At 42.5% G+C, this 60,948-nt stretch overlaps 2 protein-coding genes and 1 long non-coding RNA gene across 9 annotated transcripts; 2 read left to right on the forward strand and 1 right to left on the reverse strand.

The window, feature by feature from the left end:
- Positions 1–15,652: 15,652 nt before the first annotated feature.
- On the reverse strand, positions 15,653–24,107 carry LOC309793202. The gene is made up of 4 exons (XR_014291893.1): positions 23,970–24,107; positions 20,094–20,197; positions 19,673–19,748; positions 15,653–18,243 (listed from the first exon to the last, which is right to left on the reverse strand). It is a non-coding gene; the product is annotated as an uncharacterized lncRNA (long non-coding RNA).
- SRSF1 (serine and arginine rich splicing factor 1) lies at positions 23,735–30,465 on the forward strand. Of its 3 annotated transcripts, none has more exons than XR_014291891.1 (5): positions 23,735–24,093; positions 24,511–24,695; positions 25,063–25,235; positions 25,435–29,352; positions 30,396–30,465. XR_014291891.1 is itself a non-coding variant. In XM_082603570.1 (4 exons), the coding sequence occupies exons 1-4, from the start codon at positions 23,900–23,902 to the stop codon at positions 25,627–25,629; spliced, it is 747 nt and encodes a 248-aa protein (XP_082459696.1). In that variant the 5' UTR covers positions 23,735–23,899; the 3' UTR covers positions 25,630–30,465. The 3 variants fall into 3 exon arrangements, 1 of the variants encoding a protein (XP_082459696.1); XR_014291892.1 differs by having other exon boundaries at positions 25,435–26,115; positions 27,030–30,465; XM_082603570.1 differs by having other exon boundaries at positions 25,435–30,465.
- Positions 30,466–43,648: 13,183 nt separating this feature from the next.
- On the forward strand, positions 43,649–59,282 carry VEZF1 (vascular endothelial zinc finger 1). 5 transcript variants are annotated; one of them, XM_082605413.1, is made up of 6 exons: positions 43,649–43,929; positions 48,689–49,383; positions 50,133–50,196; positions 51,240–51,441; positions 52,680–52,802; positions 55,900–59,282. In XM_082605413.1, the coding sequence occupies exons 1-6, from the start codon at positions 43,897–43,899 to the stop codon at positions 56,325–56,327; spliced, it is 1,545 nt and encodes a 514-aa protein (XP_082461539.1). In that variant the 5' UTR covers positions 43,649–43,896; the 3' UTR covers positions 56,328–59,282. The 5 variants fall into 5 exon arrangements, with proteins under 5 accessions (XP_082461539.1, XP_082461540.1, XP_082461541.1 ...); XM_082605414.1 differs by having other exon boundaries at positions 43,650–43,929; positions 52,683–52,802; XM_082605415.1 differs by having other exon boundaries at positions 43,650–43,929; positions 51,258–51,441.
- The last annotated feature ends 1,666 nt before the right edge of the window (positions 59,283–60,948 follow it).

Raw genomic sequence — 60,948 nt, forward strand, 5'->3', positions numbered from 1 at the left:
TTTCAGAGAAAAAAAATGTAAAAAACACAAACACATGGAGGATAAACAATACGTTGCTGACTAACCAAGAAATGACTGAAGAAATCAAAGAGGAAATCAAACAATACCTAGAGACAAATGACAATGAAAACATTATGATCCAAAACCTATGGGATGCAGCAGAAGCAGTTCTAAGAGGGAAGTTTATAGCAATACAATCTTACCTCAAGAAACAAGAAATCTCAAATAATCTAACCTTACACCTAAAGCAACTAGAGAAAGAAGAGCAAACAAAACCCAAAGTTAGTAGAAGGAAAGAAATCATAAAGACCATAGCAGAAATAAATGAAATAGAAACAAAGAAAACAATAGCAAAGATCCATAAAACTAAAAGCTAATTCTTTGAAAAGATAAACAAAATTGATAAACCATTAGCCAGACTCATCAAGAAAAAGAGGGAGAGGACTCAAATCAATAAAATTAGAAATGAAAAAGGAGAAGTTACAACGGACACCGCAGAAATACAAAGCATCCTAAGAGACGACTACAAGCAACTCTATGCCAATAAAATGGACAACCTGGAAGGATGAACAGATTCTTAGAAAAGTATAACCTTCCAAGACTGAACCTGGAAGAAATAGAAAATATGAACAGACCAATCACAAGTAATGAAATTGAAACTGTGATTAAAAATCTTCCAACAAACAAAAGTCTAGGACCAGATGGCTTCACTGGTGAATTCTATCAAACATTTAGAGAAGAGCTAACACCCGTCATTCTCAAACTCTTCCAAAAGATTGCAGAGGGAGGAACACTCCCAAACTCATTCTACAAGGCCACTATCACCCTGATACCAAAATGTGACAGACACTACTAAAAAAGAAAATTACAGACCAATATCACTGATGAATATAGATGCAAAAATCCTCAACAAAATACTAGCAAACAGAATCCAACAACACATTAAAAGGATCATACAACATGATTAAGTGGGATTTATCCCAGAGATGCAAGGATTCTTCAATATATGCAAATCAATCAATGTGATACACCATATTAACAAATTGAAGAATAAAAACCATATGATCATCTCAATAGATGCAGAAAAAGCTTTTGACAAAATTCAACACCCATTTATGATAAAAAACTCTCCAGAAAGTGGGCATAGAGGGAACCTACCTCAACATAATAAAGGCCATATACAACAAACCCACAGCAAACATCATTCTCAATGGTGAAAAACTGAAAATATTTCCTCTAAGATCAGGAACAAGACAAGGATGTCCACTCTTGCCACTATTATTCAACATAGTTTTAAAGGCCTAGCCATGGCAATCAGAGTAGAAAAAGAAACAAAAGGAATCCAAATTGGAAAAGAAGAAGTAAAACAGTCACTGTTTGCAGATGACATGATGCTATACATAGATAATCCTAAAGATGCCACCAGAAAACTAGAGCTAATCAATGAATTTGGTAAATTTGCAGGATACAAAATTAACACATAGAAATCTCTTGCGTTCCTATACACTAACAACGAAAGATCAGAAAGAGAAATTATGGAAACAATCCCATTCACCTTTGCAACAAAAAGGATAAAATACCTAGGAATAAACCTACATAAGGAGGTAAAACACCTCAGAAAACTATAAGACACTGATGAAAGAAATCAAAGATGACACAAACAGATGGAGAAATATACCATGTTCTTGGATTGGAAGAATCAATATTGTGAAAATGACTATACTACCCAAAGCAATCTACAGATTCAATGTGATCCCTATCAAACTACCAATGACATTTTTCACAGAACTAGAACAAAAAATTTCACAACTTGTATGGAAACACAAAAGACCCCAAATAGCCAATGCAATCTTGAGGGAAAAAAACAGAGCCGGAGGACTCAGACTCCCTGACTTCGGACTATACTACAAAGCTACAGTTATCAAGACAATATGGTACTAGCACAGAAACAGAAATATAGATCAATGGAACAGCATAGAAAGCCCAGAGATAAACCCATGCACCTATGGTCACCTAATCTATGACAAAGGAGGCAACGATATACAATGGAGAAAAGACAGTCTCTTCAATAAGTGGTGCTGGGAAAACTGGACAGCTACATGTAAAAGAATGAAATTAGAACACTCCGTAACACCATACACAATAATAATCTCAAAATGGATTAAAGACCTAAATGTAAGACCAGACACCATAAAACTCTTAGAGCAAAACATAGGAAGAACACTCTTTGACATAAATCACAGCAAGGTCTTTTTTGACCTACCTCATAGAGTAATGGAAATAAAAACAAAAATAAACAAATGGGACCTAATGAAACTTAAAAGGTTTTGCACAACAAAGGAAACTATAAACAAGACAAAAAGACAACACTCAGAATGAGAGAAAATATTTGGAAATGAAGCAACAGACAAAGGATTAATCTCCAAAATATATAAATAGCTCATGCAGCTCAATATTAAAAAAACAAACAACCCAATCAAAAAATGGGCAGAAGACCTAAATAGACATTTCTCCAAAGAAGACATACAGATGGCCAAGAGGCACATGAAAAGCTGTTCAACATCACTAATTATTAGAGAATGGAAATCAAAACTACAATGCGGTATCACCTCACACCCATGAGGTTAGAATGGGCATCATCAGAAAATCTACAAACAACAAATGCTGGAGAGGGTGTGGAGAAAAGGGAACCCTCTTGCACTGTTGGTGGGAATGTAAATTGATACAGCCACTATGGAGAACAGTATGGAGGTTCCTTAAAAAACTAAGTAGAATTACCATATGACCCAGCAAGCCCACTACTGGGCATATACCCTGAGAAAACCATAATTCAAAAGACACATGCACCCCAGTGTTCATTGCAGCACTATTTACAATAGCCAGGTCATGGAAGCAACCTAAATGCCCATCGACAGACGATGGATAAAGAAGATGTGGTACATATATACAATGGAATATTAATCAGCCATAAAAAGGAACAAAACTGGGTCATTTGTAAAGACGTGGATGAAGCTAGAGACTGTTATAGAGAGTAAGTCAGAAAGAGAAAAACAAATATCATATATTAACGCATATATGTGGAATCTAGAAAAATGGTACAAGTGAACTGGTTTGCAAAGCAGAAATGGAGACAAAGATGTAGAGAACAAACGTATGGACACCAAAGGGGGAAAGTGGGGGATGGTGATGGTGGGATCAATTGGGAGATTGGGATTGACATATATGCACTAACATGTATAAAATAGATAACTAATAAGAACCTGCTGTATAAAAAAGAAGAAGAAGAAGAAAGAAAGAAAAGGCTTATGTGAAGGTAAAGGTAATAAGAACTGGAGTAGCCCCAGATAATCTGGACTCCATTCACTCTTGAACTCTTCTTTCTTTATAGATAAGCAAAGAAAGCCCAAAGAGTAACATCAAGCCAACAGTAGGACTAATTCAGGAAGATTTTGGTAAATTGGAGACTTGGGGAAATATTTCTCCATCAAGTTTTAGAGAGTTGTGAAGAAATTAATATTTACTGGGTTTTTTTTTAATTTTAAGTAAGTTTTTACTAAAGGGTAGACTTGACGTCCAGAGAGAAAGAGCATTTTGTCATTGATTAAGGGAGCTGAGGGAAGAATTGGTCTGGCTTGGACCAGAGAAAGAAGAGAGGGGCAGGAGAGGCAGGTGTGAGTCTTGGAAACCTCCAGCTAGAGCTGTGTAGTGACCTCAGAGGTGGAAGGCCCAGATACAGCCCGTGCAGAGCCTGGGTTATCAAGCTGCTTCTAGCTCGTCACTGGCCCCTCAGCAATCAAATGAGTGTCATCTAAGGCTGTCATGTCTTAGAAAGTTACTTTGAGGGCGACAGCAGGCAGCAGAAGGGAAGATCGAAAGGGTGTGGTATTTGTGTGAAAAGAGAAAATCTTGATTGCTAAGATAGTGGTAGGTAAAATCCTGTCAGAGGTGAAAAAATCTAGGAAGTCTTTCAGGGGTGTCCTGGGTAGGGAAATTTGGGGAAGAGGAAAGGGACAAAGAACTTTTATTTCAGTCTCTGCCATGGGCCAGGCACAGTGCTAGGTGGCATTTTTTAAAATATCAATTTTAATGAGATATATTTCACATATCATACAATTTACCCATTAAGGTGTACAATTCAATGTTTAAATGTACAATTAAAAATGTACAATTCGGGCTTCCCTGGTGGCGCAGTGGTTAAGAATCCGCCTGCCAATGCAGGGGACACGGGTTCGAGCCCTGATCCTGGAAGATCCCACATGCCGCGGAGCAACTAAGCCCGTGTGCCACAACTACTGAGCCTGCGCTCTAGAGCCCGCGAGCCACAACTACTGAAGCCCACGCGCCTAGAGCCTGTGCTGTGCAACAAGAGAAGCCACCACAATGAGAAGCCTGCGCCCCGCAACAAAGAGTATCCCCCGCTCACTGCAACTAGAGAAAGCCTGCGTGCAGCAGTGAAGACCCAATGCGGCCAAAAATTAAATAAATGAATAAATAAATAAATTTTTTAAAATGTACAATTCAATGGTTTTTAGTGTATTCTCAGAGTTGTGCAACCATCACCAGTATCTAATTCCAGAACATTTTCATCACCCCCAAAAGAAACTCCATACCCACTGGCAGTCACATATCCCCATCACCATGTTCTCCCAACTTTCACCCTAGGCAACCACTAATCTACTTTGTCTATTCTGGACATGTCATATAAACGGAATTATATATTAAGTGGTCTTTTGTGACTGGCTTTTTTCACTTAGCATAATGTTTTCAAGGTTCACCCATGTTGTAGTATATTTCAGTACTTCACTTCTTTTTACTGCCACATAATATTCCATTCATTGTATGGATATACACTTTGTTTATCTATTCATCAGTTGATGGACATTTGGGTTGCTCTACTTTTTGGATATTATGAATAATGCTGCTATAAACATTCATATACAAGTTTTTATGTGGACATATGTTTTTCTAGACTATATACCTGGGGGTGGAAGGGTTGGGTCACATGGTAGCCTATGTTTACCTATGTGGTGAACTGTCATACTCTTTTCGAAAGTGGCTGCACCATTATACATTCCTACCAGTAGTATATGAGGGTGCTAATTTCTTCACATCCTTGCCAATACTTGTTATCTGACTTTTTGATCATAGCCACCCTAGTAGCTGTGAAGTGGTATCTCACCGGTTTTAATTTGCATTGCCCTGATGTTAATAATGTTGAGCATCTTCTCAGGTGCTTATTGGCAATTTGTATATCTTTGGAGAAATGTCTATTCAGATCTTTTGTCCATTTTTAATTAGATTTTGTCATTTTATTATTGATTTTTAAGAGTTCATTCTATATTCTAGACACAAGTTCCTTTATCAGAGAAATGATTTGGAAACATTTTCTCCTATTCTGTGGGTTTTTTTCACCTTCTTGATGTTGTCCTTGGAAACATAAGATGTTTTTACTTTTCATGAAGTCCAATTTATCTAGTTTTATTCTCTTGTCACTTGAGATTTTGGTGTCAACATCTAAGAAACCATTGCCTAATACAAGGGCATAAAGATAATTATTTGCTTCTCTGGGTGTTCTGCTGATGTGTGGCAATTTTCGATGAGCTATAAAATAAATATATTTAGTTAATAAATGATTATATCTTTATTCCATAAAACAATTCCAACAATTCTAATGAGAATTTAGCTCCCACCATCAGCCATCCATCTACTTAATTGTTCAATTCCAGTATACACATGTAGTGATATCAGATTTGTTAAAATGAGAAGCAACTTTTTTTTTTAAGATTTATTTATTTATTTTATTTTAAAGTTTATTTTATTTTTAAATTTATTTTTGGCTGCATCGGGTCTTAGTTGTGGCATGTGGGCTCTTTGTTGTGGCGTGCAGGCTTCTCTCCAGTTGTGGCACGCAGGCTCTAGGGCATGTGGGCTCTGTAGTTCACGGCACACAGCCTCTCTAGTTGAGGCTCAAGAGCTCAGTAGTTGTGGCACACGGGCTTAGTTGCCTCGCGGCATGTGGGATCTTAGTTCCCTGACCAGGGATTGAACCCATGTTCCCTGCATTCGAAGGCAGATTCTTTACCACTGGACCACCAGGGAAGTCCCAGAAGCAACTTGTTTTTTATTAACTAGTGTACAGTGCTTATGTACAGTTCCTTTTGCCTTTAGTTTTATAGACTCCACTCATTTTCTTTATTCCCCTACCTGCTTCAGAGAGGTTGCTTCATATATTTGCAATATATTTAGATTCTTTTATCACACTTCGTATTTCATGCTGGGTTTCCCAAACCTCCTGAATGGTAATTAAAACTTGTATACATTAGCACTATTTACAATAGCCAAGACATGGAAACAACCTAAATGTCCATTGACAGATGAATGGACAAAGAAGATGTGGTATATATGCACAATGGAATACTACTCAGCCATTAAAAAGAATGAAATAATGCCATTTGCAGCAACATGGACGCGACTAGAGATTATTATACTAAGTGAAGTAGGTCCAAAAGAGAAAGACAAATACCATATGATGTCACTTATATGTGGAATCTAAAATATGACACAAATGAATGAAACAGAAATAGACTCACAGACATAGAGAAGAGACTTGTGGTTGCCAAGGGGAAGGGAGGTGCGGGAGGGAGGGATTGGGAGTTTGGGATGAGCAGATGAGAATTAGTATATACAGAATGGATAAACAACAAGGTCCTGTTGTATAGCACGGGGAACTATATTCAATATCCGGTGATAAACTATAATGGAAACGAAAAAGAATATATATGTATAACAATCACTTTGCTGTACAGCTGAAATTAACACAACATTGTAAATCAACTATACTTCAATAAAATTTTTAAAAAACTTGTATGCATTAAACTTTATACTCTTTGTGCTGTAAAGTTTTATGGGTTTTAGGTCTTATATTCATAGTATCATACAAAATAGTTTCACCACCCTAAAAAATATCCTATTCGTTTCACCTATTCTACTCCCCTCCTCCTGAGCCCCTGACAACCACTAATCTGTTAACCATCTCTATAGTTTTGTCTTTCCCAGAATGTCATATAATTGGAATATATACAGTATGTAGTTTTTTCAGACTGGCTTCTTTCACTTAGCAACATGCATTTAAGATTCATCCATGTCTCTTTATAACTTATTTCTTTTAATTGTTGAGTAATATTCCATTGTATGGATATACCAACCTCATTTTTTATGTACTTAAATTTCTTTGAACTTGAGTTAAATCTTGAAATACTCCCCAGTATGGAAATGTTTCATTACAAGCTTTACATGATCAATTTTTTCAATGATCTATTTGTTACTTTTTCCCCTGCTAGAGGCACCACACCTGTACTTTTTCATTGGCCAGCTCCAAGCTAGACTAGCTGTCCTCTAAAGAAGCTACAGAATTATCCTCTTGGGTCTATCCTTTGACATCATGCTGGAAATTTCCTTTCTCTCTCTCTCTCTCTCTATAAACCACTTGTTCCCTGCATCCAATGTCTTCCTTTTTCTTGGTTTATTTCTTTCGTCTAGTTCCCCAGCAGCATCCTGAGGAATAGTGAATGGAAGGTAACATCACTGAAACTTTTGGCTTCATTCATGGTTGAGAGTTTGGCTCAGTATAGGGCTGAACACTGAAAGTAAATTTTCTCTCAGAAAATGTCAAGGGGTTTGCTCCATTATTGCTATTGTTGGTTTAGCTTCCAGTGTTGATACTAAGAAATCTAACGATATTCTGATTTCGGGGGTGGGGGGAGAGGTTTGTATGTGATCTATGTTTTTTCTTTAGAAACTCTTAGAATACTTTATCTATGGTATTCTAAATTTTTACAGTGATGTAATTTGGTGAGGGTATTCTTTTTGTTCATGGTGCTGGGCATTTTGATGGTCTCTATCAATTTGAAGATTCATATCCTTTAGTTCTGGGAAATATGTCTCTTTGATGATATTCTTCTTACCATTCTGCCTTTTTGGAATGATCACCAGTAGTTTTTAAAGTTCTTGAATTAATCCTCTAATTTTCTTATCCTTTCTCTCCTTATTGTCATCTATTTGTTTTTCTGTTCTAATTTCTGAGAGGTCTTATTTATTTATTTATTTATTTATTTATTTATGTTTTGAGGTCTCCTTGATTTTATCTTTTTACTCCTCTGTTTAGTTTTTTCTTTAATTTTTACTATCATATCTTGAATTTTCAAGAGTACCTCTTTCTTATTCCATGATTATTTTATATATATACCACGTGTACATGTCCAATCTCTTTTTCCTATTTATTCACTTCAGTCTCTCTCTTTTGTTAGATATTTTCTTTAAATGTCTGGCAGCCCTTGACTGGCCATTCATATACAGGAGAAAGGCACTAAAAACTTTTTTTTAATTTATTTTTTTTATTTTTGGCTGTGTTGGGTCTTCGTTGCTGCATGCGGGCTTTCTCTAGTTGTGTCGAGCGGGGGCTGCTCTTCGTTGCGGTGCGTGGGCTTCTCAGTGTGGTGACTTCCCTTGTTGCAGAGCACGTGCTCTAGGCTTGCAGGCTTCAGTAGCTGTGGCGCAGGGGCTTAGTTGCTCCATGGCATGTGGGATCTTCCCGGACCAGGGCTTGAACCCGTGTCCCCTGCATTGGCAGGCGGATTCTTAACCACTGCGCCACCAGGGAAGTCCCAGCACTAAAAACTTAACTGAAAGCACCATTTATGGGCAGGACTTCACTGTAGGGAGAGCTGGCTACAATTCTTTTGCTTTTGGTCAAATTGAACTTTTCCAGAGAGTCTATCTCCTATGTCAGCCTCACCCACCCAGATACCTGGAAGCCCTGTTTCTGAGCCTTTCATGGGTGTTGTGAGAATTCAGTTTATCGCTTAGGGGGTCCAGTTTTGCCCCCTGTAACTCTGCCAATCTGCCAAGTCACCCATGTACTTTCTACTTCCCTGTATGAATTAAGGCCTCAGATGTCTTCTAGTGTCGTCAAAGACTGGGTTTGCATTTCTGATTTCTGTACTTGTATTTTTTCAGATGAGAATGGGACAGAAATGTCTATACTCTGGCATCTTAAAATAAGAAGTCTTCTAGAATCATGATTTGTTTGAAAAGTTTTGATTCATATTTGTGATTTTAATCTGAAAGTTGAAGAGAATTTGGTTAATTTTCTAAACAGAATTTTATAATTTTCTAAATAGAATTTTATAATTTTAAAAAATATTCATTTATTTATTTGGCTGCACCAGGTCTTTAGTTTTAGCTTGCAGGATCTAGTTCCCTGACCAGGGTTCGAGACTGGGTCCCCTGCACTGGGAGCACGGTGTCTTAACCGCTGGACCACTAGGGAAGTCCCAAATTTTATAATCATTGGGTTGGCTAGTAGCGTTACATTAGGAAATTTTTTTTATATTAGATTTGCATGATGGCCATGAGTGTTATATACGGGTACCATTCCCAACACGTTTGTACAGTTAGGGCTCTGGGTATAAATGAAGTTAGATGTACTAGTGCCCTAATATAACAAACTATAAAACTTTCTTTTGTAGACAACCACTACGAAACATCTATTACCAGCAGATTTTTTTTTGGTGTGTGGGGGGTATTTATTTGTTTGTTTGTTTATTTTTCACATCTTTATTGGAGTATAATTGCTTTACAATATTGTGTTAGTTTCTGCTATATAACAAAGTGAATCAGCTCTATGTATACATATACCCCCATTTCCCCTCCCTCTTGCGTCTCCCTCCCACCCTCCCTATCTCACCCCTCTAGGTGGTCACAAAGCACCGAGCTGATCTCCCTGAGCTATGCAGCTGTTAACCACTAACGATTTTACATTTGGTCGTGTATATATGTCAATTCTACTCTCTCACTTTATCTCAGCTTCCCCTTCCCCTTCCCCGTGTTCATCAGCAGATGTTTTTAACCACATAATAATGTCTACAGTGGATGTCTCTGACCAATTGCCAATGGAAGTGATCCAGGTCTTCAACAGTACTTAGTGTGCATGCTCAGTTGCTTATGGTTGGCACACTGGACGTTGAGCTGCAGGAGATGGGGGATTAGAATAATCAATCAAAACCAAGGCATCAGAATGACAGTATCAAATATCCTGAGTGCCGAATACTCGAGCATCGATGTATGTTTACTGAACAAACTGTGTGCCTGCGCTACAGGCTGAAAAGTAAAACGAAATCGTGACACCTTTCCTCGTGGAGGTTTCCATTCACTTAGAGGAATCACAATATACACACGAGTAACAATGATCCAATAAGTCAGAAGGTAGGAGTGTGTCAAGGTCCATCTTCCTGGCACTTCGCTGTGTGTAGTGCTGGTAAAATTTGGAGGTGCCAGTGTCCAGTCCCCAACCTCTTGGGTGTTGAGAAGCAATTGCAGCCGTGGCAGAAAGCACAATTCAGTGACGAGGCAATTGTGGTAGCGGCTACTGCAGCTCTGTGATCCCTGAATAGCATTTGAGGCAGTGTGCCAAGATTTTGTGTTTTTTTGGCTCAACGGTTCAGGTTCTGGCCTCCTGATCTCCACTTTCCTGATTGTGGCAGAGGAAGCAGCATTCTTGAGAGGTCAGTTCTGCAATGTTCAGGGAGTCACACCTAGAGGTACGCCTTGAGACCGCTCCTCCATTTCTTGCAACAATTTTGTAAGTACCTAACCTCCTGTATTGAATCCCTTTCTGCTTAAAACACCTAGAGTGTTTCTGTTTCCTGCATTGAACCCTGACTAATGTAGAACTAATGTTAAGAATTCAAAGTGTTTGAGAGAATCAGATACATTAAATGTGTACTTCAAATGTTTAATAAAATTTGATGACCTACTTATATAATATGCTAAATGTTTGAGGATTTAATCTTTTAAACGTAGGTTAATTGAATATTAATCATAGAATAAGTAAAAATAATGGATCTTACCTTTATACAATGTATGATTAGATTAATAATTATCAAGATTTTTAAGTTTAAGAAAAACTAGAATTTAAAACAAGAATTTTAATATACAGTCATCCCTCAGTATCCGCAGGGGATTGTTTCCAGGATTCCCTGTGGATACCAAAATCTGTGGGTGCTCAATTCCTTATATAAAATGGCATAGTACTTGCATATAATCTAAACACATCCTCCCATATACTTTAAATCATCTCTGGATTGCTTATGTCAACAAAAAATTAATCAATAGTCAATCTAAGAGAGAAATGGAAAATTTTATTCAAGCCACCTGAGGATTATAACCTGGGAGACAGTCTTTCTGAAAGCTCTGAGGACTGTTCCACCTGTTGGAGGTCAAGGCACAGTTATATAAGTTTTTGAGACAAAGGTTGTACATCAAAGTAACATATTGACAGTTTGCATAGTCCAACATGGTGGGTAGTGGGTTACTGTGACACCTTACAGGATTGAGACAGGAATGTTATCTCCTAAGTAGTTACCTTGAGGGCACCAGGAGGAAATTGCTTTTTTTGGTGAATAGGCATCTTCTAAGGGGATCTAGTTAATGTATAATGAAGATGCACAATGCATGCTAAAGGGGAGTGGGATAGTGGCTTAAACAGGCAGAGAGAGAATTTTATGTTTAATTTTTCTTGTACTGCCTTAAAATAATCTTATTCCATCACTTATAATACCTAATACAATGTAAATATTATGTAAATGGTTGTAAATCCAATGTAAATGCTATGTAACTAGTTGTTAGCATACAGGAAATTCAAGTTTTGCTTTTTGAAACTTTCTGGGAATTTTTTTTTTCAAGTATTTTCAATCCGCTGTTGCTTGAATGCACAGATATGGAACCTGCAGATACAGAAGGCCAGCTGCATTGAATATCAATTAAAACATAAGTAAGGGGCTTCCCTGGTGGCGCAGTGGTTGAGAGTCTGCCTGCCAATGCAGGGGACACGGGTTCGTGCCCCGGTCCGGGAAGATCCCACATGCCACGGAGCGGCTGGGCCCGTGAGCCATGGCCACTGAGCCTGTGCATCCGGAGCCTGTGCTCCGCAATGGGAGAGGCCACAACAGTGAGAGGCCCGCGTACTGCAAAAAAAAAAAAAAAAAAAAAAAAAAGAACACATAGATAAACCATGAGCAACAAAAAAAAAGCATTACATTGATCAGGAGGTTTTTAATCATCCAGTCAGCTTTTCCACAAGAGAGACATCCTTCAGAAACATATAACGACAAAAGAGCTACATCACATTTCCAATAGTTACATATTTGGATAGCACTAGAGGCTGCATCCTGTGTGGCATGGGGCACTTTTGTTTCTCTATGTGATACATGGAGAGGATTTCTCAACTTCTTTTCAGCATAGGTCATATCTTCCCTTTCAAAAACAAAAACAAACAAAATCAATTTAGCCAAGACCTCCAACCTTCTTTTCTACTAAGCTATCTATCCACAACATCAAGTGAGTCACAAGACAGACTCACTTGAGTTTCACTTCTTTCTTCTTCCAAAGAGGAGTAAAGTGGCCCAATATCGGAGCCAAAAACATTGAAACTCCAAGCACATAGGTGTTTAGAGCCTGAATTAAGAACGACTGTTAATTATTGAACACCTGTGTGCGGAGGGAGCCCTCGACCACTAGTTGATTTCCACGTTGTTTCATTTAATCTTCACAACAACCCCAGAAGTAGTATTATTATCCCCCATTTTATAGATGAAGAAACAGAGCCTTAAGTAGGTTCAGGGAGTTATGCAAGAGCACACAGGTAGTAAATGGTATAGGAGAGTTAAACAAAAACCCATCTTGTTCAAAGCACATCTTTCCACCATACCCATACCAGATTTCCGGACTCCAGAATAAGATACGCAGAGAAGTGCCTCTGCCTAGCCCGAGTTGCCAAGAAGTAACATAAGCAAGAAGTAAACCTTGGCTATTTTGCTAAGCCACTGAGATGTGGGGGGTTCTTTTATTATTGAAGCATTACCTAACAGAAGTTGGTTGGTATAGGTGTCTTTAAATACAGTGTCGTAAACTTTGAAAACCACTTTAAGAACATGGTACAGTGCAAATCATGTTTAGTGAGAGTCTCTATTACTTTATACCATCCCCGAACAAGTACTTACTTTTACTTAAGACAAAGGCTCAAAAGTGCTTGAAGTTCTGCAGGAAAGACCATGAGTCGGTCAGGGCATGGCTTTGGCATTCAAATAGTCGCATACAAATTGGTGCATAAACGTCTAAAGAAATATATTCTTTTTTGTCGTTGTTCTTTTTTTAATTGAGAAAATCTTCTAAATCTCCTATTTAAGAAACTAAAGAATATCAGTTTGAAGGGACACCGAATTACAAGTCATCTTGGGGGGAGGGGGCAAATAGCTTGCTCTAGCCTTGCTTATACAGCTCATAGCAAAAGGGGGCTCTTTTTGGTGGAATTTCAAAGTCACAGAGGTTGAGAGGCAGTCTCCTTGACTGGAGGGAGACAATTATCTTCTCTTAAGGGCAATTAGAGAACTTTAAGAGTACACTGTCAGCGGGCTTCCTTGGTGGCGCAGTGGTTAAGAATCCGCCTGCCAGTGCAGAGGTATAGGTTCAAGCCCTGGTACGGGAGGATCCCGCGTGCCGCGGAGCAACTAAGTCCTTGTGCCACGACTACTGAGCCTGTACTTTAGAGCCCGTGCTCCGCAACAAGAGAAGCCATCGCAATGAGAGAAACCTGCGCACCACAACTAAGTGTAGCCCCCCGCTCACCACAACTAGAGAAAGCCCGCGCGCAGCAACAAAGACCCAATGCAGCCAAAAGTAAAATAAGTTTTTTTTAAAAAAAGTACATTGTCAGGTAGGAACTGTAACTAGAGTCCCAAATATTTATATACTTACTTGCAAACTAAGAATTTATAAAAAACGTTCTAGAATTGTGACTTGATAAAACATTAACAGAAATATCTATAGTTTTTTAAAAACCTGGATTTAGTTGAAGCTAGGAAAACACATTTTTAAGGTGATAAGCAGTTACTGTATCTATAAAGGTGGAAGATATAAATAATCCTTTAGACTGTTTCTTTTCTTTTGTGTTAGGAAGCCTACCTAATGGGTATTCCAGTTGCACAAATTTAAAATAACACCTACTTACCTTGGGAAAAATTATAAAGAAAGCTCCTTTCTGACCGCAGATATTTTAGACTGAGAAGCTGAATATATTATCAATACTTGGGCATGTAAATCATTGTTTCTGGCAAACACATGCTATACCACTGCAAAATTATTATGGGGGATTAGGAACGTATAGATAGAAATACTTATCTCTATATGGATGTAGATATGTTTTTGTGGGGATGTGTTCCTGGTTTTTTTTTTTTGCGGTATGCGGGCCTCTCACCGCTGTGGCCTCTCCCGTTGCGGAGCACAGGCTCCGGACGTGCTCCTCAGCATGTAGGATCTTCCCGGACCAGGGCACGAACCCATGTCCCCTGCATCGGCAGGCGGACTCTCAACCACTGTGCCACCAGGGAAGCCCTGTTCAAGCTGTGTCTTGCACTATATCAGAAACAGATCCAGGAGACCACATAAAGGATGTTCAGACTTGGTTTTCATCACTTACTAGAACTGAAACTGGAAAAAGAAAAATGTACTGGACCATGTTTGGCTGATGAGGTTCAACCTTGACTATGCAGTGAGAAGGTCCAAATGTGGTATTAATTGCGAACAATCCAGACTTTGGAAAATATATCAATGTGGGCCCATAAGGAGGCAGAGGGAGAAGTTATATTCCTTCAGAAACGAGAGGAAATTCCTTTAGAAGCAAATATTCTCATTCCCAATTGTCTTATATAAAGATAGATCCCAAGACAGGAAATGGAGACTCTAAATTAAGGGAAAGAACTTTTCCTCTCCTGGAGTCTGGATTCTACAAAGAGTAGAAATTAACTTGGAAGGAATTGCAGCTGGTGAGCTCCGGACAACATGGAGGCAGGTGGGAGCCAGACAAGGAAGGATCCCATGGGCTTGGGTCTAGATTGTAGACTACACAGGTATCCACATCTAGTAGTCCTCTGGGGCGAGTGGCGGTACTAGCACCAGCCTGAAAGCTGCTGGGCTCCCAGAACTGTGGAATGCAATCTTTTGGAAATTTTGGAAATTTATCTACAAATTCCACAGTGAGTGGACATTAACAGGCACTGAGAACAGAACCTGTATGGACTCTTTGCATACGACATTGCGTCAATGCAAGAACAATTACAGAAACTTGCACTCTTACGACGAGCAATTTTGAGTCAACGAGACTACAAAAAAATGCAACCGGTTGGAAGAGAGCAGCACCTTCCCTTCTGGGCTGGGCAGGCTGGCAGGTTACCTTAGCATTACACTGTAGTAATGGCTGCTGAAGCATGTGTAAGCAAAGAATCACTTGAAGAAGTGTATTACTTACGTTTACAACTATTAACAATATATTACCCATCAAAAACACCTACTAGTGAAAGAAGATGACAAAACTGAATTTATAAATTAGGTTTAGGCAAAAATTACAAAAGCAGGTTTTTCCCTCTTGGCCAGAGGTTGGCAAACTTTTTCTGTAAAGGGCCAGATATTTTAGGCTTGTGGGCCATGTATTCTATGTTGCAACTACTCAACTCCAAAAGCAAATTTAGAAAAGTAATTCTGAGAGTTTTCAGCTAATCTAACTTTTAAAACAATAAAGGGGGAGAAAACAGTCATACTCTCAAAATTTCAAATAAAAAATTTTTATTGAAATTATTTCTAACATACTTGACAGCCGCATTAACACATAATACCATTATTACTACCTACTACTAATAGCTAACACTTAACTAGGACTCACAGTATAAGATAAAATTGCCAAAAAAGGTAGCATTTTTAGCAAATAAATGATATCTGCCACATTTTTATTATAATTCTTTAAACAGCCATTTACTCCAATTAAGAAATGTACAACATGATGATTTGGTGTTTTAATTTTTAAGAGAAAGAACTTAAATTAAGCAAGAAGAGGGAGAGAGGGAGTAATAATATTAATAGGAAGAGGGAAACATGGAAAAAATATATCTCTTTGTAATAGATCATTTTGAGAACTGCTTTCTGGCAAAATCATGTTACTGTTATCCGTAATGGGACAGTAAAGATGGGCAGAATTAGCCAAAAACAAAACAAGAAGAATCAAAGAATGAGGGAGGCCAGTCCTAAAATAAGATTACCAAGACTGTGTTATTAGATGATTTACCTGGGCTTGAAAAGTGGCTATCATTATTACACTGTGAAATGAAAAACAATCCTTGTACCCATTGTGTCTATGCACTGACAGAAACATGATACAGTTTCCATAGAAACAACATTCTGCTCATCTAAAGTCCCATTATTTTCAAAGGGCAGTCAGGAAATAGTCAATAATATTCATTTTAACAGAAAATGTACTGGTAATAAAGGGAATTACAGCAAAAATCTGTCCTCAACCTAGTTTACTAGGGAAGATGAAACAAATATAAATGAAATAAAAAGATATACTATTAATATTTCTTCCTTTTTCAGAGAATATTAATCACTAAACAGGTGGAACAAGGGAATAGAGAACTATGCAAGTGAACTCTTTCTGGAAGTAACTGCTATTCACGGCTGAATTAAGTACTCCTAATCTTTGTGTCTCTTTACCTAGTAAAGCTAACAGTTATCCCCAGAAACGACAGTAGGGATTGATACACAAATACTGAAAACAGAATGTCCGGATTAGGGAAGGCACATTTCAGTGCAAATTACTCTAGAACACCTCCAAGCCTTAATAACACCTTTAGAGGAATGGTACTGGAGAGTGATTTTGCCGATTGTGGAGATATTTTCTTCCCCAGTCATTTAAACAAATTTTTATGGAGTTATAATTTACATACCATACAATTCACTTGCTTTACTTGTACAGTTCAATGGTTTTTGGTGTATTTACAGATTTGTGTAACCACCACCACAGGTAGATTTAAGTGTTAGGAAAATCTCTGAAACACTGGGTCTTGTGATTTCAACCCTTACAGTAACTAACTCTTTGAATTCCCTTTTTTCCGCAAGTAATTATGTGCAGGGTACAGTGTGGTGCTTGCACTAGTCTATACCTACTGGATTGAATGGAAAAAGCATTTAAAAACTTTCTTTCTGAGGAAGTAGCTCTACACACACAGCAACGGCATTGAAATAGGCAGCTTCTAAGAAGTAAACTGGTAAACTCCACACTTAATGAATTGTGAGAGCAATCCACAAAACGGTCTGTGACTGTGCAACTGAGGAGTTTAGAAACACCCTAAAGCCCTAATTAGGATGAGGAGGTAATCTCAGGAGGCAAAACGAGCGGCTGTAATCTGGTCAATTGTATAGTACACCGTTCAGAGGAAAGTTTGCATGAAGATTAGCCTACAGAAAGAGAATTGCCAATCTTTACCCAGCACTATTCAGGGAACAGAGATGCAAAATCCAGAGGGTATGAATCTTCCTGTCTTTGAAGAGGTACACTCTGCTGTGGGGCAGGGATCATTTATCAGGTTTCACCAGGGTCTGAATGAGACATCTCTCAAAGCGATTCACCTCATTTTGTTTTGATTCCTTATTTACTAAGAAACTGCCTGATTTGCTTTCCAGACCTGACAAAAAGTTTTCTTGGTGTGTACAATTTGAACATCACGGTTATCAAAAATGAATCTGCTTCACCCCCCCAACAAATGAACAAATGGTTTGGTTTATTTGCTTTCTTATTTTTCATTCTTGTGTACTAAAACATGCCAATCTACTCTGGGACACTGATAGTATAAGATCATACCCTTAAATGTAATAATTTCCAAGCTAATGTCACCCAAGGAGACCTTGATAAACAGCCATCCAGACTTTTCTTGCTACACCCTGACCTTGTCATAGTGAAATAGACCAGGACCCTATGGTCCTTGCCCCTCCCGCACCCATGTCCTTAGCCTGCCTTTAAAAAAGATATTTATTTATTTATTTATTTATTGGCTGCATTGGGTCTTCCGTGCTGTGCGCAGGCTTCCTCTACTTGCGGCGAGCGGGGGCTACTCTTCGTTGCGGTGCGCCGGTTTCTCATTGCGGTGGCTTCTCCTGTTGCAGAGCACAGGCTATAGGCACGTGGACTTCAGTAGTTGTGGCACGTGGGCTCAGTAGTTGTGGCGCACGGGCTTAGTTGCTCTGCAGCATGTGGGACCTTCCCGGACCTGGGCTCAAACCCGTGTCCCCTGCATTGGCAGGCGGATTCTTAACCACGGCACTACCAAGGAAGTCCCAGACTGCCTTTTGTCTGTGGAAAAACTTTAGCCAAAGGATAAGTTTAATCAGAGAAGTGAGAAAATGCAGAAACAAAGAAAACAGAGGAGACCAAATAATAATAGTTTAGTCACTGAGCATAGTCAAGGATCTTTAGTTCCTCCTTAAGGGCTATAGACAATATTCTGAGCCACATCCTGTGAGCTGTCTTATAGATACTGAAGCCCCCATCAGGTGGAAGAAGTTAACTACATGATGACCAGGCTGTAGCCGTGACATAAGCTGCCACAATTCCGAGAACTGGCCTCAAAGAAATGGAAACAAACCCAACCTGGAACTGAAGATTAACTGTACCTAAAGCAATCAAGATGACACTGGTAAGACCACTGATGACCAATTTCAAGATGACTGTCAGAGCTGACTGTATTATTTCTGCATGCAGCCCCCCCCCCATCTATAAAAGCTCTTGCCCCAATTGTCGGGGGTTGGGGGGAGTCGGCCTTTTGGACAGGCATCTACCCTCCCCCACAGTCACCGGCATCCAAAATAAAGCGAACGTTCCTTTCCACCAACCTGGCCTCTTTATTGGCTTTTGAGCACTGAGCAGCCGAACCCCACTTTCGGTTACAAGAGACCCCAGAACCTTCAATTCGGTTACACTCAAACACAGTAAAACAGGCCAAGAGAGAAACAAGAATGTCCTATTCACTCTCTATTAAATTCTACCCTGTATTCTTCTGAACTGAACAGAATCAGAAACGACTGCATTAAATTGGACAAGAATAAATCAAAGCAAATTCACGGTTTTCTTATTTTTCTGGAATGAAAATGCCTTGAAATTAAAAGCACCTATGTTTAAATCACTTCAGTTATTACTGACTTAACATTAATCAACCAAAGATGAATCTGAATAATCATAAATGGATGGATAAAGTTAGAGAGAAAATGTGCTCAGTAAATAAACATTGAATGTAAGAACCAATACATGAATGTAAGAACCAATACACCAATACATGATGTGCCTGGAATTCTTTAAAAACTCTCATCTCTTCTGCTGCTAACCAAGTAGGATAGTGCTAGAAACCGAATAAATCTGTTGAAATAGTGTCCCTTTTGGTCAGCTTCTCACTGAAAAATTATCGGGGTCTTCTCTTTTTTTTTTCTTTTGGCCGCACTGCGCGTGTGGGATTCCCTGACCAGGGATGGAATGATGGAACCCGTGCTCCCTGCAGTGGAAGGAAGAAGTTCTAACCACTGGACCTCTAGGGTCTTCTCTCTTTAAATTGAAAGCTCAGTTTAAAAATATGTCATTGAAGGATGAGCTAAAGCAGCAGTCCCCAACCTTTTTGGCACCAGGGACCAGTTTCGTGGAAGACAATTTTTCCGCGGACGGGGGGTCGGGTGGGAAGGTTCAGGTGGTAATGCGAGCGATGGGGAGCGGCGGGGAGCGGCAGATGGAGCTTTGCTCACTCACCTGCCGTTCATCTCCTGCTGTGCGGCCTGGTCACGAACAGTATCGGTCCTCGCCCCAGGGGTTGGGGACTCCTGAGCTAAAGGACAGACAAAAAAGTTCATGCACATATACTCATAATTTTGGAAACCACCAAAGAGATTTCAAGGACTACCAAAGATCCTCTATGGATCTGTTGAGGAGCAAATTAAATTTGTATTTTGGGATTACTAGAAACATTTGTAAAACACATTCAGTCAACTTTCAGAACTGAAAACATGCCCTTCTCCTAAACAACCTATTTTTTTTTATTTCAAAGGCACTTTGGATTTTGAACATACTATGTTCCCTTCTTTACTGTGACTTCCGGGATGGCCACAGGCAAATTTGCAGTCCATCTCTAGGAGCTCACTAAATTATTACTGCAGGCATTTTGTGTACTAACCTTATCGATGCCTTCATTTTAATCCTCCTCCCTTATTTTCCCCATGATTTCTCCATCCAGTTTTAGTAATGTTTTATGGTATCTCTGAAAGCTGCCTCACATCCCTGGGGAGAGGGAGTTGCCAATAAATACATAATATGAAAAAAATCAGCCTTACACTTAGGGTGCAGGTCTGTTTTAGCATATTTGTAACTGCAGAGTTGTTGTTGTTTAATTTGAATTCATCACTAATATATAAAAACCCCAGCATTTCATATAAAAATCTAGATTTCAGATGTCAGTGAGGAAAAAATGTAAAAAGTTCTTATCTCCCTGGACCCGCATGGTACCAGGATCAGTCCTGAGCAGCAACTGTGGTCTCCAGTGGTCACAGTAGTCCTCACACATTCCTTGTGCTCATTCATATGACTTGAGAGGCCTGGTAATGACTTCAAAAAAAGGAAGGAACTTCAGGATTCTGCAATACACAGAGGCAGGAGCACTTTTCCTCGTTCTTTGAAAGCAGTTGGAGACATAACAGGCACAATTCATTCTGCGACCTTCACTGGACCCTTCCGCTGCGTTGGGCCTAGCGATAGGCTGTTGACGAGAGCAGCAGAGGTCTGGGTCCTGGGTGGCAGGTACCACCAATGACTGAAAGCAGTTGGAGACGTAACAGGCACAATTCATTCTGCGACCTTCACTGGACCCTTCCGCTGCGTTGGGCCTAGCGATAGGCTGTTGACGAGAGCAGCAGAGGTCTGGGTCCTGGGTGGCAGGTACCACCAATGACTGGAAGCAGTTGGAGACATAACAGGCACAATTCATTCTGCGACCTTCACTGGACCCTTCCGCTGCGCTGGGCCTAGCGATAGGCTGTTGACGAGAGCAGCAGAGGTCTGGGTCCTGGCTGGCAGGTACCACCAGTGACTGGAAGCAGTTGGAGACGTAACAGGCACAATTCATTCTGCGACCTTCACTGGACCCTTCCGCTGCGCTGGGCCTAGCGATAGGCTGTTGACGAGAGCAGCAGAGGTCTGGGTCCTGGCTGGCAGGTACCACCAACGACTGGAAGCAGTTGGAGACGTAACAGGCACAATTCATTCTGCGACCTTCACTGGACCCTTCCGCTGCGCTGGGCCTAGCGATAGGCTGTTGACGAGAGCAGCAGAGGTCTGGGTCCTGGCTGGCAGGTACCACCAGTGACTGGAAGCAGTTGGAGACGTAACAGGCACAATTCATTCTGCGACCTTCACTGGACCCTTCCGCTGCGCTGGGCCTAGCGATAGGCTGTTGACGAGAGCAGCAGAGGTCTGGGTCCTGGCTGGCAGGTACCACCAATGACTGGAAGCAGTTGGAGACGTAACAGGCACAATTCATTCTGCGACCTTCACTGGACCCTTCCGCTGCGCTGGGCCTAGCGATAGGCTGTTGACGAGAGCAGCAGAGGTCTGGGTCCTGGCTGGCAGGTACCACCAGTGACTGGAAGCAGTTGGAGACGTAACAGGCACAATTCATTCTGCGACCTTCACTGGACCCTTCCGCTGCGCTGGGCCTAGCGATAGGCTGTTGACGAGAGCAGCAGAGGTCTGGGTCCTGGCTGGCAGGTACCACCAATGACTGGAAGCAGTTGGAGACGTAACAGGCACAATTCATTCTGCGACCTTCACTGGACCCTTCCGCTGCGCTGGGCCTAGCGATAGGCTGTTGACGAGAGCAGCAGAGGTCTGGGTCCTGGCTGGCAGGTACCACCAGTGACTGGAAGCAGTTGGAGACGTAACAGGCACAATTCATTCTGCGACCTTCACTGGACCCTTCCGCTGCGCTGGGCCTAGCGATAGGCTGTTGACGAGAGCAGCAGAGGTCTGGGTCCTGGCTGGCAGGTACCACCAATGACTGGAAGCAGTTGGAGACGTAACAGGCACAATTCATTCTGCGACCTTCACTGGACCCTTCCGCTGCGCTGGGCCTAGCGATAGGCTGTTGACGAGAGCAGCAGAGGTCTGGGTCCTGGCTGGCAGGTACCACCAATGACTGGAAGCAGTTGGAGACGTAACAGGCACAATTCATTCTGCGACCTTCACTGGACCCTTCCGCTGCGCTGGGCCTAGCGATAGGCTGTTGACGAGAGCAGCAGAGGTCTGGGTCCTGGCTGGCAGGTACCACCAGTGACTGGAAGCAGTTGGAGACGTAACAGGCACAATTCATTCTGCGACCTTCACTGGACCCTTCCGCTGCGTTGGGCCTAGCGATAGGCTGTTGACGAGAGCAGCAGAGGTCTGGGTCCTGGCTGGCAGGTACCACCAGTGACTGGAAGCAGTTGGAGACGTAACAGGCACAATTCATTCTGCGACCTTCACTGGACCCTTCCGCTGCGCTGGGCCTAGCGATAGGCTGTTGACGAGAGCAGCAGAGGTCTGGGTCCTGGCTGGCAGGTACCACCAGTGACTGGAAGCAGTTGGAGACGTAACAGGCACAATTCATTCTGCGACCTTCACTGGACCCTTCCGCTGCGCTGGGCCTAGCGATAGGCTGTTGACGAGAGCAGCAGAGGTCTGGGTCCTGGCTGGCAGGTACCACCAACGACTGGAAGCAGTTGGAGACGTAACAGGCACAATTCATTCTGCGACCTTCACTGGACCCTTCCGCTGCGCTGGGCCTAGCGATAGGCTGTTGACGAGAGCAGCAGAGGTCTGGGTCCTGGCTGGCAGGTACCACCAGTGACTGGAAGCAGTTGGAGACGTAACAGGCACAATTCATTCTGCGACCTTCACTGGACCCTTCCGCTGCGCTGGGCCTAGCGATAGGCTGTTGACGAGAGCAGCAGAGGTCTGGGTCCTGGCTGGCAGGTACCACCAGTGACTGGAAGCAGTTGGAGACGTAACAGGCACAATTCATTCTGCGACCTTCACTGGACCCTTCCGCTGCGCTGGGCCTAGCGATAGGCTGTTGACGAGAGCAGCAGAGGTCTGGGTCCTGGCTGGCAGGTACCACCAGTGACTGGTCAGAGCACGAATCACCGCCACTAGCACAAGGAGTGTCTAACTGAGCTATGTACAAAGCTCGGTTCTGAACCGAAGGTGGAACGGTACTCAGTGTAGACTAGTTACTAGGGAATCTAAGCTGGGTTCCCCTCCATGAGACACTTATGTAAGCAGCCCACGGCCACTTCGCAGGAGATGGGGCGGAACGACACGGCTTGGCTCCGCATTGAATCACAGACAACGCAACTCCTGAACTAGGCGCACTCTCCAAGGACGCCCCCGTTTCCGGAGCAACAGCCCGGTCCCGCCCCCTTAGACTCCGCCCCCGTGGGTCTTTCCCGCCAAAGGCCGCTAACACCGCAGAGCATGGTGGGACAAAGCTCTCGGCTAGGCTTCACCAAATCCTTTCAGGGCGCCGTTGCTTTAAGAGACCCATTCCTGGGGAAACTGATTATTCTTTAGGACTCGACAGAGGTGAATAACCCCTTTTGCGAGGGCTCTGTATTTAATCTTTACCACTCAGCCGGTCACTTCATTCGCGAACCTCTCCACAAAATCGGCAACGCGGGAACTTTTTTTCCCTTCGCGCGGAGGGTGACGTCGCGCGTGCGCCGGCGTACCCTTTCGCAGCGTCCGTTAACGCTTCTGCGCGTGCGTAGTGAGATCGAATAGCTGCTTCCTCCCGCTTCTCTTCCTCCCTCCCCCCCATATCCGTGCGCCGAGCTGATAAAGGCGCCATTTTGGAGGGGCCGCGGGAGACGTGGTGTAGCTGTGGGCTTGCTCTGCTGTTCGCTAGGCTTGGTGGGAAGACCTGTTCTCGAGTCCGCGCCTTTCGTCGCCGCCATGTCGGGAGGTGGTGTGATTCGTGGGCCGGCAGGGAACAACGACTGCCGCATCTACGTGGGGAACTTACCTCCAGACATCCGAACCAAGGACATTGAGGACGTGTTCTACAAATACGGTGCTATCCGCGACATCGATCTGAAGAACCGCCGCGGAGGACCGCCCTTCGCCTTCGTTGAGTTCGAGGACCCGCGGTGAGGCGGTCAGGGTCTTGCTGCCTCGAGGAAATAGGTTGGAGTAGTTGGGGAAGGCTGCAAGGCCTTCACATCGAGGATGGGGAGGTGGGCTCCGAGGCTGGGAGCCGGACGAATCGCCCGTGCAGGAGTGGAGTGAGGAGCCGAGTCGGCGAGGCGTTTCCTGCGGCCGGGCCCTCCGGACGTCCCCGGAGCCGACTCGCGGGCTCGGAGCGGGAAACTGAGGCGCCGAGGGCTGCCGTAGTGGTCGGCAGCCTGGCGTGCTTCTGGGTGGGGGAGGGGCCCTTCCTATTCTGCAGCGCGTGTGGGCTCTCCCACCCCAGGTGCGCATGTGCGGGGGGCCGCTCGCTCTCGGAGCGCGTTAGCCGCCCCTCCCGGCCCTGTGCCTTACCCCTTTGCCCTTCTGTGATCCCGCAGGGACGCGGAAGACGCGGTGTACGGTCGCGACGGCTATGATTACGATGGATACCGTCTGCGGGTGGAGTTTCCTCGAAGCGGCCGTGGCACAGGCCGAGGCGGCGGCGGGGGTGGAGGTGGCGGGGCCCCCCGAGGCCGCTATGGCCCCCCGTCCAGGCGTTCGGAAAACCGAGTGGTTGTCTCTGGTGAGTTGACCGTCCCGTGCGAGTTGATGGAAGGGGGCGGAACCCACTGGAAAGTTTTCCTTGCGCGACCAGTTGGGCAGAGGCACGTTTTCCTGCCGGGTCTTGAATGATTTGAGTCCCGGGGGGAATGTAGTGAACAAGGGTTACTGTGGTCGAGGTTGACCACCTGCGGTCGCAGCAGCTAGACGCTGAAGATGCTTTTACTTTGCAAGCAGTTTGGGGCTCTTGATCCCCGAATCGGAACAGCTCCTTAACCTAGGACGTTAAAAGTCATCGCTGCTTTTAAAGTCATCGTTGTTCTAATGTAACTTTTAAGCTTACGGTGAAATTTAGGAGAATTGGTCTTGAAAAACAGTAACTTTTTCAGGACTGCCTCCAAGTGGAAGCTGGCAGGATTTGAAGGATCACATGCGTGAAGCAGGTGATGTATGTTATGCTGATGTTTACCGAGATGGCACTGGTGTCGTGGAGTTTGTACGGAAAGAAGATATGACCTATGCGGTGCGAAAACTGGATAACACTAAGTTTAGATCTCATGAGGTAGGTTCTACGCTTATTCTTTGCTTTGGCCAGACTTGGACACAGTGGTCTTAACGGTGGAAGTCGCAGGTAAGATTCAGGCAAGGGTGTCCGAGTCAACCCAGTCGAGTGCCTCTGGTTTAAGTTACGTTGAATTCAGCACGCCTGAAGGCAGGCGAAAGCTTCGATCTTTCAATCGAAAGTTCTGTCTATCCAATAGGGAGAAACTGCCTACATCCGGGTTAAAGTTGATGGGCCCAGAAGTCCAAGTTACGGAAGATCTCGGTCTCGAAGCCGTAGTCGTAGCAGGAGCCGTAGCAGAAGCAACAGCAGGAGTCGCAGTTACTCCCCGAGGAGAAGCCGAGGATCGCCACGCTATTCTCCCCGTCACAGCAGATCTCGCTCTCGCACATAAGAGGACGGGTGACGCTTTTTGTAGAACCCACGTTGTATACAGTTTTCCTTTATTCAGTACAATCTTTTCATTTTTTAATTCAAACCGTTTTGTTCAGAATGGGCTGAAGTGTTGAATTGCATTCTTGTGTAACACCCCCTTGCTCCTAACATCCACATTGCCCTCGTGTCTGAGAAACTGTACTTTAAGTGATGTCATAGACAGGATTGTTTAAATTTAGTTAACTCTCCATGCTCTTCAGACCGTGATACTATGTACATGTCTCTTCTGCTCTGGTGTGTGTGAACTGGGTTGTTGGGGGTGTTTGTGGTTATCTTACCTGGGGAAGTTCTTATGTTTATCTTGCTTTTCGTGTGTCTTTCTGTAGACATATCTGAAGAGATGGATTAAGAATGCTTTGGATTAAGGATTGTGGAGCACATTTCAATCATTTTAGGATTGTCAAAAGGAGGATTGAGGAGGATCAGATCAATAATGGAGGCAATGGTATGACTCCAAGTGCTATCGTCACAGATGAAATTGGCAGTATTGACCTTATACTAAAAGGCAAGGGTTCAAAATGATGATCTACCTTAAAACACTTGCAAACATCTTATGCAGTTACCTTTAGCTACAATTGCTTTGCTCTTTAAACCTTGGCAATTGTGGCAAAATTACGTTGCCCGTTTCGTAACAATTTATTTTGCTCCCTGCCCTTTTTTGTTTTAATAGGGACTAATGTGGGAAGAACTGGCTAATTTGTCACAATGCTTAGTTACAACTGTTAATGTGTGACCTGCTGTTGGTGTACGTGTGGGTACAGGGTGTCTTTAATTCCAACCGAATAGAGTATAATATCAATACTGCTAAATCTGCATGTCCTCTGTGTGACTGATATAGCGTTGCTACTTCATTTTTTTTAAGACAAAATGAAAGCAAAATATAGAGTTCCAACGTATTGGTGTAGATAATCTAGTTGGGAATACTTTTAAGTCTCACCTTCCCCTTTAAACTAATATTCATAATTGACTCATATGTTTAAAACACTTTAATTTACAAATTAAATTACAGATGGGAGCATTAGATTTAGTGTAGACTTAGGTGGGTAGCAATACCAGTAAACTTCTCAACTACATAACTTTTTGCAACCACAAAACCTGTAATACGCTGTACAGTAACAAGTGTTGGCATTATCAGTTGAACTGTAAATATAAAATGCTTCTTCCAATTAGTCTCTATGATGATTAAGTTTCTAAAATTTATCTGAACACCATACAGAAACTTGTTTTGGGGAATTTGATAGTTATTGATGTACATCTGTTAAACTGATGACAGACATAACTCATCATTCCCCAGAAACCTTTTTTGATTACAGTATCTAACATTTTGCCTCCTCTTTTTTGGTTTTGCTGGTTATAAAGGTTTGGATTGGAGAGGGCTCACTGGATCCCAATCCTTGGAGCTGGATCATTGGATTCAAATCATAATGTGGATAGGATAGGGAGGATGAATTACAAGGATTCATGGAGCGGGATCAGATTACCAGGAACATAGGAGTGGATTCCTGCCCCAACCAAACCGCATTCGTGTGGATATTTTTTTTTTTTTTTTATTCAACTTAATTGGCTATTCCAAAGAATTTTTTTTTTTCCTATTTTTGACGATTGGAGCCCTTAAGATGCACGATGGAATTGTGTTTTGCATTTTTTGGTAAAAGGAGCAAAGCGAGGACCTGGAGATATACGCTGGAGCAATCTCCTTGGAAGGATTCAGCACGAGTAGATGGTAAACATTTAAAGGGGAAAGGGGGGGTTTGTTTAAAATAGTAAATCAGTAAGTCACTTCTAAATTTAAAGAAAACAAAATTGGAGTTGAAGACTAAGTAGGTTTCCAATTGGCTATTGCCGTTTTTCTTTGAAAAAATAAACATTTTTTTAAAAAAACTATGCATGGTTGTCCTTTTTCCTCTTGTAAGATTTTTTACTGGTTGACTAGTCTCAGTTAATACTTTAAATTGATAAGATTCTGATTCTTGTGTTTATGTGTTAGTAAATTAAAGGTTCTTGAAAGGACTTTTCTAATAAATGGTTTTAGCCATCTGTTAATTGTTGTAAAAAGTCTTCAGGGGAAGATGAAAAATGAGAATAAGGCAATTGTGTATGTAATATGGTAAGTGAGGGGGTGATCTAGTCTCTGAAGGATAAGTTTCAGAGCTTTGATTTAAAAATGATGAAAAGCTTATAGATGCTGCTTATTTTGGGTGATCCCATCTAGACAGCATAGGGTTTTGTGCAAAATCGAGCGAGGACTAAATGTTGGTGTTAGCCTTTGAGTTTCTCAATAAAACTAAACTCATCTAAAAAATTGCTAAGTATTAAATTCAGCACAGATTAGGATTCTTAACGTAAATTACATTTTCTGTTGGAAGTGTGAATAGCACGCTAGAAGATTAACTGCTTATTTGAGTACATGATTGCTAATAAAAAGCTGGGCATTCTTTAGAATTTTGCCTTGGAAGTCTTCTCAACCATAAAGTTATTCTGTATCCAGAACATACCAAAGCAGTGATTACATCTTGTAGTCTACTGGTTTTTGTATCTTTACCTGATAGCCCCTTGGTGCTAAGTTTTCAGTTTAGAGTTGGGGAGGGGTTTTTACTTAGAATTCCTAATCTTCTGATTTCCTGATAGCTAGTCACAACCATCAAGCCATTCTTTTTCTACACCCAAGAGATAGCTAAGTCATGACGTTTCCCTTGGGTGTTAATTATACTTGGAAGCAGAATTTAAGATTGCTATTCAGTTGACATAATTTCAAACCTAGGACACACTAGGAATAATCTTGGTAGTGTAGTAGAGAAAATGGGCCCGGAGGGATTTGCATAAGGTCACCCAACCAGTACATTTAAATGAACCTTATGGAATGTCAGGAGGAAGAAGAGGGATAGGAAGTTCAAAATTAGGATTCCATTTTAAGTATTTAAGCAAAACACTTGGTATAGACTCATTAAGGGAGTAACTCTAGTTATTATGTGAGAATTCAACTGTTCAAGAGCAGACTTAGGCACGTAAAACAAGTTCTGTTTCATCTGTAGAATATACAATTGGTATTTTTTAATGACTAATTTGGGAAAGATTAACGTGAGCTAGACTTAAGCAGTCCTGGGTTCGTTGGTGTTCATTGAATATTTTGGAAACAGGACCAAAATGAAAATTGCCATCGCTCAAAGTTGGCAAAGTTAAGTTGCCATCACTTAAATTGCATTTATTTAAGCTACGCTGAAAAATGTGCTCTACTAAAAGTTAGTAGTTCCAACCCCTGACTGAAGGGAGATGGAAAATATTACTTCCCTAGTATATAGGCTGTTGAAGATTAGAGAGGACTTCACTGTGTATGAAAGGTAGAGGGACGCAGGTTTTCCGGTTCAGTAAGACCAGACGGCTAAATGCTGTAAGGGGAGGGGCAGACTTGCTGTTTTTCAGTCTTAGGAAATGGACCTTAAATCTCTACCTAGATTAGCAGCTATTAGAAGAAAGTCACACCCTTTTGGAACTAAAAAAGCTGTCTTGGATTTTCCCCTTTTCTCCCTATTTATGTCCCCTTAGATATTGTAGGGAACCTATAATTAGTTTATTATTTTCTAACCAAGGAAAAACTTAAGTCTCTAAGAAGCAATTATTTTTCATAACGTCAGATTGAGTAACCCACCTTGCTGTTCAGCCCACATCCTTCTGGAAACAAAAGGTAAGAAACCCATTTTCTGATTCCTGATTGTTTGGGATCTGAATTTTATTAATTTAAAAAAGATACTCTTTGGAATATGAACAGATTTCCCTCATTTAAAATGTTTTTTCCCCTAAATTTTATAGTTTAATAATATATTCCATTATTCGTGTATCCACTCGTAGTGCTTAAGTTCCATATGATTCTAGAATTTTAACTTTCTCAGTTTTGTCTTTGAAATACATGTGCTCATTAGGGCTGGTGTTCTTTTTTTTCAAGTTTCTGTGAAGATGAATTTCTTGTGTGCCTTTTTGCTTACTTTGTACATGAAGTTGTGATGAAATTTCAAACTAAAGTTATATGTCTGTATTTACCATAAAAAGTATTAAAAGGAAAGAAACTATTAGACTGAAGTTCTGTTATAACCATCCTTTGGTTTAGCTTATTTCTGTCATGGTATGAAGAATGCAAAGGCAGAAAACAGGTTCACAGTCTCTTATCCCAAAACTCCAAAGTTTTTTGTTGTGGAGCAAATTGAATATAAAATGTGACCAAAGTCGATGCCTTTGTTTTGCGCTTAACTGTGACTGAATTGTCTTCCTGCGGAAATATTGATGTGTCAGTTGCCATAGGTTTTGCTGAGAGTGTTATGTGATAAAGGGTCGATATAAGATATATGATATATATATATATATATGCGCTTTATAAAGTGCAAAAATCTCTGAATTTCAAATACATCTGCCCCAGAGAGTTCCGGATAAGGGATTGTAGAACTGTTACAGGATACACAGAGCGAAAGCTTCTGTGTAGTTTTGAGCATGTGAATGAAAACAGACCTGTTACTGTGGATCCTTTATTGATTGAGCTGTAAGTTCCCCATCTTTTTAGACTGAAGCAGCCACAAGAAAAGGTATGACTCACATTTCTTTATGTTCTGTTGCTATGGTGGACTCTCATCAGTTGTACTCCATTGAAGGAAATATTCTGCCATCCCATCCTATATGGTGGAATACTCTATTTGGGGGTAATTTTTTCTAGTACTTTTTTTTTTTTTTTTTTTACAGGAACATTGATCAGTATGATCCTATAGGAAAAGGTGGGATTGGCATGAAGTAAAGAGATTATAAGGAAACATCTGTTCATTGTGTCTCTCGTGATTGTCTATTGAATAAATAGTAATCCTGGCAAAAACTTGCTTTAAATATAGATCCAAGAAGTTACGGTATACTTAAACCAGCTTATTCCTGTGGTTGAGAACTTGGGGGGTGGGGGGCAGTGCTTCTTGCTAACTTTGAAAGCTATACCCGACAACCTCGAATGTGGTTGTGATTTTTTTTTGTTTGTTTTTTTTTGTTTGTTTTGCGGTACGCGGGCCTCTCACTGTCGTGGCCTCTCCCGTCGCGGAGCACAGGCTCCGGACGCGCAGGCTCAACGGCCATGGCCCACGGGCCCAGCCGCTCCGCGGTACGCGGGATCCTCCCAGACCGGGGCACGAACCCGCGTCCCCTGCATCGGCAGGCGGACTCTCAACCACTGCGCCACCAGGGAAGCCCGTGGTTGTGATTTTGTAGGGATGGAAGGAGAGAAGGATTTTTTTTTTATTACAGAAGTCGCTTGGTGCTTCTGTAGTCTCTGTCAAATACAAGTTAATTTAGGCAGAAGTAATCTCATAATAAACATTTCAAAATAGATGCCTCACTGGGTTATGGGAGAGAAAAATCAAGCATGCCTTTGCATAAGGACATTCCCGGTTAGGTAGGTATGCAAAACAAATGAAACAGAACAAACATTTAGAGTTAAGTAGATCCTGGATGTTTCATCTTCATCTCTTAGAAAAAGTTCTAACATTCAACCATCAGGTTAAAGTATCTTTAACTCCTTTTACAGTTATTAACAGAATTATCAATGTGAAGATAGTAGAAACTGAGAGCTTTTCTAGAATGCTTTATTCATCCTCACCAAATGTACTTTGAACAAACATTAATTTTGTAGGGGTGCCAAATGCCTAATGAGTTGTTTGGGGTTTTGTGGGGTTTTTTTAACAATGGTCTATTCCACTCCCTAGTTGAGTAAACTCTAGGGAAATTCACTTAGCCACTAGAGGGAGCTATGATACAAAAATCAACCAGGAAATACCCTAGGGTAAAGAATCCATACAGCAAGGTGGAAACTATTAATCCTCTATATCAGCTCCAAAGTTAGGGTTTTTTGGTCTAAGTTTTTTTCCTGAAATTTTACCTTTGCCTCCCCATCTGTTGGGCAGAATTCTTAACCTCTTCATTTAGGTTTTGAATAGTACTTGATGAGTAAATCTGTAAATCAGAAAACTGTCTGGGTTCTGGGACTTAGGAGAAAATGCAAAAGATGTGAATCTGCTCGTTTTTCTGCCTACCTTGTATATCTCCAGGTATGGAATAGTCAGGCCAGAGTGTAAGAGTTGGGTACAGGAGCAGATGTGTGCGCACCTCCCCACCAAATCTAGCCCCCAAATTGGTCATATAATATAAAAACGCAGTATGCTTTCAGAACCCTTTATCATTTGTGTTTATGGTGTGAAACACTTTGGGGAGTGATACCAATCTTTACTTCTTGGCATTACTGAGACTTTCAGTGATTGTTAGTGTGCTTTAAAACCCTGTTTATTCATCAGGTTGGTTAGCCTTATTTTTCTGTTCTGCAGACCTCGTTTCAGTAGGCAGAGTATCTTGTGATCAGAAAGTCAGTACGGACTTCTCTTGACATGTTTATTTAATGCCATTTTATTTTAAGAAAGCCAAAATTATTAGGGACTAACACTTCAGCATTTGTCATTCCCACCCCCCACTTCAACTTTACATTGCAAAAATGTAAAGGACACAGGCTTCCTGTTTATTGTCACTAAGAATATTGTACTAAAGTGTTTTAGGCCCACTTGATGATCCAGTTTAGTCAACACCAGTATGGGAGCACTTGGCCTTAAAACACAAATGTTAGGAACTTGTCTACTTTGAAGACTAAGACACTGAAAGAGGACAAATAAAGGTATTTTAGAAGAGAAAATAGAATCACGTTTAGAAAGTAGAGATTACTTTGCCTGCTAAACTCACATTTTATGTAGCAAATGAGGCTACAGAAGGTAGTTGCTGACTAGCAGCCCTGCTGCAAATTGGACTGAGAGTACTAAAAGTGCACTAGATTATGCCTTTCCTTAATTCTAAAAATGTTAGCTCTGATATCTTCCTAATTTAACTTGTGAAGAGAGACCATAAATCCTAAATTGCTCAAATGAAAATTCTAGAGTTCTCTTTATAAAATAAAAAGACTAAACTTGGAGATTGCTTTCAGTGCCAGATGGCATGGCAGAATTGTACCCTGAAGTGCTGGGTATTAGGAGAGCCTTTGTAAGTTTGGGATAAGCTTTCAGGTTGTGTTTATTAAGGTTTAATCCTTAGGAAAGGACTGCTACATCAGTTGAACAAAAGACAACCTACTGCCTTTAACTAGGACTTGGAAGTCCTGGACTGAATCTGAGGCCATTGGTAACCTGACCCCTGGCCTACCTTTTAGTCTGATCTCTAGCCTTCCCCCTGATATACTCTATAACCCAGGACTTGGCATTGTCCAGCATTTCTTGTATTTGGTCCTCCTGTTTCTTCCTTCTGCAATGCCGTCCATCTCTTCTTTATTCGGAGAAGTGCAACGTACCTTGAATAATCTCAAGAGTCACCTCTCTGAAAGCTAACGTCTATCATACTGTGTTGGCACAGACTTTGTGTATGTCTAGTATAGCATTTATCACCTACCTTGCTTGCTCTATCCACTTATCTACCTCATCTTACTTGATTCATGAGTTTTTACTTTCTAAGGAACCAAGACAGTGTCTGGCACATGATAGTCACTGAATAAGCACTATTGGTCCTTCATCATTGTTCCTGAAGAGTATTGTTCTACTGTATCTTAAAACTTAAGCCAATCTGCCTTTATCAGTGAGTTGTTTATATATATCTCCTTTCTAACAGGTCATAACCTCATCCCCTTTCTTCCCAGGTACATAGCACAATGCTGTGCACCGAGGAGACACTCAGTTCAATTGCTTTTGAAGAGAAACCTAGAAATTCACATTACTTTACTTCCCTTTCTGAGTATCTTGAATAAGTAACCAGTTAATAGAGTCCCAGTTTCTTCTATTTCCAAGTTGGAAGTAAGTCCTTATTCAGTTGATACTTATAGAAGAAGCTAAGTAACATTAAGACATTTTCCATCCTTTGACCTCCTGGTATGTTTGTAACAATTTTTGGAGACTTTTTTTCTTAACCTGAATTACAAAATAAGAGTGACGTCCACAGCATAAGACTAGGAATGTAAAATGTTGGTTAGCAGTACAGCAAGCACACTACAAAAATCTTAAATGACTCATTTGTCCTCTAAAACTAGGTAGTAAACACGCAGCAATGTGAGAGTCAAGTTCTGCGACTTAATATAACCAGTTCTTAGCCACAGTACCATTGTATCTACGACTTGAGCTAGATAAAGAGCTTCTGTTTACTTGCCAGATAGAGTTATTCAAAATGCTGTTTGGATTTGTGTCCTATCTTCATTTGCCATGCTGGCATCCTTGTCTGTGCACCCAAATTCATTACTAAAGTAATGAAAAACTAGTTAACTGGTTTTGATGACCCCGTCTCCATCCTGGCCATCAAATCTGATCTTCCTAAAACTGTCACTCCCTAGTATGAAACAACGGGTTATAGTCTACAATTTATCACTATTTTCAATCACATCTTCCCCTGCTCTGGCTGATCTGGTAAATATTTTACTGACCATGCTTGTTTTTACTTCTGTATTTTATGTTTTCAGACTTTTCTCCTTCCCTCTTATTAGCGGTCACCCTGCAGCTTCAAGTCCTTATCACTATCAAGTTAAATTTAATTTCTGAAACTATAAAAAGCAAGCTTCTAAACCCATATGATAGCTCTCTTCTCTGTGATGCATTTAGTCTCCTCCCAATTTTATCTTACTACTGTTGAAATTTTTGTCTTAATTTTTTTCTACCCAGTGGAATTTTTGTCGTATTTGTATTTCCCAGTGAGCCAAACGATTACTTGCCAGATAGAGTTCTTCAAAATGCTATTTGGATTTGTCTCCCACCTCCATTTGGCCAAGTTTAATAAACGTTGATTGACAAGAGAAAGAACTTAGTACTCCTTAAAAGCAAAGTGCTATAGAAACCTGCTTTACGAACTGTTGGTTAACTGGGTAGATGACTGGAGAAAGTAATAATCCTAACATTGCATCAGATAATTCCTCAGATACGAAACAAGGAAATGCAAATTACTGTTGACCCTTAATGCCAGGGTTAGGGGTGACCCTCCATGCAGTGTAAGATTTCCAAATAACTACAGTCAGCCCTCTGTATGTGCAGTTACGCATCTGTAGATTCAAACAACCGCGGGTTGTGTGGTATTGTAAGATGTACTGAAAAAAACAAACACGTATAAGTGGACCTGTGCAGTTCAAGCCTGTGTTCAAGGGTCAACTGTAACTTAAATGCGAGCCTAAGCCAAGTATAATTGGAAAAGTAAATGTTGCCCCCAAAATCATTCTTGCAAAGTCAAAAAGAAAGTTGTTCTGTTGCAAGAGGTGCCACACTTTTCAGTACAGATCTCAAGAATTGATGCCATTGTCTCCTAAAAGAGCAGAGGAATTCCCTCTCTTGCTGCTTTCTCCTGGGTCTCCTTTTTCCATCTTTCTTCCTTACGCGTGATTCTTAATTAAGAAGCCTTAAATTCTCTCTGAATTTAGCGGTCCTGTATCAGTGAGAACTTCTACAGATTTCTCGTTTGGATTGAATTATTTGGGTTCTTTTTTATTAGTAGTTATCTGTAAAGGCGTTCACGTACAGAGTGAAAACACTGGATAGTATTTCCTTGGTTTGGGAATCTCAACGTTACTCCAGGACCCTGACCCTGGTCTTTAGGCTGATAGAGGATCAGCTAGCAGAAGCAGTTCTCTCGAAGCCAAGAGACTCCGCAGACGTTTAGCAGACACCCACAGGTCTTACAAGCACCCACATTCCTTGTGCCATTAAAAAGTCTTCCACTCCTTCATGATCAGCTAAAGACAAAAGCATTCTTGGACTAATTGCACTGTACTTTTCCCTTGCTTTTCTTCAACATACTGAATGTCACATAGTGCATATACACTTGCATGTTGCTATTGAGTTGTCGTCTGGTTGTCTCATGTATGTTTTCTTTCCCCCAGCTACATGGTGAACTCTTAGAGAGCGAAGGCGGTGTTAATAACGTTTAGACACTTTTTCCAAGATACTCAGTATGTGGGTACATACACACCTTAATAAATGTGTATGGGTAAATAAGTATGTTCACGAAATCCTTGGCAGGTGGACTGCATAGCTTAGCTCTGATATGCAGTTTGGTCCTCCAGTCAGATTGGGCTTATTTCCAGAGTAGTGACTTAAAGGGTTCATGCCCCTTCTACCTTCTTCATGGAAAATTTGGAGGGAAAAATGCAAGGACATAGGACAAATACTTCATCATTCTCAATGGAAGTAGTTGTTTTATGAAGTGCTTTGACTCCTTTTAATTCTCAGATGTTATTAGCCTTATTTTGGGGTTTGAGGAAATAGGCTCAGAGATGTTAAAGTGACAGGCCCAGAAATTGAATATGTTTTCTAGTGACAAATTCCTGTTTATTTTATTACTACGTTGCTTTTTTTTTTTTTTTTTTTTTTTAAAGACAGCCTCTTTCCAGTGGGGAGGTTGCTGGGGGGAAGATAAGTCTTTGACCTAAGTGATCACCACCTGTAATGTCCACCTGATGCCACCAGGGTGTCCCATGGTGCTGTCTTTGATCCATGTCCTTATCCGAGTTGATGGGGGCTGTTTCAAAGCTGGTGTTCATCTTGTCGGAGTGGCCGAGGCCCAGAGCCCAGCAGCAAGAAAGTGGGTCTTTCCAGTGTGCAGTGCACAGCTAAGCATCAGAGAAGCTTTTGACCCCCTCTGGTCAGGCTGGCCCCACAGAAGGATAGCAGGCCAGACAGTGGCCAGAGCCTGGCCAGTCACTCTTACTAGGCAGCAGCCCGAAAGACAGTAGCGTAGAGAAGGTTCTGAGAATGGGCAAACGTTTATAAACATGCATTTGTTTTGTTAGCTGCGTATACACTTACACAAATTTGTATGAGCAAGATAGATACGATACACAAAACGACTGAATTACTTTACCAGTTGTAAAAGCCAATGCGTGGTGACCTCCCCCTTTCCAGTTCGCAGTAACAGTCTGGATTCTACTTAGCCCTGAGCGTACAGCCTCTTAAGCATTAGTTTTGATATTCAGCAACCTTAGATGACAGTCTTCAGTGTCAAAGCTATCACGTGAGAACCAATGAGGTGCAGTCTCATTTAGTATTAGAGCAAGTAGCCCCTTTACAATTTTCCTTCCCAGTGATCTTGTAAGCACTTTGTATAAGCGTCTAGCCGTTCTATAATTACTTCTTTTCCAGTTTTGATTTTTCTACTGGAGGAGATTCTTAAAAGTACTCCAGTGACTGACTAGTACAGTTCCTGGCGTGGAACAGCTGCTTGATAAATACTTGTTTACCGAAATAGGGCAATGGTTATGGCATAGTCCTACTCATGAGCCATTTTCCTAAGGAGAGAATCCACGTTAGGAGGCCTTTGTTTTGTCTTCAAATTGCTTAGAATCCATTATGAGCTAGGAAGTTAGTCCCCGGGGTGTCCCGGCTGGCCTCTCAAAACCTTGAGTATGTCATTCTAGTTTGGAATTAGCACAGCCTGAATTTGGTCTGTATCTGCTGATGCTCTTTAGGTATCATCCGTGCAGCATCTCTAGGACCAGGTGTTTACCAGGGCTCTTAGAGCCACCAGGAGAGACTAAACTTTACTGATTGGAGCTCTTGGACTTGGGGATGCCCGTTTCCCTCTCCCCTCCCTGTTTCCCTAGGTAAGTTTCCATCCCCAAATTCCTGCAGTTTTAAGGTCACTGTGGAACAAATCCCAGACCTACGTCTAGTAGTCAAGGTTTCCTTTCAGTTTTTGCAGCTCTTCTCTGGGGAGAGGGCTAAACACAGATTGCAATACCAACTTGGATCCTTCCACATGCTTTGCTTAAGTGATCAGAGTAACTGACCTTCAGCGAAATGAACTTTTGTAGAGGACATATATGGGGGATTCCTAAGGCTTCATGAGTTTTGCTAAATGTACTGTTTAGGTCCTGGACAAATTACTTTAGGAATAAAAGTTGTCAATCCTAATGCAAACAAAAAAAATCCTCTTGTCACTGAGAAACATAACTTAAGTATAACTAATTTAAATAATAAACTATTGAACAAATTTAGTTTTAATAAATTGGTCTGAAGATATTCTTCCATATGTGAAGAATAAGCATATTATGCCTTTCCCATCTAAAGTGTAAATCAGTAAAAGGCAGAGATAGTGTGTATCGCAACCCCCAGGATTCCTGTTTCTGGGACTGCCTTGTACCTGATGCTCAGGGAGCATTTTCACCGGCTTGAATCGAGTACTTGCCATCTGTGCTCTCAGCATTCGCTGCTGAATGAAAGGGGAGAGAAAGTGAAATGAGAGGTTGGGTGGGGGGGCAAGGAAGCTGGAAAAATAAGAGGAAGCAACTGGAAGCTGGGGAGTTGGGGGGGACTTAGGTAAGGTCAGTAAAACAGAAAGCAGAGGACAGTGTCAGGCCTTGGGGGTAAAGGGCTAATCCTGTCAACTAGTTGAGTAGAGCCATGTGTGCTTTGTTAAAGAGACTAAAATTACTTCAGAAAAAAATCTAGATTCTCTGAATCTGACCCATCTTCCCTGTGTACCATAGTAAATTGTTCAAGTCAAAATCTAGGAATTGTGGTCCTCTTTCTTCAGGTCTAGCAAAGAGTTTACTGCCACTGCTCTCAGGCAACCAAGGGTGAAATGCTTCAAGTAGTATTTGTGTATAGCTGGCAAGCTTGATGTTTTATTCCCCAGCTTAAGGAGTAAATGCTGAGTACAGCTGTTTTCCCTGTGTAGAGCTTTAACAACCAGCTTGCCAGGTTCCCTGCACCAGCTTGTATACCTGGATCAGATAACTGACTGTAGAACTTTAGGCATCTTCTAGTTCAGAGACTTTTGAGTCAAGAAACATCCTTAAAGAAGCAGATCTCTCTCCTGGAGCCTTAGCCAGATCTTATGCTCCTCTGGCCTTGTGTTGCCATCTCTTGGCATTGCTGCCTAGAACGGAGCAGCCTACCTAAAGCTTAGTCTAACTAGTCTTGTGATGTCACATCAGTGTCTTAGGTCACCACTGTTCACGTCCCTCACCCAAGGAACATAGTGCATAGGTTCCTCAACACTTGTTTCATTATTTCCTGTTTCCTGTTTCCTTCACTACCAGGAATGGAGGGATCCTCAGTCGAAGATCATCTTGACCCAAGGAGGCTTTTTTTTTATCTAGGCCAATGAAAGGGAGAGGAAGGAGCACCAACTCAGAAAGAGGGAGCCATAAGATCTGCATGTATTAATATGGTAACTCTTTGGAGACTTCTGAGAAACAGAATCCTATATGAACTCTGGACTATCCTCAAGTCTGATAATGAAGAAGAAATGGAAGAGATGTTTCTGTTGGGCGTTTGGGTAAAGAGTATTCACTTGATATATGTATGCTTTTGCCCTGCCCCACTCTTCACAAGAACATTTGGACAGGCATTAACAAGGACTAATTTTTAGTTTTTTATTTGTTTTTGCAAATGAATCATTTTTCTGGTAATGCAGATGGCTACTAGCACAATGCTATTTAGTGTCATTACACCCCTCGTTTAACCAGTGGAGTAGATCTGGGGGGGAGGCTATAACCACTGAAAAGAGCTTTTCCTTTGTACCAAAAGAACTGCTTCTGTAAGGATTTAATTTACGTTTTTGACTATTAGCATGATGTAACTGAACTAAGCTTTTTTTGCGGTCCGTGGGCCTCTCACTGTTGTGGCCTCTCCCGCTGCGGAGCACAGGCTCCGGACGCGCAGGCTCAGCGGCCATGGCTCACGGGCCCAGCCGCTCCGCGGCATGTGGGATCTTCCCGGACCGGGGCACGAACCCGTGTCCCCTGCATCGGCAGGCGGACTCTCAACCACTGTGCCACCAGGGAGGCCCTAATTAAGCTTTATAGTTGTTGGTTAAGGCCCACGAAGTTTGCGTGACCTGATAAGTGGCAACTTTTTTTCAAGCTCAGCCATTACCCTGGACTTGGGGCATCTGAGGCCAGGGAGGAACAGGTGTCCAAAGGAGTAACGTTGGTGCCTGAGAGTATGTTTTCCAGTTGTATTGAATTTCTTACTTGGTGTATTTTTGACCTATCTTAGTTTCTTTCCTTCTTGTGTCCTATGCTGTTTTGCTTGCTATTTGTTGAATGTCCTCTGTCAGCCATTCAGGAGTTGTAAAACGGAAGGTATTTCTACTCAAATGCTTTGTGGAAGAAACTGATAGGTTAAGCATTTATTTCTGGCAGCTTCTTTCAAAAAGCGTTAAGGTGATAAATGTGTTTCCATGGCTTTGGATATGTTTTGGGCGTCTTGGCTATATGGCCCTTCTTACAAACAATAGAGTGTTTAAGGACCCTCAACTACCAGTTAAACTAAATGTCTACCAGGAAAATGGGTAGGTTTGTTCCCTGTCCCTTTGTTCTCTGTGACTGTGTTCCAGCTGTCAAGGAACTTAAATAGGTATTTAGGGAAAAAAAATTCTTCATTGTTTCCCCTTCCTCACCTTACCAAGTTAAAACAGAAATAAACTAGTGATGACACTTTAGGTGGTAGAATTGAAACACAAACCCAGCTTCTGGCCACATGGGCCACAGGCAAGAGGCTTAAGCCCTTAGTGTGGGGAGGTGGGGTGGGGAGATTACTTCTGCTTTCCTCCCAGAGAGGCTTGTTTTTGTCTCTTTTTTGGGCGGGGGTGGAGGGCGTGAGTTGCTGCCTTCGGTCTGGTAGGGTGTGTGTCCATTCTCCCCCGTTACACCGAGGCTGGCACTGCAGGGTAACATGTCTCCCTGGCCAGTGTTTTCGGTGTTTCTAAATATTGCAGTCTTGCTTTTCACTAGTAGAGCTGTTCCTTGTCAGTTCCAGCTTTCTCGCTCGCATGAAGAGTTTGTTCATTAATTGCCACTTTGAAGCTGCTTCTAACTAGATAGTCTCTGTGGACAGTTTTGGATTTGATTTGGTTTTGGTTTGTTGATTAGTCTTTCTTGGGAAGGGTAATTGACAATAGCAGAGATGGTTTCTATGCCTAGGATTCTGCATCTAATCTTAATCCTTAATGTACTCACAGGATTTTAAAATCCTTTCCAAAATGGGAAGGGAATATCCTGTTACTTTCTAATGTTTGCTAAAAGTTGTCCTTGTAAATGCTGATCTTGGTAGGTTTCTTCCTTTGCCATGTGTCCTTAGCCTTTTGGCCCTTTACCTTAGGGCTCTTCAAAGGAGAGGGGGATGGGGCATGGGGGAAAACCTGTTACTCTGACAGAAAGTAAGAACTGGCTCAGAGCTCTTATGCAGAGTTCCGAGCCCCAGAATTAATCTAGAACCTGACTCAGTAGCACCAATAAAAACATCTACTTAGCACCTGTTATATTCCATGAAATGTTCTAAGCTTTTTATACACATTTCTCATTTAATCCACAGTCCTGTCTCTGGGAGATAGGTATTTATTTTGTCCTCATTCTCCAGATGAGGAAACTGAGGCCCTAAAAGATTAAGTCACAGGTTATACACACTGGGGCAGGGGAGATGGGAAAGAAGAACCTGAACAGGGTGGGGAGGGAATCTGAATTTTATTTGGGTGGATGTAGGCACATTTATTTTTTGGCTTAGACACCAGACATTTCGGTTATACATCATAACTGAAGGTAACACCATTGATTCATTCACTGAAAGTTGTTTACAATAATCAATATGAATTTATTGTCTTCAGACATTGCTAGTGTTTTGATTGGACCCCAGTATAGTCTGTGGAAGCAGGCTTGAGGAGGGGTTCATTTTGTTTGTGGTTAAGGATTTTTTCTGTCCTAAGAATGGAATCTTTGATCTTCCTAATTTCATTATAGTCCTCAAAACAGTTGGAGCTGATCGTTTTTGAGTACTCATTCCAAACTTTTGGATATTGTCTCTGGAAAATATCCTAAGATTTAAAATTTCATCTGAATTTAAAAGATTGTTAATTTTTCTTTTTAATGGGAAAGAAAATTCGGAGCAGTCAGGAATTCTGGTTTCATCTCATGGATAGAGATAAAAATTAGCCATTTACCTCAAGAGAAGTGATACTTCTGAATCCCAGCTCTTCAGTAATGAGAACTGGCCTATTTTTACTTGACCTCTATTTTGTAGTAGTGGGGAGACCCCTCTCCAGAGGTTGTGAGAAGGGCTGCTAGAGAAAGGTTTTCTAGATCCTGGGAAAAGAAGTTCAAGAGAGTGCGGCAATATTGTCAGTAGAAAAATGGTCTTCATCAAGTACTAGTCTTATAATCCTGAAACTTCATTTTCACCACAGTTTGAAAGGCAGCAAAGTAGGAGAGGCTATACAGGGAAGGGGAAAGACTGAGGAGATGTATTACAGAGACCTCGAAGTGAATGCATTAAAACAGGAAAGAAGGTGCATTCACTGAATGAAAACAAAAGAATAGGAAGTGTCCGAGGTCAGAGCAAAAAGGTTTTAGTTTACCTAGTTGATTCCTTAGGTTTACATCTTAGTTCTCTCCTTATCTTGTATGTATATATAAACTTAGGCTTCCTGAACCATTTTATTTCTCTTTCCAAAAGAGACTAATGGACATTTATAGGAGACATAGGGGCCACTGTAGCAGTTTAGCTGAGGAATGTAATCAGAAACTATTCATCATTTTCTGTCCCCTCCTGTCTTAGGCTGACTGGTTCCCTGATGCGTTACCTGCTTCTGCCACTGATCCAAACTGCAGAACTTCTCATTCGTTTCCAAGGCCTCCAGGCAGTGTCCAGTAGGGAATCAACTCTAAAAGGAACCAGACCAACGTTTGCCAGACCCTTCATTCTGGTGACTGAGGGAAGGAAAGTGTGGGAAGGGGGTATATATGTGTAGTCGATGGAAAGGAAACACAGACTGTCAAATTACTATACCTCTTCAGTTTCTCTTACCAATAGAATTCTTCAACCATATTATTTTTTATTGTGTTTGTATGGGGGAAGTTGGAGATGGTGACCTTGATTAGAATGTGATTTAAGAGGAATAAATGGAGGGAATGAGATAAGGGACAGTCGGTTATGAAAGAGGCTGAAGTCTTGAAATAACGTGACCATCTGTGGAATTTTTTAAAGCCAGAGTTTACAAAAATGTCACTGATAGAGGCTGCCTCCTCATTTCCCGCCACAGGAGACTTCTTGGACTGGAGGCACTTGTTTAATAACAGCTTGTCTTTGATAGAAAATGTTCAGGGCATCATCATACAAAGTTCCAGTAGCAGTGACGCCTACACGGAAGACTTGGAACTGCAAACAGAGGCTGGGGTCACCTCAGCGACAACTGACGCTGTCCAACCAGAAGTTCGATTCTTGTTTGGGGGGGGTGAGGAAGTAGACTGCACTAAAGCACTAAAACAATTTTTTGTCTGTACTTTCTCTTTAATTAAAAAAAATATTTTTGTTGGCGGGAGAGGGGGGTGTTCGGTAGAATTTCACATCACATCTGGAGTTAAAGAAGAGGATGGGGAAGCTCAGCCCTTCACCCAAGAATAACCCAGTAATGACACCTCTACGCGTGGGAAGTGTTTCCCTCCGCACAGGGAGGATGTGAGCCTGCACCCCCGTGGGATTCCCTGCTTGAGATGGAAGAGGCCACTCCGAGGTGGATGCGTATCCAGCAAGAGTGCGGAAGGCTTCGCTGGAGTCAAATACCAGAGGGGAGAGGCACGCCAAGTCGAGGGGGCTTCCCCCAGTTTGGAGGTAGGGGCCGGGCGGCGCCAAAGGGACTGAAGCGCCCGGGGGCCACCGTGGCCTGTGCCTTCCGCTGAGGGCCTGAGAGGGACGCGATGCTGCCGGGCACCGGCTCTGAGTCACGGGAGCCGGCCCGGCCGTGCCCAGCGAGCCAGCGCCAGACCCTGGCGTCCTCCATCTTCTCTCCTGAGCTCCCCCTGTTCCAGCTGCCTGAGCCACGGACCGCAGCACCACACACCCCCGCGGGGGGGGACGCCGCGCCCCATCCCCGCCCCCGGCCCCACCCCAGCCCCCCCGCGGGGGCCCTGACCCCACCGCCCGCGGGCACTGGCTGAGCTCCGAGGCGGCGAGCGGGCCGCGGGGACGCCCGGGAGGGGTCCGGGCCACTGGGGGCGGCGGCGGCCGGGTCGGGGCTCCCCCCCCGCCCGCGCTCGCCGCGGCGGTGGTGCGTCCCGGAGGTTACCGGAAGTGGCCGCGCTCGGCGCTGCCATGTTGAGGAGCCGCCGCTGCCGCTGCCGCCGCCGCCGCCGCTTTGTTGTCGCCTCCTCCGCCTGAGGAGGCTCCCCGAGCGGGGGGAGTGGGGAGGAGGGGGGTCGGCCGCTGCAGCCATGGAGGCCAACTGGACCGCGTTCCTGTTCCAGGTACGGGGGGCCCCCCCCGGGGGGGACACGGGGGGGACAGGGGGGCCGGGCCCGGGGCTGGCGGGCGGGCGGGCGGGCGCTCCTCCTCCCCTCCCTCCCGGCTCCGCTCTCCGGCCCGGCCTTAATCCCCCTTTGTTTTTCCGCCCGCCCGCCTCGGCGGAGCGGGGCTGCTGAGGTGAAAGGAGGCGGCCTCACGGGGTGCGGGGAAGAGAGCAGGCCTCGGGGTGACCCCCGGGCCCCCCCAGCACACAGACACACGCGCGCGCGCGCACACACACACACACACACACCCTTCCCTCCCGCCCTGAAGGGGAAGGGAGGAGGCCGGTCGCTGTCACCACCCGCGGCCCAGAGAAAGGAGGGCGCCGGGCCGCTGGATAGCGCGGTCCGCTCGGCCACGGCGCGCCGGGCCCGGGCCCGCACCGTGGGGTGAGGGGGGTCCCCGGGTCCCGCTCACTCCCCCCGCCCCACTTCATCCATCTTTCCGCTCGCTCTCCGTTCTTTTCACCTCCCTGTCCTCTTTTTGTGTGTGTATGTTGACTTTCTGACAGGCCCCCCCGCTCGAGTCCCCGCGAATAGCGGGTATCCTTGGGCTCCCCGCCACTCCCCCTTCCCGCCGCCCCCCTCACGTTTACCCAGGTGGGGGGCGTTGTAAACGTGTATCCCCTCCCCAAACTTTTTCGTTGGATTTACGTGTTTTCATTCCCAAGCCTGTGCCTGCCGAGCCTTGGCAGCTGACACCCTCTCCCTCTGTCCAGCTCGCCCGCCGTCCCATCCAGCCCGGGGAATCCCCCGGCCGGGGGCGGGGGGGCGGGGGGGCCGGGACTCCGGGAGGCCCCACCTTCCCCTGGGGCGCGTTTCTCTCTCGTCCCACCTTTAGCGTTTTCTCCAACTAAGTGGGGGAGACGGCCAGTGGAGAGAGCAAACAAAGTCCGCTCACAGAGCCCCCAGATGAGTCATTCGTGGGGTGTTGGTCTTCACTTTTTGCAAGAAACTTGAAGGTGACTGTAGCCGATGCGCTGGCAGTCCTCTTGCCCGCCCATCTGAGGTGGGGACCCCTATTTGGAAGACCTAGAACTTATTTTTTCCCCGCTTCGTTTCTGTTTGAAAACGAAGCACTTAATGGGCAGTAGTAATGAGCTCACGGGGAAACTTAGGAACCGGAGGTTAGGAAGCTCGTCACTTTAAAAAGTGCGTTCTTCCCGCCTCTCTTGAGTTATTTTCCTTCTTTGAATAACTTCGTGAAATCCCAAATACGTAGCTTGGGCGCTTGAGAGCTTTTGGAACTAACGAGGAACGGATGCAGAATTTTCAAAAAAAATCCTCCCAGCCACTGGACCCATCCCAGTGGAGTTAATATAAGGAACTGGGTAATTCAAACGGTGCCTACTGTGTAGAGATGGTTTATTGTTTTAAGACATATTCTTTCGAATGTGAGTAATTTGATTTTTAAGAAGGAATGGAAATATATTCGGGCTTCTTAAAATTGAACATACCCAAAATGACGGAATTCACTAACTTGGCCCTTATTGTGATCTAGTATTGTTTTAACAAGTGCTTTGATGAGCTTGGTAAGGTGATAAGTCAACTTAAAAATGCATTGGAAAAAAATGCTACATAACTAGCTTGCATCCAGGTTGGTGTGAAGGTGGCAAATGCCCTCTCTAGAAAAAGCTTTCAAGTGGTCATTTTAAAATATGGGATTAATGGGCCACTGCAGTGATTTTTCACATGAGGAATGATTTAGATTTACCATACTAAACGTGCTCTCAGTGGAGATTGAAAAAAAAACGAGAGTTCTTTATGTAAAGGAAAATCCCATAACTCATTTTTGGAAAACTAGTTGAAAAATCATTTGGAATACTTTTATTATTCTTTTCCTGGGGAAAGCAAATGCCAAGCATTTAATGATCAACTTTTTAATTAGATTTTATATTATTTAATGTTTTTCAGCTATTAAAATCTTTTTTTCCACCTGATGGAGAAGTGTGAAAGCTAATATTTGATCCTGGGCTTGGCAATGTGTGCAGTGAAAATTGTTGGAAAACTTATAATTTAGAGCCGAGGACAGTTGAATGGGTAAAGAGAATATTTCAGTCTTTTCTCTGGAAAGGTATGAATAGACTTACTCAGTTCCAGTTTCAAGTAATTTTCACTGGGGAAATGGAGAGTTAAACTCTCTCATTTGTTTCCTGGAGCATCCTGTTGAATTTATATTTTAAGACAATTTAATACCTGCTTGCTTTCCAAATAACCTGGTGGAAAGTGAAAGCCATATCTGTTAAAGTGTTTGATGGATGATTCTCCTAACAGGACATTCAAGATATGACTCACTGAGGCCAGTTTCCTTCAGAACAAAATCTTTTACCCTCTGGCACTGGAGATTTCATGGTGCCATATCCTACCACCCTGGGTGATGAAATAACATTTCTGTTTTGTTTTTTTGCCAGCCCCAGAAGAGGAAAGCTTGGGCAGGGTTAAAAAAAGCCTTGCAGTTGAAAGAGGTGGGAGATAAAATTAAAACTTTGGTTTGATGATGCCAGTCAAATAAAAGTCTACCCAGAAGTTATATATTTTTAAAAATCACTTAACTGAAGGCAGGCCATGGTTGTTATTTTACCCTGTCTCTCCCTCAGAGAACAAGTTGGGAAAACCCAGTTCCCCTCTTAGAAGGCTTCATGTAGAAGTGTGGGGATCCTAGGAATCCTCAGAGAGTGATTCCCGTAGTGGGCGAGGCATTCTACAGCATTTCACCCGAGAAGCAGGGACCTGGTGTGACCCTCCTGTGAGAGTGAGCTTCAGCAATGCTGTAAAAATACTTTATGTCGCCACAGACATCTGAATTGGTAAAATGGCAGTAAGTGCTTTTAGTACTCCATCGAACTAACGGTTGTTTAGAATTGAAAAATGCCTCTAAACACTGTAAGTCTGAACTTTGTCCAGAAGATTTGCTTTCCCTATTATCTGATCTGTTAGCCTTTGAAATTGTATATCTTGAGCTATCTTCAGCTAGTAACCGTTTGTATACTGTACGGAAGCTTGGGCATCCTACAGCCAGGTTGGAAAAGGGGGTAAGATTAGAGTCCAAATTCTATAAAGTTTTTACTGAAGTCACTTGGGTAGACCCTGACAGTTACAGGAGCTCCATAAATTAAATTAAAAGTGGACTGTAATTCAGTATGAGCACTAAGTCCAGAAAGATACTCATAAGTGAGCACACAATTTCTATGAGTACTTCCAGGACTCAAAGGAAGATTCAGTCAAAATTGTTAAATTGAAAGTGGTTAACTCTGGATATGACACCTCCTGGTGATTTAGGGAAGTCTGGTTCTAGGCTTAGCTGCTGTGCTGCTATCAAGTGAACATGGAGCTGTGTGTGGTAGATGTTCTTATTCGTCAGGAGAGGAGCCCTGTGTGAGTGTGTCTGTGTGTCTCCATATTTTTTTAACTTAATGGAGTGTGATGTAGAACTTAGATTACAGAGTGAAAAGGGTAAATAAGTGTTTAGAGTGTCTGAGATGATGGGATGGGCCCTTCCTAGGACACTGTATGCTTAAAATATTTGGAACTCTTAACCTCTGAGTGCATGTGTCCTTTCAGGATGACAAAACTCAAGCACAGGGGCTCGAGCTCTCTGTCAAGAGTTTCAGAAATAATGTTGATCAGATACAACGTATTAGGAAGAACTATTTCAGGCATTGTTTCCCATCATTCCCTAAATGTTTATCGGTATAGAGGTATGGAGAATTTTGGAAGAATCAAAAGCAAGTGAGTAACTACTCATAAATACCGAGAACCTGACCCACAGTGAAACTCTGGTTTCAGTGCAGCTAAAGCAAGTTGCCAAACAGTGTCCAGCCCCCAGTTTTGGAGTGGGAAAGCGCTTGGTGACAGCCAGTGTCCGATACTTTAACCAGCCCTGCGACTGCTAGGAGAAGATGAAAATGAAAGGAATGCAAATCATTTACAGTTTGTTTGTTTTCTCCTGTTAGTCTGAGTTCAGGGTTTGAACAGCTAGTGTTGCTAAAGGCTGCGGACTTCTGGTGTAAGGTTAAATGAACTGAGAAACAATTGGCAGGTGTTCGCTGGGGGCTGCCTTCACAGATGCCTTCCAGGCTGATTAATAGCAGATTCCATTTCGACCAAATCTGTTAGTAGAGTTAAGTGGAGGCTTTAAAAGTAAACTTAACCACTAGCATATGTATTCAGAGACCTAGATTCCTTGTATTACTTAGCAACAGCCTCTTTCCTCGGTCACTGAGAGTTTCTGATGGAAGGGGAGAGACATCTATTTTCCTAGGTAAAATTGACAAGTAGATGATTACATGTCTGTATGTGTGTGTGTGTGAGTGTGTGGCTTGTGGATTACTGCAGTAAGGTACTGTTAAATAGTTAAGTCTGGGGTGTAATTTTTTTGACAGGTTATTTAAACTTGGTTTCAGCACTGACAGACTAATGCGGACTCATTTCATCAGCTGGTATGTCCCTTATGAACCAGGGTGGTGTGTAGTTTAGTCAGCTGTTTGAAAGCAAGATCACTGTCAGCAGCCTACTTGCAAAAGTTTTGTGTCTGTGCAGTGATTTTAATGCTTTGTGTGGGGAGCTCTGAGAGTAGCTAGGTGGTTGCTGGATCTCTGCTGCAGAGAGTAGCTTACAGGCTCCTTGACTGTTTCTTCTGGTCTCTGTTGTCTGAAGCATGTTGAATTTTGGAGGTCATCGTGAGAGGCTCAGTTTCTGAAGTGTGAATGTTTGGTTTTAGGCCCACGAAGCCTCCCATCACCAACAGCAGGCAGCGCAGAACAGCTTGCTGCCCCTCCTGAGCTCTGCTGTGGAGCCCCCTGATCAGAAACCATTGCTTCCGATACCAATAACTCAGAAACCTCAGGCTGCTCCAGAAACGTTAAAGGATGCCATTGGGATTAAGAAAGAGAAGCCCAAAACTTCCTTTGTGTGTACTTACTGCAGTAAAGCTTTCAGGGACAGCTACCACCTGAGGCGCCACGAGTCCTGCCACACAGGCATCAAGTTGGTGTCCCGGCCAAAGAAAACCCCCACCACGGTGGTGCCCCTTATCTCCACCGTCGCCGGGGACAGCAGCCGAACTTCGTTGGTCTCAACCATTGCCGGCATCTTGTCAACAGTCACTACGTCCTCCTCGGGCGCCAGCCCCAGCAGCAGCGCCAACGCCGCCGCCGTGCCCGGGACGCAGCCTGTCAAGAAACCCAGTAAGCCTGTCAAGAAGAACCACGCTTGCGAGATGTGTGGGAAGGCCTTCCGAGACGTGTACCACCTCAATCGGCACAAGCTCTCCCACTCGGACGAGAAGCCCTTCGAGTGTCCGATTTGTAATCAGCGCTTCAAGAGGAAGGACCGGATGACGTACCACGTGAGGTCCCACGAAGGAGGCATCACCAAGCCCTATACTTGCAGTGTTTGCGGGAAGGGCTTCTCGAGGTACTGCATTTCGCTTTGCTTTGTCTTCCATTATGGTATCAGTACGATCTCTGGGCGATCTAGAAGGCTTGCGTGAGCATAGATGCTCGCAGGCCTGTGCTATTAGAAGAGATTGGTGACAGATAAAGCATTACACCCCCAGGTCTAATTCCAGTTCGGTGTGGCTGCCAAGTGGGGACATAGTGATTAACTGATTGTTTCATTTAAGAAGTGCCTCGGTGGACTCAGGCCTTCTTTCGGCACATCAGTACTTCTTATCACTGCGAAACCATTAGTTTTCAATTCATTTGGGTGGCCGGACCTGAGACGCACTGCACAGATCAAAGAAACACATCCTGGAAGCTGGGATGGCCCTGGAGTCTCTTAAAACTTTTAAGAGAACGTTTTTTTCCATTTTTCTGTGGTTCCTAACATGTCACTAATTTTCATTTTTAAAGTTAACGTAGTAGCAGTTGTCTCTGGCAAGTGTTAGGACTTAAACTTTGGGTATTTTGTGATTGTAAAGAAGCAAGACCTAATATGATTTGATGTTGACTAGGAAAGAAAATTAACAGGTAAAGGACTAAGACTTTTGTTTATGGTGAGAGAGGTAAGGAGGCTTGCACTGGGGGGTGGGGGAGTTGCTAATTCTGCTGTCTCTCTTTAAAATGTCCCCCACCCCTGTCTGCCAAGCATGTAAACATCACAGTAAGTAGCATTTCTCTGTGTGTGTTCCATTACATCTTCTGTTGAAACTCTCTCTTTCACAGGCCTGACCACTTAAGCTGTCACGTAAAACATGTCCATTCAACAGAAAGACCCTTCAAATGCCAAGTAAGAGTTAAAATGACTTATCCTTAGTGTAGCACTTAATGCACATTATCCAGAAGGCTGAGCCAGTCAAATCTCACCTTTCTTGAATAGTCTTAAAATCACCGACTTGAGTAAATGTGGTCCATCTGAATTCTGGTTTTATAAAACATAAACGACAGCTTCTATTTCTGTGAGGCAAGATCATTTAAAAATGTAAATGTTGTTTTTGTTAAGCTACATTTCATTTTCCTTGGGCAACAGTATTTATTGTTATAAGAGAAAAAATTTATTGTCTTGCAAAGGTCGTTGTTTATTTGAAAAGAATAAATGAACGAAGTGCTTTAAATTAACTTCTGGGCTGATGATTGAGGTTGTTTTAACCGTAATCGAAGAAAATACGAATTTTCTCCCAAATGTTACCACTTACTGGATTTTTGTCTGCTATCGCCAAATTGGAGCATTCTCTAATGACCTAAGTTGTAGTAATGAAAAGGTTAAGAATCTTGCTAAAGGAAATGACCGTGTTAGGCGTCAGTAATTCTGGTTTTTTGCTGGAAGTCTTCTTGTGCTCCTTTCAGTTAAATTTTGTTAATGACTGATTTTATTAAGTAAGTGATTTGAATTCTAAGAAAAATCCAGTTGGAGGAAGGAAGCTAGTGTCACTGAGTGATTACCTGCCATGAGGCCTTGGGCCAGGCTCTTAATCCACCAGTAATTTTGTGAGGTAGGTATTATTTTCATTTTACAGATGAAATAAATTCAGATAGGTTAGCTAACTTGCTGAGTATTACATTGTTTAGTGAGTCAGGGAGCTGGATTTAAATCCGGGTTTAACTGACTCTACAGCTCACATCTTTTCACTACTCTGTTGATATTTTTTTCTTCCCCTCAAAATGTAAGAGTCTAAAAGTCACCAGGTGTTTATTATCTTGAGTACAATTCTAGGTAACACATGCAACTAAAATTCAGCTAACTCAGTCTGCTTGCTGACATGAGTAGGGTAATACCTAGAATATAACGTACTTTAAAATGAGTAGAACAGGATAGTCTATATTTAAAAAAAGTTTTCCTCCCTCATGCAGACGTGCACTGCTGCCTTTGCCACCAAAGACAGACTGCGGACACACATGGTACGCCACGAAGGCAAGGTATCCTGTAACATCTGTGGGAAGCTCCTGAGCGCAGCATACATCACCAGCCACTTAAAGACACACGGGCAGAGCCAAAGTATCAACTGTAATACGTGTAAACAAGGCATCAGTAAAAGTAGGTGACACTTCAAGTTGTATTCCTTTGGCGTTTCAGATAGATGGAATCTAGATTTTTTTTAATAATATATTGAAGATATTCTCAGCTGTGTTCTCAGGACTATATTAACGTTCACCTTACTTGTTTCCTCCTGTTGGTAAAGAATGCAGACACGCATCAGTGGACGGTGTACATTAGTGTTGGAAATACGCTTTACGTGCATGTATACAGGCAACGGTGATAACACTCTCCACTAGTTTTGCTTGTAATCCTGCACTGTCTGCTGATAGCGTCCGTGGTAGAAGAGCACAGCTTCCTTGCAGCTACTTTTCAGTGTGTCCCTTCGTCCATGGGCTTTGAATAAAACGCCTTAGTGTGTTAGGCTTGTGGCAGCAGAAGCCATGCTAGGACGCTGCATCTTATGCCAGGCCGTTTTGACTGTTGTTATTTAATGATAGGAAGATTCTCAGGCACGAGTGCCCCCTAACTCCTGATAGTATTAATAACATGTCCTTCATAACCTAAAGATGAAAGCAGTGTTACATAAGTTTACTTCTCAAACCCAAATCTATAGAGAAAAGGGATAACGTACCCATTTGAATGTTTAAATGCTTTGCTTACCTTAAATTCAGAGTTGAAAAGATAGACTATTCCAGGGACTTGTGGATAAAATTCAGTACTTGCATTTACCCAGGCCTTTTTCTAAGATCTCCCTAACCACCAGAAGAAAGTGTTTTCCTAGTTCTGTATTCTATTATATATGTACTTCATGCAGCAGAATAGGTGGCCAAAAGTGAATGGGAAAGAATGGTTAATGTGTTTCAATCTCATTCGGTTTTGCTTCTTTGTAAGTACATTGGGTTTATTATCTAGCATGTCAAGCTTTGTTAACTTTACAAAAATTTACTTTTAATGTACATCGTTGTGGTCAGGTAACTAAGTATGTTACATATTTTGATGAGCATTAATTATTCCATGCTAATATTACCCAAGTTCCATTCTAAAAGATACTTGCTTTTTAATGTAGCAAAGAATTCTTTTATGTTGGTTTTCCCTAGCTCTCTGGATTTTTAAAATTTAACTATTTTGACCAGTAGAGACACAGCAGCACAAAAGATGTACTATAGTAAAAAACTATCTGGTCAAATGATAAAGATCATAGAGGCATGAGGAGTCAGAGTATCTAAGTTCGAACTTTGAAAAACTAGCCACACTTTTTCCAGGTAAATATAGCGTTTCTGTCTTTGTCTTTGGAGCAGCGTGCATGAGTGAAGAGACCAGCAGCCAGAAGCAGCAGCAGCAGCATGTGACGAGCTGGCCAGGGAAGCAGGTAGAGACACTGAGACTGTGGGAAGAAGCTGTCAAAGCAAGAAAGAAAGGTAAGATGAGGCATCCAGTGCTCACAGCGTGGCCGGTGTTTTTATCTAGTGTGCCAAGTAACAAAGTAAAACAGCCACAGCTTAGAGAATTCAGCTTTATGGACACACTTTAAGGAGATACTGTACGCTAGGAAATACCTGGTAAAGTTATTAGCAACAAAGCTTCCAAGCTTCCAAATAAGTTTTTTTTTTTTTTTTTTTTACTAGGAAATAAAAATTCTTAGGACTTCTTGTCAGGTTCTTTCTTTTGACTTAATTTTGTTACACATTTGTAGCCAAATTTGGTCCTTTGCTATGTACGCTCAGAGTTCCTTCTTATGTTCATTTTTATGTCAACCTCCATGCATTGAAGGCTCCTTTTTGTGTTTCTAAAATAGTCCCACTCTTAAAGGTAGATGAAACATCCTTCTGTGTACGTAAGTTCACTTTCTTACAACTGTGTTATTTTCTGCTCTTTAGTGTTCTTTCTGAATTGTATTATTTATTACATATTTCAGACTCTATAATGCTGATGTCTTTGTTCTCCGTCTCACCCTTAATCTAATTCAGTCTGTCACTGGGGCTGGCATTAGCTTAACATGTATGTACTTCAGTTGTTAGTGACTTTACTATAATTGTTACTAAAACTGGGAATGGTTTGCTTTTCTCTGATATATATCTTGTAAAGAAGCAGTTGGAGTATCAGTTTTCGGCACAGTTTTTTAACTTAGTAGTTGTAGCTTTGGCTTCTGGACTACTGTGCAGCCATTTCAGTTAAATCATTTTGTCAGTGTATCATCAGCCACAGGACAGATTCCTAAATTCCATTTTTCCTTCCCCACCCTTGTCATGTCTTACTGTTTTATTTTAAATTCGTAAGGAATCCCCTGCATGTAGGCTCTGCTGTAATTCCTTTGCTGTGTAGTTTCTTCCATCCTTTGCGTTCATGTAGTGCAGCTCTTCCCTTCCTCAGATCCCTTCTAAACATCCTGTACTTGGAAAAAGATAAAAGGAATAGCTTTTCCATATATCTACTGGCATTGGAGGAAAAGAATGCAGCAGTTCAGATAGGCTTTCCACTTTGCCTCAGGTGCTGCTTATTCCTATCTTCCAAATGAATCTTTGTCCTTATTTTGATAAAATGTTTTGTGATAAAGAGAAGGGGTGGAGAACGGCGGGTAGGGGAGAAAAATTTGTATGTGTGTATGTGCCGTGATAATTGCATAGTGGGTTGAAAGCATATTACGAAGGATGTGTTTTGCTCAGAGAAGAAGTAAGAGTAGAAGTGTTTAAGTTACAGAAAGGGATAGGGTTAGGTTAAAAAGAAAACGACGGGGAGGTGGGGAGATGACACACCCACCATGTAAGTGAAAGCTTATTTGGTGAAAACAGGAGGAGAATATTTTTAGCATGCCACCGTCACCTCAAAAGTGAGTTGGTTTTCTCCCTCATTCTTTTCTTCTGCACTCTTCTGTTTGGTATTGTATTTCAGTGTGCTTGCACAATAAGACTCAGTTGTTTAGCTCATCTTCTGATCTGCGTGAAACAAAATGCTATTGTATTCCCATTTGTTGCATGAATCTCTTTGGAAACGACCGCTGATGTTAGAAACTTCTGTGTTCATGTTAGTAAATGTCACGTCTGGGGGGAGAAGAGACTCCTGACCTGAAAACCTGAACTTGAATCAACATGTCCCTTTTAAATATTGGGCTTAAATAAGGTAATCCAAGTTTCCAAACCTGGATGACAATCAGCTCGTCATCTCAGGAGCTTTTTAGATAGATAGGTTTCCCCAGGTTCCATCTAAATCTCACAATTGAACTTCCTGGGAAGCAGTTTTTTTCAAAAAAAAACCTCCCTAGGTAAATGATTTTGATCATCAGCCAGGTTTGGGAATCCCTGATACAGAGTAGGGAGCAATGCCAAGGTTACATCGTGCTCATCAAGGAAGGGCTGCTCATTGACTCAAGGGTCCACCTGAGGTGATTTGACCATGCGTGGCCTGCGGGCAGACCTCCATCTTTAGTCTCAAATGCATTTCTCCGTTTTGACAGCCAAGTCACAGCCAGCACCCCCATCTGTCTTCTTACTGCACTTTTCCGACACACCAGCAGGTGGTGCTGAATTTTGTTGAGGGGTGGTGTAAGGGGTGTCGCCTCTGAGGGAAGTTTTCCTTAAGAAGTGCCCAGGCTTGGCTGATAACAAAGACCACGGTCCCCCAGCTCACTGCAGGGTTTCCTAGCCTGGCTAGTCCCCCTTGGTATGGCTGGTGGTGTGTGGAATACGTACCGTTAAATGACACCAGGCATAAAGTAGGTGATTATGTTAGCCTCAGAAAGAGAAGAAGAAACGGGAGCGGGGAGGAGAGCATAAACCTACCGAGGGATACTTGTTCATTCTAAACAGCGTTAAGAAACAACCAGAAACAACAGGATTATTTAACTAAAATGATTTTTCTAAGATCGAAATAAACAGATGATATTAAAACAGCTTGTTTATCCATCCCTACTTAATGGATTTTTAAAACCTTAACAGAATGTGGCTTCACCTCTGAGAAGGCTTTAGAGTACCTAGCATCGAGGACACACACCTCTCTCTGCTAGTTACAGTGTGCCTTGTGAGAAGATTTTTCTGATTATCTGTTACTGTGTAACCGTCTGCCCAGCTCTGTGTAAACAAGCTCTTCCAGCCCGGCCTGTGGGTGCTTGGTTCTTCCCGGGAAAGTCTTTAGAAGTCAGAGGAACCACATGGAAGTGGTAGTGAGAATACTTAGCCCTACTTGATATCTCTGCCCCCCAGAGTGCCTTGCAGAAATTACCTGATCTTCCAGCATCGCTGTGAGGTACGTAAGTAAATCTAAACTCCAAACCAAAAGCACCAAGGCTAAGCCAGTTGCCTCGGTCTTGTGAAAGGCACAGCATCAGAAAAGAGATCTGCTCTCATGCTGGGATTCCTGGCCCCCAGTCTTGTGCTCAGAAGGATCCTCCCTTCCTGTTGACCACAGGGTAGAAAACTATAATTTAATTTATTACATGTTTGTCTTTTTTAATTAAAAGAAGTCGATTCAGAAACTGAATTGCGTTCACTGTTTTGAGAGTCTTTTGTCTTCTTATTTTAGAAGCTGCTAACCTGTGCCAAACCTCCACGGCTGCTACGACACCTGTGACTCTCACTACTCCATTCAATATAACGTCCTCTGTGTCGTCTGGGACTATGTCAAACCCAGTCACAGTGGCAGCTGCAATGAGCATGAGAAGTCCAGTAAATGTTTCAAGTGCAGTTAACATAACCAGCCCGATGAACATAGGGCACCCTGTGACTATAACCAGTCCATTGTCCATGACCTCTCCTTTAACACTCACTACCCCAGTCAACCTCCCCACCCCCGTCACTGCCCCAGTGAATATAGCACACCCTGTCACGATCACGTCTCCAATGAACCTGCCCACGCCTATGACGTTAGCTGCCCCTCTCAATATAGCAATGAGGCCTGTAGAGAGCATGCCTTTCTTACCCCAAGCTTTGCCTACATCACCACCTTGGTAAACAGTATTATAAAATCAAAATATGGGTTCAAGTAAATATTTACCAGCAACTTACTTTTAGTTTATTAAAGCAAAAAGTAAACCATGAAATTGGGAGATTTATTACATTAGTTAATAATAGTGTAGTAGCATTATTCTCCAATTTGGCTGGGATTGTTCAAAGTAGGGTGTGTATGTCACTTATCACTGGACCACTTTAGTTTAATCAGAAATTCCTTTTAGCTGACAGCATGGCTTAAACAGGATAGTAGTTGGCAAGATGAAACGCCGGAATTAAAACCAATCATAAAAAAGCAAAACCCATTTCAAAATTAAAAGGCAGCATTACTGTTTTTGATCCCAAGAAATCATTTTATTCTGAACACTAGCAGAACTCTTCTCCCCACGTATACAAGGTGGATGGCCGATTTTAACCTGAAGTTCTAAATCCACGGATTGAGAGCTAGTGTAAAACTGTCTGTGTTTATTGTTTTTATGAGTAAATACATGCATTGTCATAATAAAATGCATTTCAGAGAATATGCATTTGACCTTTGGGAATATGTTAATTTCAGGCAGCATTCCCTATGGGAAAGGTGATACCAGCTCTGATATGCAAAGCATATGATAATTTATCATTCTATCTTCAACATATAATAGGGATTGTGACCTGATATTTGGAGATGTAAATACTGCTCAGCATACTAATCCTGATGGAATATAGCATCGTAGTTGACTTTTTAAAAAAATTTAAAAAACAAACAAACAAAATATACGCATTGTGTTTTGGTAAGAAAAGGCCGCAGCTGACAGAGGAGAAGTCAAGTGTGCGGACAGGCAGACTCCTAACAGACGGAGGCCGATGGGACTCCTATTCAGGGGTCAGGGAGTACTTTGGAACAGTTAAGATATCTTGCTTTAATTGGAAGACGCTGGAGGCACTGGGCTGTGCTGTGCCCCTCTCTCTCCCGATCGGAGCCTGTTGGTGTTTCAACAGGGAAAGGTGTGTCGGTTGCTCGGCAGAGTTGATGTCTTCTAGTAAATTGTACACAGTGTTTATTCTAACCACTAACTAGGTAGTGTGCCCCTTCAGAACAAGCAGAGTGTATCTTCTTTTTGCTTTTAACTTTCTCCTTCTGTTTCTTAAGTACTGTGCAGATTTGTTCAACTTTGTAAATATGGATATCACGTTTTTTTCTTTGAGGAAACACTTGTATCAGCTTCGTCGGGTTTTCAGGGAGACAGCTGTCTGCACTCCCTGCGGAAATGCAGCAATGACTGTGCACGTTGAGACGCGTGCTTTTTATTTCTTAGCAGGATGTTTTATCTCTGTACATAAAGTAGAAACCCAAAGCTAGGGAGACAGAGACTCTACAGCATCATGCCACACATTCATGTTTCTAAAGCATTGTGTTTTGAAAAAGAGTTACTAAAACCAAGACGCTGTGGTTTTCTTTTTTTTAAGTTGCAATATGTTTTGGGGTTTTTTCCCTTTTTTTAATCTTGCAGTTAAGAGAAATGGACATTAGTTGTGTTAATCTTGCAGAATGTTTGCAGGACTGACTATCAAACTGGATGACTTCCATTTATACCCCACTGTGTCAGTTCAAGCATCAAAATACCTTGCATCTGAGGCAGACTTCCTACATCAGGGACAGGTATCTGTGTGTCATTATACAAAACAGTTCGAGGGGGTTGAACTACATAGTAAAAAAATAAAATAAATAGTACTTAGTGTAAAATAATTTTATAAATGATCTTTTGTACTTTAGGACATTAAATTGTACAACTTTTGTATATATAAAAGCTTAGGAACTTTCTGTTTAGCAGGAAGGCAACACATTCCTACACTTTTAATGTATATGTTTGTTATAATGTCCATGTAAACATGCCCTATGTTTGTGCCTTTTAATTAGTTTGTCTCAATAAACAAAATGTAGAGAAAAATATGTAGCTATGACTTTGTTACAACTGTTCCTATCCACAGTACCAAAATGGTTTGTTTTTAATATGTAGAGCATTATGTGTGGACTACTGGAAGGACTCGTGTAGGGAAGGCCCGTGCGTGGCCCTGCTGAGGTCTGGATTGGGCGGGTCTTGGCCACATTTGGAGGAAGCCAGCGTTTCCCGGCATGCAGCCCCAGGACCGGGTTCTGGCTCTGCCTGCTGGGACCTGCCGTCTCTCTCTGGCTGGGCTGGCAGTCACAATCCTCCATGAGTGAGATGGCCCCAGCTTCCTCCACAGTGACCCAAGGAGCAGTCCTCAGTGGGGGCAGGTGTGGACCCTACCCCCAGGCTAGAACCCTGAAAGTATTAGTTCTTTAAAAAAAAAAAAAAAAAAAAAAAAAGATATATACTAGGAATGATTGCTTTATCAAGTCATTGTATAATAAACAGGAGTGAGACTTCATTGTATGACTTCAGTTAAAATAATATTTTGTATGCATTCTTTATTCACTTAAGCTTGTCTGCAATAATAAACCCACGTCGTGTCTTCTTTTGGGAGGGAGAGAGTTGGCAGGCTGGGGGTGGCAGCGGGCCACTGAAAGCAGGGGCCAAGTAGGTTGTGTGGTGAAATTCTCCTGTCTTGGAACTGGAATTGAGTTTTGATGCTGATGAACTGATTCAACCAAGTGTTGAAGGCAAGACGGCCACCGCTCACGAAAAAAGCAGAGAGTTTGTTTTTCTCTTCTGGTTGTAACCTGGTTGGGAGCTTCCCCTTTATCAGATTGGCAGCTAAACAGTTGTATTAGATCATCCTCAAATCTGACATCCAGCCTGTTACGCTCTAGGGCTCGCTGCTTGGCCTACATTTGCCTTTTATTGTGTATCCATTTCCCTCCTAAGGTGTGCTCCTAAACGAAGGTTTCTGTGTAAGCAGATGGATGATTTTTCCTGTCAATACCAGCACTGTATTACTAACATGCAAAAACTGCAGATTTATTTTGACAAATTAAAGTTAACCGGTCACAAATGTTATGATGGATTGCTTAATACCTCAGAAGCTTCACCATTTCACCATGATGATAGAGACATTTTTGAAGCACTGCTTCTCCAGGTGTACACGTCTTGATATTGGGCTGCAGAGAGAGGGAAGGACTAACGTCAGGCCGGTTTGCCCAGCGAGAAGGGCGCGTGGAAATGCACCAGACTGGCTGCAGTACGAGAAGTAACCTCCACCAGTCAGCTTGAGTGAAGCCCAGAGCAGGTGGGTTTCAAACATTTCTCTGCGTGCTCTACACCCAGTTTCTTTACTTGAAAAGGGTTTTAGGCTGGGTTGCCTACCCATTTATGTTCAACTAGATTCATCAGATGTCTGCTGAGTACCAACAATGTGCCAGGCACTGTTAGGCACTAAGGGGCATACAAAGGTGATTAAGACATGGTTGCTGCCTCCAAGGAGGCTAAGAGAGAGAGGACAAGCACCCAAGTGACAGTGCCACCAGACAGCAAGTCAAGATGGATCTGACACCACTTTTTTAAAAGTTTTGGGTACCTACATCTGTTTCATATATAATTGAGGCTTTCCAAACTTCCTCTGATAATTGCTTTAGTCTCTTTATTGACTCAGTGAAAACAGCTGGAGGAAGAGTTCCTTATGTTGCTTTTGTCTGGAATGGGAAGTGTTATTTCACTGAGTTGCTAGTTAACAGTCCTGGCTGTCCAGGTGTTTCCACTCTTCTCAAGGGGCCCTGCTGTTTGGTCCTCTCTGGAGAGACCTGGGTTCGGGATGTAGAGGGGATGGTGGAGGTTTTCCCTGTAGTACCCTCACGTATCGTTGCATGGGATGGTAATCACTTTCCCCTCCCAGGCTTAATAAATCTGGCCTTCAGTCCTGCACTCTCTCCTCTCTGAAGAGTCTTGTAGCCTGAAAGAATGCCATTTGTCCCCATTTGGGCCTATAAGTCTCTCCCACAACTGATCTGACCCTGGCAGATTACTGGATAATCTCTCCCTGTCTTGTAAAAGTAGGGGCCAGGCAGATCAGTGCGTTATGCTTCACGGCTGAATACTGACTGAGTTTGTGCATTGATCTAGACTCCCGCTTCTCTTGGCTGCTCACTTTTGGGCAATCAAAGGCCCATGTAGTTCCCAAGAAAGGAATGGAGGGAGGGTCAAGGGCTCTACTTTGGATCTTTGTGTGATCTAGCCCTCCCCTTGGACCAGCCCATCAGGGGTTGACTAGTTAGCTCTCTTCTTCCCAAGATAGGCACTTGACCCAGATCTTGGCCTTGGACCGTGAGGGTCAAGTATTCTTTCCTTGACAAAAACTGCCCTGTCATGGGAAGGGAATGGAGTTTCACACTTCAGATTCTGTATCACCACTGACTTGCATCATAGCTTCAGAAATTTTCTTCATCCCTGATGATCTTTAAGTTGACATCCCACCTCTTTCCCAACGGTTCAATATCTCTTTGAAGAGTACATAGAAGAAGAAGAACTTAAAGTCACTCTTCTTATTGGAGTGAATCCTTTCTGATGCGTATAACTGCCAACCATGCAAGAGGAATTCTCTTGGGTGTTTGGGTAAATTTACATTGTTTATGGAGTTTTCTCAAAGTGAGGTCCACCTGCATTTGGCTGTGTCAGCCCTTTCACCTGAATGTCATTTTTTCCTAAATACACCTGTAAAGAGCCCGGGC

The sequence above is a fragment of the Mesoplodon mirus genome (assembly GCF_964341445.2).
Source record: "Mesoplodon mirus genome assembly, chromosome: 18".
Classification (NCBI taxonomy): Eukaryota; Metazoa; Chordata; class Mammalia; order Artiodactyla; family Ziphiidae; genus Mesoplodon; species Mesoplodon mirus.

Excerpts from the sequence above, each read along its gene's own strand:
- SRSF1 (XM_082603570.1), top strand. The coding sequence starts at position 23,900 with ATGTCGGGAGGTGGTGTGATTCGTGGGCCGGCAGGGAACAACGACTGC. Across the intron at positions 24,094-24,510 it reads GTTGAGTTCGAGGACCCGCG|GGACGCGGAAGACGCGGTGT; the intron begins GTGAGGCGGTCA and ends GTGATCCCGCAG. Across the intron at positions 25,236-25,434 it reads CTAAGTTTAGATCTCATGAG|GGAGAAACTGCCTACATCCG; the intron begins GTAGGTTCTACG and ends TCTATCCAATAG.
- VEZF1 (XM_082605413.1), top strand. The coding sequence starts at position 43,897 with ATGGAGGCCAACTGGACCGCGTTCCTGTTCCAG. Across the intron at positions 49,384-50,132 it reads TGCGGGAAGGGCTTCTCGAG|GCCTGACCACTTAAGCTGTC; the intron begins GTACTGCATTTC and ends TCTCTTTCACAG. Across the intron at positions 52,803-55,899 it reads TGTCAAAGCAAGAAAGAAAG|AAGCTGCTAACCTGTGCCAA; the intron begins GTAAGATGAGGC and ends TTCTTATTTTAG.